General features: G+C 43.7%; 1 pseudogene; it reads right to left on the reverse strand.

The window, feature by feature from the left end:
• Positions 1-3,161: 3,161 nt before the first annotated feature.
• On the reverse strand, positions 3,162-14,795 carry LOC144888470 (SWI/SNF-related matrix-associated actin-dependent regulator of chromatin subfamily A member 5-like; annotated as a pseudogene).
• Positions 14,796-72,089: the final 57,294 nt, after the last annotated feature.

The following is a 72,089-nucleotide window of genomic DNA, read 5'->3' on the forward strand; positions in this document are numbered from 1 at the left end:
ACTAATACAAGTGCAAAAGTGGTTTCCTGCACCAACACAAGTGCGAAAAGTGGTTTTTCGAAAAGTGATTTTTCGAAAAGTGGACGGTTTCGAAAAGTGGACGAAAAGTGGTTTTTCAACACTAACACAAGTGCGAAAAGTGGTTTTTCCACACTAATACAAGTGCAAAAGTGGTTTCCTGCACCAACACAAGTGCGAAAAGTGGTTTTTCAACACTAACACAAGTGCGAAAAGTGGTTTTTCAACACTAACACAAGTGCGAAAAGTGGTTTATCCACATTAATACAAGTGCAAAAGTGGTTTCCTGCACCAACACAAGTGCGAAAAGTGGTTTTTCAACACTAACACAAGTGCGAAAAGTGGTTTTTCAACACTATCATAAGTGCAAAAAGTGTTTTTTCCACACTAATACAAGTGCAAAAGTGGTTTCCTGCACCAACACAAGTGCGAAAAGTGGTTTCCTTCACTAACACATGTGCGAAAAGTGGGTTTTCAACACTATCACAAGTGCAAAAAGTGGTTTTTCCACACTAATACAAGTGCAAAAGTGGTTTCCTGCACCAACACAAGTGCGAAAAGTGGTTTATCAACACTAACACAAGTGCAAAAAGTGTTTTTCAACACTATCAGAAGTGCAAAAAGTGTTTTTTCCACACTAATACAAGTGCAAAAGTGGTTTCCTGCACCAACACAAGTGCGAAAAGTGGTTTTTCAACACTAACACAAGTGCGAAAAGTGGTTTTTCAACACTAACACAAGTGCGAAAAGTGGTTTTTCAACACACACAAGTGCGAAAAGTGGTTTTTCCACAATAATACAAGTGCAAATGTGGTTTCCTGCACCAACACAAGTGCGAAAAGTGGTTTTTCGAAAAGTGATTTTTCGAAAAGTGGACGGTTTCGAAAAGTGGACGAAAAGTGGTTTTTCAACACTAACACAAGTGCGAAAAGTGGTTTTTCCACACTAATACAAGTGCAAAAGTGGTTTCCTGCACCAACACAAGTGCGAAAAGTGGTTTTTCAACACTAACACAAGTGCGAAAAGTGGTTTTTCAACACTTTCACAAGTGCAAAAATTGTTTTTTCCACACTAATACAAGTGCAAAAGTGGTTTCCTGCACTAACACAAGTGTGAAAAGTGGTTTTTGCCACACTAATACAAGTGCAAAAGTGGTTTCCTGCACCAACACAAGTGCGAAAAGTGGTTTTTCAACACTAACACAAGTGCGAAAAGTGGTTTTTCAACACTATCACAAGTGCAAAAAGTGTTTTTTCCACACTAATACAAGTGCAAAAGTGGTTTCCTGCACCAACACAAGTGCGAAAAGTGGTTTTTCAACACTAACACAAGTGCGAAAAGTGGTTTTTCAACACTATCACAAGTGCAAAAAGTGCTTTTCCACACTAATACAAGTGCAAAAGTGGTTTCCTGCACCAACACAAGTGCGAAAAGTGGTTTTTCAACACTAACACAAGTGCGAAAAGTGGTTTTTCAACACTAACACAAGTGTGAAAAGTAGTTTTTCAACACTAACTGCCTGAATGGCTGCCTGAATGGCCGACCAGAAAAAAAATGGCCAGAAAAATTTATCGGCCTCCTTGGCCAGGGCGCGAGGGTCCGTGATGGGTGAGTTAGCCAAAGCTAACCGTACCTGCCCGGGTAGCTGCCGGAGGAACAGCTCGCGGAAGAGGAAATCCGGGCTGTGGTTGCCGAATTGAGCCAGCATGTGGTCCATGCGCTCGGATGAACGGGCCTCACCCAGCTCCGGGAGGTCGAGTAGTTGTCGCGTGCGTTCGGTCTCCGTGAGTCCAAACGCACCGAGGAGTAGGCCTTTGAGCGCGCCATATTTGTCGGTGTTCTGCGGGTTCTGTAGGAAGCTCAGGACCCGGGGCGCGGTGGAGGCATTGAGCGCGGAGAACACATGGTGGTAGCGCATTGTGTCCTCCGTAATGTTCCGCAGGGCGAATTGAGAATCCGCTTGGGCGAACCAGACGGCCGCGTGCGATTCCCAAAAGCCAGGGAGCTTCAAAGCTACAGATGACTCCATCGCCATGTTTATCCAGCCGGGGTCACCAATTGTGGGAGCTATGCTCGCACGATAAAACCGGACAAAATGAACGACGCCAGGAATGAAGTTTCACTGAGCTATTTATTTTCAGCTCACTCGAAAGAACTCAAAAGCACTGAATCAGCCCATCGAATGGGCGGCAATTTATAAGTAAAGCTCAACACACAAAAGCCACGCCTCTCAGGCGGGGCGTGGTATGCAAATAGGTAAGCCAAGTGTTCGCCCAGGAAAAGCAAGTCTGGACAAGCCCGGGCGAGTCCGGACAAGTGACCGCTCGCTGGTTGCGTCATCGGCCGGTGCAAGGTAATTGTGTCATGCTTCCAGTAACCGCGACAGTATAATATTTTTACTTCCTCTGGAAGCCGTTGCTTCTTCGGAAAGGCTATTATAACTATAAGCTATATTTATACACATAACCACTGCAGGAAAAACGCCTTGGGGAAGTGGGACATTATTCGTATTCATATTGTTTTGTAATAACATTAACAATATGTGATTATCATTAATTTTGTTATTAAAAGCGTCTTTGGAAAAACGTCACGATAACTCTTCTTTGGAAATATGCCACGATAAAGCTAATTTAACATTTATATACACCTCAACGTGCAACCCCATTGACAGCAATGGCGGGCAAACTTGCTCGGGGGGCGGGGGGAGAAAACCTCCTTGGGGAGGGGGGGGCAAATGAATGCGCTACAACCTTCATTGTGTAACCCTTCGTCATCCTGACAGGTTTTGTTGAGATTGGATAAGTAACGACAGAATGTATTGGCGACAAAAATTCATCACAGACACAAATGGCGTATTTTAGTATGATTACTTTATCCTCATCAGATTGGGATTTGAGATCAAAAGATGAATATGAGGTAAAAGTACAAAAGGTTCGCTTTTATTTATTGGTACTTCTGTAAATATATATGTTTTACCTTTGTAGAACAATAGCATTTTTTATGTTCTGTACGCCCATTTTGAGTAAGCATGCCGTCATTTTGAGTTCCGCACCCCCATTTTCAATAAGCATACCCCCATTTTGAGTAATCCTTTTCAGTACTACTTGTCATCACCGGGCCCCGTGCGGTTCCGGGCGATGACATCATGCAGTGAGCGCCTGGAGATGGAATAGCAAAGGAGCGGTGTACAACAAGTGAATAAATCAAAACAAAAAGTTTTGCACATTTCCACGCATTCCGAAATCCAGGAAGGCGGGAAACGTACCATTGCAGTGCAGGATTTGAGAAACCAGTCAAACTTGAATTGCGGAGCGTTGCGCACACACTGCAGCAGCTCGTCGTAGACGCTCTCCCGATCGAAACCCATCTTGAGCAGCATGCAGATGAGGAAACAATCCTCTTCTTCAGTGTAGTTCTTCCCCTTGATGGTACCATCGGCAATGTGCAGTTGGTGGAAGGGTGCCTTGTAGCGAGCAATCTGGCGACAGGCCAGAGTTTTGTTCGGATACAACATGCATTTTAAGGCCATTTTCCCTGCTAGAGTGGGGGTTAGCCTTGCAGTCCCCATGACAATCTTCTCCATTTTTCCCTATTTTCTGCATCTCTCCTTGTTAACCCCCATTGCCCGCATTTCTTCTTCCACCATCTTTAGCCAAGTCTTTCTCGATCTTCCCTGTCCTCTACTTCCTTCTACATTAACTTCCATCACTCTTCTCAACCAGTCACTTTCATCCTTCCTCAACACATGACCAAACAATCTCAACCTGTTCCTCTTCACAGCATCAATCACAGGCAATATTCCCATCATCTTTCGCAATTCATCATTTGTCTTCCTCTCTCTCAACGATACTCTGCACATCCATCGAACCATTCGCATTTCCACCCTTTCCAGCCTTCATTGCTGCTCTACGTTCATTACCCATGTCTCGCTCCCATAAATCATAACACTTCTCACACATGCAGCATACACCTTTCCCTTCAGCTTTAGCGACACTCTCCTCCTCATCAGCACGCCACTCAGTTCCCAAAACTTCTGCCATGCACATCTCACTCGAGCAACCGTTGCCGAGTCTGATCCACCTTCTCCATTCAGCATGTCTCCGAGGTAGCAAAATGTTTTCATACCTTCCAGCTTCACGCCGTCTCCAAGATCCAACTCAACATTTCCTCCATCTGCAGCTCCCTCTGTGCACACCTTACATTTGAATGTAGCTGCCACACTGGTAAATGACCCTCTCAGACCACTACATTTTTGATGAACCCACTCAGCGCACATTGTACATTGAATGGAGTTCACTCCGACACCCTTCCTGCACACAGCACACGGCCACTTCCCAGTTCTTTCCACCTCACCACATGCTTTACCACTTGCCATCACCTTCGTCTTTCCGATATTCACCTTCAGACGTTTTGTCTCCATACATTCCTTCCACTTGTTCGTCTTTTCCTTCAGTCCATCCATACTTTCCACAATCAACACCAGATCATCTGCATACAACAACTCCCACGGTAAACCCTCCTTTACGTTCTGAGCCAGCACCTCCATCACAGCTACAAATAGTAGTGGACTTAGTACCGACCCCTGATGCACTCCCACCTTCACCTCAAACTCACCACTGTTCCCGTCCTTCGTCCTTACAGCTGTGCGCGCTCTTTTGTACATTGCCATCACTACTCTGATCAACCATTCCTCCACTCCTAACTTCCTCAATGCCCATGTCAATACTTTGCGTGGAACCCTATCGAATGCTTTCTCCAGATCAACAAACCCAAAAAACAACTTCTTCCTCTTATCCATGTACTTCTCCTGCAACTGCCTCACAATGAAAAGCGCGTCTGTCGTTCCTCTTCCTGGCATTAATCCAAACTGCATTTCGTCGATCTTCACTTTCTTCCTTGTCCTCCTCTCCAACACCCTTTCCAATACCTTCATTCCATGCTCCAATAACTTTATCGTTCGGTACGAGCCACACTCCAGAGGGTCACCTTTCCCCTTGTGTAGAGGGACGAGGGTACTCAGTTCCCAATCCACTGGAATGCGGCCTTCTTTCACCACCAGATTACAGATCTCTGTCATTCTCTTCACACCCCAACTTCCTGCTGCCTTCAACATATCTCCCACAACTCCCGTCGGCCCTCTCGCTTTTCCACTCTTCATTGCTTTTATCGCTTCCTCAACTTCCTTCTCAGTTATCTTCTCTGCCGGTCCAAAAACTGGGTTACTCTCTATGTTGCCATCCCATTCATTCTCTGTATTCAACAGCATTTCCATATATCTTTTCCATCTTCCTTTAATTCCATCTGAACGATTTGTCCCACTTCATCCTTCAAGCAACTCACCCCCATTACATCACACCTCTCTTTCGCTATGTGCTTTGCAATCCTGAATACTGCTTTCTGACCCTCTTCCGAATCCAAGCGTTCTCCGAACATTTTCCTACATGCCTCCTGCGCCTTTGCTACCTCTTTCTTTGCAGCCTTCCTGGCTGCCTTATAACTTTCATGCTCTGCTGTTTCTGCTCCCGTACCCTTCGCCTTCTGCCACTCCTTGAACTTCTTCCTCTTCTCGTCAATCCTCTTTCCAACTTCAACATCCCACAACCATGTTTCCGAGTGCCTCGGTGGGCCTTTTGTCCATCCACATACCTCACCAACGGCTCCCAACAGACTAGCTTTCATTGACATCCAACCACTTTCAAGCTCAACCACATCATCCTCTACCCTACTCAGCATCTCTTTTAATTCCTCCCTTACTGTCACCTCTTTCAACCTCCACACCTTCATTCTCGGTTGGTACTTCACCCGCCGAGCTCTCCTCGCACCTTTCACCCTTATGTCGCAGACAACCAAGTGGTGCTGTGAAACAGCCTCCTCCCCCGGCATCACCTTTGTGTCCCGGAGGTGCCCCCTATCTCGCCTACGCACCATCAGGTAGTTAACGGTTGTCGTCGACCCACCTGACGTGTATGTAACAAGCTTATTATCCTCTTTCTGAAACTGAGTATTACAAATCAACAAATCAGCTCCATCAGCAAACTCCAAAATCCTTTCACCTTCTCCATTTCTCACACCATATCCGTAACGCCCATGAACTCCCTCAAAACCATCCATACTCCTTCCCACATGTCCATTCAGGTCTCCTCCCACCACAACTTCCTCATCTTTCACGTTTTCCATCAGCTTCTCTATTGCACACCAGAACTTGTCCTTCTCTTCATCGCTTCGACCAACCTGTGGAGCATATCCCGAGATGACGTTCACCAAGAGCTTTCCAATCATCATTTTCACCATCATCAACCTATCACTCACTCTAGTCACACTCACCACACTGTCTACAAACTCCTCAGAAAACAGGACACCAACACCATTCACGCCCTCCGGGCACCCTTGCCACACAAACTTGTATTTCTGTCCCTGCCTACCCTTCACCATTCTCACACCACTTCCCTTCCATCTCGTCTCTTGCACACAACATATGTCCATTCTTCTTCTGACCAATACTTCCACCACTTCTCCTGATCTCCCTGTCATTGTCCCTACATTCCATGTCCCAAACCTCAGAAACCGATCTCCACTTCGGGCTGCACCCTGCCCATATGTACTTGTAATTGTCATGGTTCTCTTTTTGAGGCAATGTTTTTATGGCCGGATGCCCTTCCTGACGCCAACCCTCTTAGTCGTCTCTTACGACACGCAGCGATACGGTGTACCTATTCTGACCAGGGTACACACTGGGAAACGTTTAAAACATGGAATTCGGGGGGGGGGGAGGGGCGGCGTCAGCATCACGGCTGCGGTTTCAACATATTCCAACAATATCCAAACAGAACCATGAAAACCATGAAAAACAATCCGGGAAAAGTCTCCAAGTGAGAACGTGGATTTGAGAAAGAAGGGGCAGAGGCGGAAGAAAAACGAGATTCAGGGGGCGGGGCATAAGCCGAGACGAGGAGGAGAGTGAACAAGCACGTGTCCGGGTGGAGAGAAAGAATAAATATAGAATTCTTTGTCTAGGGAGGTCAGGTGAGGGGGAGAAAACAAAATAAAAGAAACAAGCAATACAGCGAAGGAAATAACCCAAACCGACAAAACACCGACGGGGGGAGGGAAGCCCCAACTTAGGGAGGGAAGCCGCGCACGAGGTACTACCCAGAAAACGATTAATTACACACAAGTTTGCACGAACCACAAACCGACAGCAACTAGAAACACACAATAACACGTACACAGCAAAATAACCAGTGGAAATTTGACAAAGACAAGAATGGGAAAACACTCAAACTTCGATGCCGTGGAGAGCTCGAAGCACGCCTCACTCGCCCGAGGAACCGGCAGATGTTCGGATACATCCAATCAAATTGGCATGTGCATAATCAACGACAAACAGAAAACAGAACCATGACAACAAAGTACACAATCAGATTTTAGAATCTCGAAGAGAATGCACCAAGGGAAGAAAGAAAGATTAAAATGAGACGACACAAAACAGGATGTTTTAACCGTGGCAGTTCTTGTTGCGAGCGCCCCACACCTTCGCATCCAACGCTATCTTGATGCCGATGCGACGCTGGATCCGAGCCTCTCCACGCTCAATCTGGGAGATGATCTTCTCGATGTCCTGCAGCTCATTGGAGTGATCCCAGAACACCGCTATGATGAGAAATAAAAGTGAAGTTCCACAGATTAATGAGAGCAGCAATGTGGGTAAATATATTCAATACGGAGGTCAACGTAATGGGATTGTTGTGAAGAGCATTTGACTCGGAGAAAGATAACTGGAACATTTCATCAACTAGGGAGTTCATAGAACACCTTTCGCCATGTCGTCTTGAGAAAGAAGGACATGGGAAAGAGACCGATTTTTACCAAAGGAAAGAAACCGATCACTCCCTGCTGACAACAGACCGAGCTCACTTACATCAGTCTCTATAAATCTTTCAGCACATAATTTTCCATAATATTATGGCTCGTATAGAAAGACATAAAAACCTGAAAACATAACAGCATGGCTTTTTGAAAGCCCACTTTTGTGAGACACATCTTGTGAACACTGTGGAGGAGATGGGGTTTTTTTTGTATTACATAGCCAAGGCTGGTGTTTGAGCTAGTACTAGTATACTGAATAGACCAGGATACAACAGGACAAAAGGAACAGCAGAGAAAGGGGGAAAACACCAACAGCAGAGACAAAGGCCAAGACAGAGGGATAAAGACAAACAAGACAGAGGGAAAAAGACAAACAAGACAGAAGGAAAATTAGGGACAGGAGAGGATGCAAGGGGTGGACAAGGTGGATGCAGAAGGGAACTCTCATGAGGGAAAACTGGAAATTTGGAAGAAGGGGTTGGGTGGGGTGGAAGCTTAACGAGAGTAGTAGAGGTCATGGTTTTGGATTGGGATGATCTGACATGGTGGTGAACAGCTGTCTTGACGACCTGGAGGGAAGAATGAGATTGAAGAGGATATGGAAGTTGGTTGCACAGGTGGGAAATAAAAGAAACAAATGAGTGATGTGAACAGTGATCCTCGATTCAGGCAGTTTCACCAGAAGGGGAAGGTGGTGGACCATATGAACACCTGGGAGGGGTGGGGGGTGGTCGATGAGAAAGGAGGCAGAGGAAGACAGAGACCACCGACCAGTCTGTGATGGCAAAATGATAGGCCCATAAACTCAGCTTCATTGCAGGAGAGTCCAATAATCTTGAAGACCTTGGTTCACTGACGATTGCCTTTTGTACCGATCCATTCATGGGCAGGAATATCAAGTACAGTTGCAGAAATATCCAGACACATTGAGGGATTTGTCCCACAGATGGCAAATGACTTTCCACCTGTCAAAGTGCCACACAATGCATGCAACAAGATGCGGCCAACCTTGGGATTAAACATACTGCATGTTGAGGGTAAACTTTACATCTATTCAGCAGAGCCATTATCTTGGTGTCAACCTGTCAAGCAACATGACAGGTAATCATCATGTGAACCATGTTGTAAATGTTGCAAACAAAATCCTGGGATTCGGAAGGAGAAGCCTACCCAAATGGGAAGCAAACGTTGACATAGCTGCAAACAAGGCATTGGTACATCCCAAACCTGAGCCTACAGATTTGGGATCCTACCTTGAAAATAAACTGGATATATGTGCAGCATGGTTTGTCTCTAATGACTATGCCAGATATTCCAGTATTACGTCAATGTTGAGCTCCTTGAAGTGACCTTCAATGCAACATCGACGACGGCCAAGTAGGCTCATACTGTTCTTCAAGGCAGTACACCATGAAGTTACTATTGATATTCCACCATACGTCAACCAAGCAATCCGCTCCAGGAGGAAACACCAACTGCTTTGTGCCTCTCCAGTGTCGCACTTAAGGCATACCTTAATTGTTACATACCTAATACCACAAGAGACTGGAATAACCTCCCACCAGAAACAAAAACAAAAAAAAACACCTCGCAGCAATTTAAAATACAACTAAATTGATATATGTCGGAAAATTACATGCCCAGACCAGGAATCGAACCTAGGCTCTCGGAAAAACCATACCAGTGCTCTGCCATCTGGGCTATCTGGACGACCCTGACTGAGCATGCAATTTTCCCACACATATGATTTCACTCTTTCCGGAAATGCTTCCGGGGCACTCGCTGCCAACCATATGAGAACCAATGGCCTGAACACGGGGCAGCGAGCACTGAGCGTTCCACATAGTCTGTCAGTCTGTCCGTCCGTCACGCAAAGAACAGTTTTCCGGACTTTTTTTCTAAACTCTTAATGCTAATGATTTCAAACTTGGTACATGGTTTCCTCATGATAAGTTACAGATCAAGTTCGAACTTCACGACATTTAGATCATTTTTGACAAAGTTATGGCACTTTGAACTTTGGTAATTTCCCCAACAGTTTTCCGGACGACAGACTGCCGGTAGGGAACATGTATTTCAGCGCAATACTCAGAATGCTTGTTGTCTGTGTCCTTTATGACGTCTGTAAAAACAGGACATTTCCTGTTTGGAATGATTTTCAATTCTGTTTGACTGCCAGACAGACAAGAGTAAAAAAAAATTCTCACTCCTCTCTTCACATGCGCGATTGGGACGAATTCGGAGCAAAAGAACTGCGAAACCACAGATTAGTTTCCGATTCATGTTCAAAATAAAACATTCAATTGAAATAAGTAGTTCCTCGATCAATAAACTGACGTTTGTGGACAGACAGACGAAGGGGACCAATTACTTAACCTCGCTTTTCGAGTACGCGGGGTAAAAACAAAGACGACGGTCGGGTCGAATGAGAGTAGATCACAGTATAAAAAGAACAAGTTTGCGTCATGCAATGAGACATCCTTACTCGAATACTCGATGACCTCCTCTGGAGCTTTTCCTTCGACCTCCTGTGCGATGTTATCTATGTCGTCCCGGCCCCACTTCTCGTTCGCTTTTATGAACTGATTGAAGTCACGCTTGTTCCAGCTCGTGAAACCCTGTCAAGAAAAGGTGCCGTGTTTATGAAAATTTATTTCATTCCACTCATCATATTGAAAAGGTCAATGGAGCCTTCGCCAATTCCCTTCTGGTTTTGGATAAAGAAATCACACAAATTGACCCCATGCTTCCTCTTTGGTGGAAATCTGCGAAACAACAGGAAAGGATCATGAAAAAGGGAAACCTGCAAGAGGAGTTTCTCCTTTTCCTCCATCTCGTCCTCTGGTAACGGCTCAGCCGATTCGATCTTGCTCTGCTACTCCTTCTGAGCGTACGCCGAGTTTGGCAGATCCGAGTTCTGCAGAAACTTTGCAGGAAATCAAAAAAATAAAGAGAATGAACAAGAGTACTCCTGTAAACTGGTATGCAACAAAGGACACACATTCAACAATGTGAAATTTGGTTTAGTTCATAGATCAAAGGCACAAGGTTCACTTTGTATCCAATGGTCTTTCTGTAGTGGAGGATCTCCTTCTCCAGAATCTCTAACAGCCGAGGGGGGAAGAACTGGAAGTCCTGAATGTTTGGTTGTCTTGGGGGTCGTGGAGCCTGGGAGAACAAGAAACGACCTTAAATCTGTTTCATTAGCATTTAAAGATGTTTACGTTGAGGGAAGTTGTAACCTTTTGCATTCAAATTGTGAATTTGAGGGGTTTTAGGCAGAACCTAAAATTCGGCAAAAACCAATAATCATGCACGATTGATGAAACAAAGCACTAATCATACAACTGCTCCACAAAACATCTGACAAGACGTCATTTCCGCATTTCAAACCTTGGGGGCTTTCGGCTCAGTGACCCGCAGGGCATCTCGGAAGTAGGCATCGACGGCGTAGTTTGCTTTCCTTTCGCGCTTTGGAGGTTCGATCCACTCCGTCATGTTCGTCTACAAATATTTCACATTCAAATCCATCAATAATTCCACAGTTTTGTTTGAAAGTGTTCAGAGGAAAGGTCAGCCTGGCAAGAGGTGACCTCGTGATTATTACAGTCATGGCCAAACATATTGGCACCCATGCACTTTTTTCAAATAACACAATTTTCTCTAAAAATAAATTGAAATTGACAAAAGTATTTGGTCTCCACAATAATTTATTTCACTGTTAATATTACAGAACCTTTGTTTTTGATTCAGAACTTAATATATCCTTTTAAATCAGAAAAGAAAAATAAATGGCATTGACAAAATTATTGACACCCTAGACTTGATATTTCGGAGCACACACAGCCTTTGGACAAAATAACTGCAGTAAAGCGCTTCCTATAGCCATGAATGAGCTTCCAACACCTCTCTATTAGCAGTTTGGCCTACTTTTGTGCAAACTGCTCCAGTTCTCCCAGAATTGAAGGGTGCCTTATCCCAACTGCTGTTTTCAGATCTCCCCACAGGTGTTCAATGGGATTTAGACCTGGACTCATTGCTGGCCACTTCAGAACAGTCCAGCGTTTTGTCTTGAACCATTTCTGGGTGATTTTTTAAGTGTGTTTGGGGTCATTGTCCTGCTGCAAGACCCATGACCTTCGACGGAGACCTAGCTTTCTGACACTGGGTCGAACAATGCGCCGCTCCAAAATGCCATCGTTATCTCCTGATTTCATGATGCCATGCACACATTCAAGGCACCCAGTGCCAGAGGCAGCACAGCAACCCCAAAACATCACTGAACCTCCTCCATGTTTGGCTGCAGGGAAGATGTTCTTTTCTTTGAAGGCTTCAATTTGTTTTCTGTAAACATTGAGATGATGTGCTGCACCAAAAAGCTCTAATTTGGTCTCATCTGTCCACAGGACATTCTCCCAGAAAGATTTTGGCTTGTTCAGGTGTGTTTTGGAAAATTCTAGTCAGGCTTTCTTACGTCTCTCTCAGCAGTGGGGTCGTCCTGGATCTCCTACCATAGAACCCCCTTTCATTGAGTTGGCGACGCATGGTGCGAGTTGAAACTGTTGCACCTTGTGTCTGTAGGTCAGCTTGAATCTGTTTGGCAGTTGATTGAGGTGCTTTCTCCACCATCCGAACAATCCTTCGCTGCAATCTTCGATCAAGTTTTCTCTTGCGGCCACGTCACGTTCAGGGAGGTTGGTTACACTGCCATGGGACTTAAACTTCCTGATAACAATGCATTCGGTGGACACAGGAACATCAAGGTCTCTGGAGATGGAATTGTAGCCTTGAGATTGTCCATGTTTGCATCAATCTTGTGTCTGACCTCCACAGACAATTCTCTGGTTTTCTTTCTTTTCTCCATGCTCATTGCGGTACACACAGCAACACAAAACAGCAGAATGACTCCTTTTCTCCATTCAAACTGGTTGAATGAGTGATTTTTATATTGCAGGCGCCTGCAACTCACCACAGGTGAGTTCAATTCCAAAGTAAAGGAGAATCACCTGCTTGAAATCTAATTATTTCTAACAACTTCTGAAAGGTGCCAATAATATTGTTGCGGTTTTGTGTTTTTATAATAAAGGTTAATTTCCCCTCCTAGTTGGTACACTACAACATGTCGCCTCGTTTAAGCTGTTATTTCTTCGTAACTGTAAAGCGCAGTCCTTTCCTGTGTTAGTTTTGCGTTGAGTAGGATAATGAGAATTATGTCCCCTTACGATGCCTCGATGCTTTTTGTTTTGGCACGAAATGCCACGAGGCAGGCCTGAACAAGTCGACCAAGGCCGAAGGAAGGCGGAGGAGGAGCCAACGGTAAACGCGAGCCGCCAATCAGGGCTCCACGGGAGTGACTTACCACAGCGGCAAAAGGCGTGGTTTGGAACATTCGATTCGGGCCATGGCGGGGCAATATAACCCTGTGCCGAGAGCCCCCACCTCAGTTGGTGAGTCAGCAGATGAGTTGCGCAGCCCATGAGAAGAGTTCTGAATCGGATTTGTGAGAAGACGCACGTGAGATTGCGTTGTGTCGAGTCATATTGGAGGAACTGAATAACTCCGTGTACACGAACTTTGCCCTGCTCCCTGCGCAGTATTAATCGCGCTGTAAAGACGACCCGCGCCGGGCCACAGACGCGCGTATTTCCTTCTGCCTGCCTTTGCCGATATACGCGCCGCGAGGATTTTCTCGCCTGCCTGCTTTCGCCGAGATACGTGCTGTGACCGCCAGAGGGCCACACCGAGCTGTTCCTGGAGCGACCGAAGCAGGCGCGTTCGGCGCGCGAACATCCTTCCTCCATCTCCCTGTGTGTGAAAGTGGGCCCATTGTCTGGGTAATAAGTAAGACTGATTAAGACTGCCCTGTCTCTTCTTCTACCAATCATTGTAAATAGTGTAAATAAACCTGTTATTTCTTCTGATTCGACCGTCTTGTGTTTCCATCATTGGCTTGGCATGGTACGAATTAGATCGCTCTAATCGGGTTCAATAGCAAGGTAACAGCATGGGTCACGTGGTACGCCATACGCTCGGGTGTACTTAATTACGCGTGGTTCGTGCGAGACTCGATCCCCGCTCTCGCTGCGGCGTGGGTACTCAAGGTACGTGCAAAATTGTCCCGAGACCCTTTACCACGTCTGCCCGGAACTGGCGACTCAGTCTCGCGGTTTCGAAGACCCAAGGAAAAAAAGGGGCTTAATCTCCCCCTTTGTAAGGGAGCGGGCTTTGGAAAACCGCAACAATATTATCCGGGCCAGTTTAGGATTTCTGTGTGGAACAAGCGAAGATTTAGTAATTTTATCAGTTTTTTTTTGTTTTTTTCCACTGCAAGCCAAAGAAATACATATACTAGATGACCAAAAGTATGTGGCCACCCGAACAATGGAACATCTCATTCCAAAATCATGGGCATTAATGTGGAGTTGGTCCCCCCCCCCCCACTCCCCTCCTCCCTTTGTTGCAAAAACCGCCTCCACTCTTCTGGGAAGGCTTTCAACTGGATGTTGGAAAATTGCTAAGGGGATTTGCTTCCATTCAGCCACAACAGCATTAGTGAGGTCGGGCGATTAGGCCTGGCTTGCAGTCGGCGTTCCAATTCATCCCAAAGGTGTTTGATGGGGTTGAGTTCAGGGCTCTGTGCAGGTCAGTCAAGGTCTTCAACACCGATCTCGCCAAACCATTTCTGTATGGACCTCGCTTTGTTCATGGGGGTATTGTCATGCTGAAACAGGAAAGGGCCTTCCCCAAACTCTTGCCACAAAGTTGGAAGCACACAATCATCTAGAACGTCATTGTATGCTGAAGCGTTAAGATTTCCCTTCACTGGAACTAAGTGGCCTAGCCCAAAGCATGAAAGAGAGCCCCAAACCATTATTCCTCCCCCACCAAACTTTGCAGTTGGCACTATGCATTCGGGCAGGTAACGTTCTCCTGGCATCCGCCAAACCCAGATTCGTCCTTCGGACTGCCAGATGGTGAAGCGTGATTGATCACTCCAAAGAATGCGTTTCCACTGCTCCAGAATCCAATGGCGGCAAGTTTTACACCACTCCAGTCGACGCTTGGCATTGCGCATGGTGATCGTCGGCTCGTGTGCGGCTGCTCGGCCATGGAAACCCATTTCATGAAGCTCCGGACGAACAGTTGTTGTGCTGACGTTGCTTCCAGAGGCAGTTTGGAACTCGGTAGTGAGTGTTGCAACCGAGGAAAGACGATTTTTATGCGCTTCAGCACTCGGCGGTCCCATTCTGTGAGCTTGTGTGGCCTACCACTTTTCAGCTGAGCTGTTGTTGCTCCTCGACGTTTCCCCTTCTCAATAACCACACTTACAGTTGACAGGGGCAACTCCAGCAGGGCAGAAATATCTTTTAGAGGTATGTGTGCATAATGCTCATTATTTAAAATCGTTGATGTAATCGCAATGCTCATATCTCAATTCACAATGCTCATATCAATTCATAATCACAATGCTCATATCCTTCATATCCTTCATATCCTTCATATCCTCATATCCTCTCCTTGCTTCACCCTATATTAATATTTTCTCTCCACTCTTGTCTTTTACAGAAAGAGATTCAAAATCTGAAGACATCTGCTGTATTTGAATTGTGCTGGGAAGAAGCTGATGGCTTGTGCTGGGAAGAAGCTGAATATATACCTCAAGAAAAATGTTTTAATAATATAAGGATTTTTATGTTTTCACTATTATTTAATTATATTTGTTTTGACTAAAATTATTTAATTCTTAATTACAAAAAGGGAATAAAGGAAAAAAATAAAGGGAAGTGCGCCCCTACCAAAGACCCTCCACCCCCCTCATCCCGCCCCTCCCCTTGTGTGTGTGGTGAAGGTGGGGGTGGGATGAGGGTGTGGAGGGTCAAGGGTGAGGGCACACAGAGGGGTGGGGGATGATGGGTGTGGTCTGTGTGGGTGTGGTCTGTGTGGGCGTGGTCTGTGTGGGTGTGGTCTGTGTGGGCATGGTCTGTGTGGGTGTGGTCTGTGTGGGCGGGGTCTGTGTGGGCGTGGCTTATGATGATTATTTTTTATTACTAGTAATTAAATTAACTAATCTGGGTGGGGTGGATAAAAGTATGAATGGTTGTTGTTTAATGGCTTATCATCTTTGTTTTTTGTAATTCTTGTGAGTAAAATGAACCCAAGATTTCTTCCCCATTCATATCATATAATTTGTAGGTCCAAGGGACTGTATCCATTACATCAACGATTTTAAATAATTCATTAGTCCATTTTTTTGTATAACCTTTCTCAAAATGACTTTTCCATCTGTATATTCTTACAATATCAGCAACTTTGAACTTCGGTTTTCTTAAATTAATCTCCTTTTCATATTCTAATTTTGTAAATGATTCTGACGGTTTTAATTTTGTTGATGAATGAACGGTATTATTGTAATTATCTACAATATCCTGAATTAAATATACCCATTGTTGAGAACCGAGTTGTGTGAATTTTTTATATAATTTCTCTTTCAAAGTGCGATTAAAATGCTCAATAACAACTGCCTTTCCTTCATTAAAGGTGCTGTATTATTTAATACCTTCCCCCTTAAGAAATTTCATAAATATTTTGTTATAGAACTCTGTTCCCTCATCAGTCCATAACTTCTTTGGTTTCCTTTTGCTTTTACTAAATATGCCACTGAAAGCTAACATAAGAGTATCACCCCTTTTGTTTTTCAAAGGATCAACCCAAGCATATCTACTCCTCAAATCAATAACGGTTAAAGCATACCTGTATCCCCTATCATTATTCAATTCAATTAAATCGGCGGACCAGATGTGGTCGGTGTCTTTAGAATAAACCTTCCTTCTTTTAAACTTTGTGATTATAGGTTTGTGTAATTCATTAGCCAAAAGCTCCTCAGTCTTGATGACATCATTAGAGCCTAATAGTTTTTTGAGGGTGAATAACCAAGACCAAGTTTCAATTTGGCACTTATCATTTTTTTCACAATAAACCTATCAACTTTCTCTCTCAACGTAGGATTTCGTATCAAAGACAAATTATACAACATTTCTTTATCTGCTTCATGTTTTTCATCCAATGTAGTGGTATTCCCATAAGCAATATCATGCTTCATACACACTTCATCAACCCTATTTATAGGTTTAGACCAAGGTTTAGGATTGTCAGCCTCATCTAATCTTTTATCCAGGTTTGTTCCAGGACCACAGAAAGAACATCCAGGTAGATGTAGTTCCCCAGGAATTCCAGTTGTTGTAAATTTACTTGCTGACAGAAACTTTTGTGTGTCTCCTCCACTTTTAGGAGAGATTAATTGGCACTTTTTAGAGCCACACACTTGACATATTCCTTTTTGATAAACTCTATTATTTTTAGCTTTAACAGAAGAGATATTTTTAGATTTCGTTTTCTTTTTACATTTGAGACAATAACTCATATTTATTTATGAGAAAAGGTCCGACATAGTGCCAAAACCTTTTTTGGTTTTCAACATATACATTTCAATCTTTATTTTTAAAACATAAAGAATCCTTAGAAATGTCTTCACTCTCTCCTCCATTTATTTATCAATAAAACTTTAACCAAAATCAATAACCCCAACATCATCAACTATATGACCTTTCTCTTCTTCATGTATATCTTCTCCCTGAACTCAACTCAGCAAATTAAAAAACCAATATCTTCATAAGTCATTAATTCTTTATTTTCCTCTTCGGTGCGTTGATTGATTTATTTGCCATAATACCTTCAATCTTTCATTAATCTCAGAAATTTAGCTCTTTCACGAGCCTCGATCTTGTATACAAAAAAAAAAAAAAAAAAAAAAAAAGGTCATATTTTTATATTTTTCCTCCCTCTCTCTTTCCTCCCTTTCCTCCTTCTCCTTTTTCTCTCTTTCCTCCCTCTCCTCTTTCTCCCTTTCCTCCTTCTCCCTTTCCTCCCTCTCCTCCTCTCCTTTTTCTCCCTTTCCTCCTTCTCCTTTTTCTCCCTTTCATCCTTCTCCTTTTTCTCTCTTTCCTACTTCTCCCTTTCCTCCTTCTCCTTTTTCTCTCTTTCCTCCTTCTCTTCTTCAACTGCTTTCTCCTTCTCCTCAACTCCTTCCTCATCCCTTGCTACCCTTGAGTTTGAGCCCCAAAGAATATTATACATTTTCTCATCTGGATTTTGAGATATTCTTGTATCTATAATTATTTTTCTCATAATAGGATACCAATAAGATTTGTTGATGATTTCTAAAAGAGTTTTATATTTCATAACTTTGAGAAGTTCATTTTTATTTAATATTTTAATCAAGTCTCTATTTGTGGGTTTAACAATATCAATATAAGGCCAGTTTTTTATGACAAAATTTCCATGTATATGCTCCAAATCATAAGGTATGTAATACCGAGCACCCTTTTCTTGTAGGTATCCCTGAATACAAAAATTATAATTCTCTTGTAGTCTTCTTCCTGCCATTTATGTATCACAAATATATGTGAGATTAATATTATGACAGGTAATACCACCCCATCTTCCCACTACCAAATGGTTTGTATTCCTCGGCTTTCTATCCTTATCTCATTACATTCCTTCTTTGTCATGCTAACCATCGCTATACTATCATATTTTTTTTTATTCTTAAAATCATGTATTTGTTGTTTACTAATTGTACTTCCACATAACTCTTTATCCTCACCAAGTGGATAATATTCTTCTTTACGAGACTGATTAAAATCATGCAGGTCTTCTAAGTTTATTGAAAAAAACCAATTATACCCGAAATCAGGCATATCATACCCCCATTTATTAATTCGCATATTAACTATGTGTCCTTTATAAAATTCAATTGTAAGCAGATAGTTAAATTGAATGAGGAAAGGTGTATGGTCAGTATAACCAGGTGTTGTGGTTGTAAAGTTTACTTGTTTAACAAAACGTGCTGTTTTCTTTAAAGATATACAGTCACGTGAAAAAGTCAGTACACCCAATGTAAAGTTTTGACTTTTTCAACATATTTCAACATACAGCTATTTGATCTTCATTTCAACAATATTGATAGATAAAGGTGATACAATATAACAAATATCATGAAACATTTACATTTTGTAGTCCATTGTATAATTTAAATAAACATAAATGCAAATTTCGCATGTGGAAAAAGTAAGTCCACCCCTGCATTTATCACTACTTCAAATACCTAAAATTAGAATCAGGTGCACTAGCTCAGGTGCAAATGATTAGAACATTGGAAGAGAGGATCTTGGAGGAACCTGTCTTATTTAAACCTCAGACATTTAATTTGGTTTGCTCTTTGTTGTTGAAGTGTGCGGCGTCACCATGCCTAGATCAAAAGAGCTATCTGAGGCCTTCAGAAAGAAGGTTAAAGATGCCCACGAGTCTGGGAAGGGATTTAAAAAGATCTCCAAACAATTTGAAATCAATCATTCGACTGTCCGGAAGATCATCTACAAGTGGAGAAGATTCCAAACAACTGCCAACTTGTTCAGGCCAGGCCGCCCCAGCAAGTTCAGCCCGAGAGCAGACTGCAAGATGCTGAAATAAGTCTCTAACAACCCCAGAATGTCATCACGGGACCTACAGGTAGCTCTTGCCACTGTTGATGTCAAAGTGCACGAGTCTACCATTAGAAAGAGGCTGCACAAATTTGATCTACATGGGAGGTGTGCCAGGAGGAAACCTTTGCTGTCCAGAAAGAACATTAGGGCAAGACTAAAGTTTGCCAATGAACACCTAGGCAAAGACCAGCACTTCTGGAACAATGTGCTCTGGACAGATGAGTCAAAGGTAGAGCTATTTGGCTACAGTACCAGAAGACATGTTTGGCGAAAACCAAAGACAGCATTTGACCACAAGAACCTGATACCAACTGTAAAGCATGGTGGTGGAAATATTATGTTTTGGGGCAGCTTTGCTGCATCAGGGCCTGGGCAGCTCACCATCATAGAATCCACTATGAATTCTTCATTGTACCAGAGGGTGCTTGAGGATAATGTGAGGCCATCTGTCGGAAAGTTGAAGCTCAACCGAAGGTGGACCTTGCAACATGACAATGACCCTAAACATACCAGTAAAACCACCAAGGAATGGCTGAAAAGAAAGAAATGGAGGGTTCTGGAATGGCGAAGTCAAAGCCCGGATCTAAATCCCATCGAGATGTTGTGGGGATATTTGAAACGAGCTGTGCATGCAAGAAACCCCTCAAACATCACACAGCTGAAATAATTCTGCATGGAGGAGAGGGCAAAAATTTCTCCCAGTCGATGTCAGGGACTGGTAGACTGTTATAAGAAACGCCTACTTGAGGTTGTTTCTGCCAAAGGGTCAACACCCCCTATTAGAGCCAAGGGTGTACTTACTTTTTCCACATGCGAAATTTGCATTTATGTTTATTTAAATTATACAATGGACTACAAAATGTAAATGTTTCATGATATTTGTTATATTATATCACCTTTATCTATCAATATTGTTGAAATGAAGATCAAATAGCTATATGTTGAAATATGTTGAAAAAGTCAAAACTTTACATGGGGTGTACTTACTTTTTCACGTGACTGTATATTGTGATAAATCACTGAATCTAATTGTCATTCACATCTGTAGGGTTTGGATAATTGATTAATTTATAAGTATTTTTCATATTAATATTTTTTGTTATATTATATTTTTGTCGTTCAGCCTGTGCCTTTGTATAATAATTTGATAAATCAATATCCTGAGAGGATTCTCCAAAGATAGAACCATCTTTTCCAACAAAAGTCATTTATATTAGATTAAAAATGACATCATAAAAATGTTCATTATTGTTGAGTTGAAATAATACATATAAACATAATTGAACACAACATTTAGAATTAATTTCTTGAACTTGAAATGTTTGATAAACACCATTCTGTAAGAATTGTATTACTTCAACAGGTGGTGGAATACCATAACTATCAAAATAATATTTATCCTGACTATTATGAATACAAACCCAATGAGAACCATTCTGTGTGTCTAAATTCATAATAATATTCTTTGTATTCTTGGACAACTTTGTTAATTCATCTCTCATACAGATTACCACATTATCAATTTTTAGTTTTTTACAATACTTAGCTAGTTCTATATTTGACATTGTATTCTTTCCAAATTGTTTAAACCATTTATCCATTTATTTATAAGAAAGATACAATCCATTACCCCGTTTAGTTAGTTTAACACCCGCTTGAGCGATAGAGGAAAGCATATCTCCAACTAACAATCTCGCTTTATCAGGTAGGCTTTCAAGCTTTTCAGCAAAATCTACAATTACACCACTTCCACGAATTTGTTTCTCCAACTCCTTGTTATGTCTTTCCAATTCTTTTTGAGCTTTTAGTTGTGCCTTCCTTTCGTTAGCAGTTTTTACCGCTGCTGAAATACCACCAGACAATGCTCCCGTCGCACTTAAACCAGCAAATAAAGGAATTAGAAATGGGAGGAATCCTCCACTCGTTTCCCTTGTTGAATATTTCTTTAACATTGGTTTTGTCATTTTAATTTTAAGTGATCCAACATCATGTAGTGTTTTCACCTGCTCTCTTGTGAGTAAAACATCAATTCTTACTGCTCCTTTTCTTTGAATTGTATTAACATTAATAATACAAGGCTTTTGATTTTGAATACAAGATGTTAATTTATTAAGATTGATTTGATTAACATATACCGGTTCTTTCCTATTCATTTATTTATGAGAAAAAATCTATGTGATATTAATCATAACACCATTATCTGTATTAATCTGTAATTCTGTTTCTTCCAAAAGCAAACAATATGTATTAACCTCTTCCCTCTCCCCTCTTTCAATGTATAGAGAAGTATCCACTCTATTATTGTTGTTTTCATGTTTTGTTATGCATTATGTTTTGCACTCTGTCAAAGCACCTTTGGGCTTCATGAAAAGCGCTATACAAAATAAATGAATTATTATTATTATTATTATTAGACTTTATAGTTTCTTTTTGAGAACTCAGGTCAATTGCGTAGATCGTATAAAGTTTTTGAAACGCAACTATATCCAAAATAGGCTCATTATTACCGTTGCTTTCACACACCTTTTGGTAAGACTTGTAGGCTTCCGCATAATCATTTTTTTCCCAAACAATTTCCAATCTATCTCGCGGATAAAATGTGCCATCAAGAGAAACCCGAAGTTGTTTCACCTTAGCATTACCACACAGCGCATTATTCTTATCAGTACCATCCTCTCCATCTGGTTTTTAAAAAAGGAGCCAGAACGTGGCTTTCTTTGAAGAACACACAAATTCCAAGTGTAGGTAGTGTGTTACAGTTTAATGTGTTGACATCTTCTTTTAAGGTATGATACATTTAGCAGGGTCTTTGAGTTAAGTCTTCTATTCAACATCTCTTCAGTTTTAAGATTAGGAGTATATTCACTGATATACCAACACAAATCATTAATAACAAATTTATTATTGTCGCCAAAAAGCATTTTCAGCCCCAAAAAGCAATCTATTTACATTATCATTCCTTTGTAGTTGAAATCTAATTTTACGCCCATACAAAACTTTGTCATAATCACAAAATCCAAATATACCTTTCAGAGGTACTGCTACGGTAAAACTATTCTCTGTTTTAGTGTCATCATTATACATTGCCTTCCTTTGACTATAACCAGGGTCTGCGTTTGTACCCCTTGACGTATCAGGAATAAAACCTTCAACAGCTCCCTTACCCATTCTATCACTAAACGAATATAGTGTAAATTTCATCATTTCAGATGTAGCAGAGACATAATCAACCGCTTCAACCTCTTGTGTTTCAATATACAGGCAGACACTATCAAACATTTTCCAGAAGAAATCATTTACGAGTGTAGCATTAGTATTATTCGCAGCCTTAGTGAATTTAAATTTACACAGCAAGAAACTATCAGCTAGATTCAAGTAAGTTTGTTGATTATTTATTTCAAAACTTTTTGTTCCGTTTGAATTCCAGTCTGTTCCTGTTATAGCATTTACCTTAAAATAGTCTTCCTTTTTAGTGGAGTTTGAAATGATAATCGTATCATCCAAATCATAGATACTATCAATCGCTTCCATACTTGTATTTATATAGCATTAAAATCGTTGAAACCCTGACCCAAGTATTTTAATGATTTTTTGTCGTTCTTGTGAAGATAGTTGAGTTTTACCTTTTTTAATTTCTTTGATTGATTGTAATTTATGAGACTCCTTTTGAGCATCTTTATACTCTTTATAGCACCCGCAACTGAGCCCACGGCAGAAGCAGTTGAACCAATTAGGTCTTTATGTTTAAGAATGGTTGAACCAATACCCATTAGAGTATCAATTATCCCATCTCCTTTATTTCTAAATTGATGTCCCACACCCCGTTGTCTCTTAGGTTTATAGTATCCTCTACCAAGAAACATACCTTCACCCTTATAGTATGGTGAAAGGAACATCCCATCCCCTGTAATTACTTTATATTTTCCCAACTCGTGTTTTCTCACAATAACCATTATTTATTTATTGAAAAACTTCACGTAGGTGAATTCTGATTTATATAATTTCTTCATTAAAGGAGATCATACGATTATCTTGATCGGTTATCCTAAAATTTACTCTGTGTATGGTTTTTCCTGACACAGGTAAATAGACAAGATTTTTTGGTTCCATATTAAATTTATAACCAATCGGGGTTGAGTATGCGCTGAATGAAAATATTGTATTTGTTCTTATTCCATCGTTATAAGCAGCATCAATCAAATCACAATGAATTAATACTGAATTTATACCGGAGGATATTTGAATGACATTATCACTGTAAAACATCCCGTTAGTTTCAATCCTTTTTGAAGAGAAACCCAATAGCTCTCTAAACGATTTTTCAATCGTGAAATCAACTTTATAATTATTTTTAAGTTTAATAGTTGATTTTGAAGTGTTTTTGAATATCTATTACAATATTTTTTGGTTCATCACCTTGTTCTTTCATAAGGCGAGAGACTTCAGAAGATATTTGAGAAATCTCGTAAGCTCAGCGGTCCGTCGCTGAGTTTTCTGGATGCCCAGTTTTCTCTCAGCGGTCCGTCGTTTGTGATCCAATAACTTTCGTTCTCTGTATTCCCAGGCTTTTCACCCATAGCCTACTTCCTTGTGTAAATCTCAACTCAAAAAAAAAAAAAAAAAAAAAAAAAAAAAAACATTTCCTTCTCTGTTCTCATTCGTTTATTCATTCTTATTCGTTCGTTCGTTCTTCGACCACGTGTTTCTCCCCCATTTCCCCAGATAGTTTTCACTCATTAACCTTCAATGTTTACACTTTCCCCTCAAGTTATGTATTCCGTCATATTTTATAACACCTTTTTCTTCTTCTTCTTTAAAAGGCTGCTTTCGACTTGCTCACCAAATCAATTCATCCCAAAAAAAATATCCATCTCCTATAGTGCCTTTTTTCTACATTCCCTAAACTCTCCTGCACTCCATCCTCCATCCAGCATCCTTAAACGTATTTTTAACTCGAAGGTCACAAGAAACTCATTTTGCAATAAATGTTCGTTTCCCATAAATCGTACACTTTCAAAAATCCAATCTCACCCCTCCCCTCCAAATCTTCCCCATAACCCCTCCCCTCCAAATCTTCCCCATCACCCCTCCCCTCCAAATCTTCCCCATCACCCATCCCTTTCAAATCTCCCCCCTTGCCCCCTCCCTCCTAAACTACCCCCTCACCCCTCCCCGCCAAGACGCCCCCTCGCCCCTCCCCTCCTAGACTCCTGCCTCACCCCTCCCCTCCAAATCTCCCCCATATCCCATCCCTTTCAAATCCCTCCCCTTGTCCCTTCCCTCCCAAACTCCCCCCTCACCCCTCCCCTTCAAATCTCCCCACCCTCATTGCTTCTCAATTTCCCCCCTCTCACTCCCCCTCCTCAAAGCGTCCTCCCCGCTTCTTCCCCCTTCAAACTCTCACCTCCATCTCCCCCAACCTTCTGCCTCGCTCTTCCCCCTCCTCAAATAACACCTCATTGTGGCTCACCCAATCACCATCAAACCTTTTGTCCGCCCCATCCTTCCCTTTCTCCGAGCTATTCTGAAATCTCTGACACACCTTCAACAGCTCTCCCTATCTCTTCCACCTCTTCCACATCTTACCCTACCCCTCCTCCCCCCTGTTCTGTATCTGATGCTCCCCCTTCCTCTTCATTAACGGTATGGACCTCAAACATCCGGGGCCTTCGTTCAAACTTAACTGATCTCTCCATACAGGTTGCTTCTGTCAAACCAGACGTGATCTGCTTAACAGAAACTTTCCTCCTTTATGATGTCTCTGATTCCATAGTATCTCTCCCGGGCTACTCCCTCCTCCGGTATGATAGACCTGAGCCTCGTCCTGGAGGCGGGGTTGCTATCTTTATCAAAAACTCTCTTCCTCACTCGCCCTGCACTGCACTCTCTCCACCTCACCCCCAGGAATACCTCTGGCTACGGCTTCCCCTTCGCTCCCACCTCTTGTTCATATGTGTGTTGTACCGTCCACCAAACAGTGATGACTCCATCTACATCTCGCTGTCTGATGATATGGACCAACTTCTATCTACTCATCCCAACTCTCTCTTCCTCATATGTGGTGATTTCAATTGTCACCATGCCAGTTGGCTGGGTGTGGGTACCTCTCTCACCAGCCATGGCTCTTCAGCAAAGGACTTCTGCGACTCACTGGGACTGACACAATCTGTCAATTTCCCGACCCGGATCTCAGTCAACGGAACGTCTTCTCTTCTGGACTTGGTTATGACTAACTTCCCTGAAAATGTCTGCTGCTCTTCTTCTGCTCCAATCGGATCATCTGATCATGTCCTTGTTAAAGTGGACATCTCTCTGACCATCCTCAGGGAGCCTGCTCAGCGTCGACGAGTCTGGCATTTCACTCAGGCCAACTGGCACGGTCTTCAAGCAGCCATCAATCATCTGGACTGGTCTCCCATCTCTACCACCTCTGACATCAACTCATCCTGGGAATTCTTCCAAAGTAAATTGCTCTCTCTCATGCACAGATTTATCCCATCTCGTCTTCAGTTGTCATACCCTTCCTCCCGTCCATGGTACACGGAATCTTGTGGTGAGGCTGTTGCCCAGAAACAACTTGCCTTCGTCTCCTGGAAAGCAAATCCAACGGAAGGAAATCTCATTTCCTTTCACAAAGCCCGAAACAAGTGTGTGTCCACCCTCAGGAGAGCCAGGAAACAATATCTCTCCGTTCTCAAGACCGAACTCTCTTATCTGTCTCCCTCTTCCAAATCCTGGTGGCGTCTGGTCAAATCCGTTTCTGGTGTTTGTTCCCCCTCCATCCCCTCCCTTACCTCAAACGGCTACACAGCTGACTCCGCACGTGAAAAAGCTGAATGCCTCAACTCTGTGTTTGCCTCTAAATCTTGTGTCCCAAACCCATCCCTCTCTGTACCCACCATACCCAGTCGTACCCTGCTGCTCCTGGACTCCGTGTCCTTTCCTCCTGACAAGGTGGAAAAGTTTTTGTCAACCCTCGACTCTGATTCTGCAACTGGACCCGACGGCATCAGCCCACGGGTCCTAAAATCCTGCTCTGCTGCTCTATCTCACCCTCTCTCTGTTCTCTTCACCCTCTCTTTTGCTCAAGGTCAACTGCCATCTGCTTGGAAATCAGCCAACATCACCGCTTTGCACAAAAAAGGTGCAAAAACAGATCCTAGCAACTACAGACCAATCAGCCTTCTCCCAATTATCAGCAAAGTCATGGAATCCATCATTGCTTCGGATATGAAATCTTTCCTCTTCTCCAATGGCTTGATCTCTGATCATCAATTTGGTTTCAGACCAGGTCACTCTACTCTGGACATGCTGCTTCTGCTGTCTCAACAATGGATGGAGGTCCTCAATGCCAAACAGGAAATTAGAGCTGTCTCCCTCGACATATCACGTGCCTTCGACACGGTCTGGCACCCCGCTCTGCTCACCAAACTCTCCTCCTTTGGTATCCATGGAAATCTCCACGCATGGCTGGCGGACTTCCTCTCTAGTCGTCGTCAACGTGTGGCCCTGAATGGGTTTCTCTCATCTCCTCTTCCTGTTCAGGCTGGAGTTCCCCAAGGCAGTGTTCTGGGCCCCGTGCTTTTTCTGGTCTTCATCAATGATCTCTCTGACTCTCTCGAAAATCCTCTCTATCTCTTTGCTGATGACTCCACTCTCTGCCGCTCCATTCCTCTTCCCTCAGATCGGCAGTCTGCTGCCTCCTCACTCTCTGAAGACTTGGACAAAATCACAGACTGGTCAAACAAGTGGAACATGTCTTTCAATCCTGACAAATCTCACACTCTTACTATGTCTCTCGGAAAAGATCGACTGGACAACCCTCCCATCTACTTTCTCAACAATCCTCTCCAAGAAGTTCTGTCGCTCAAGATTTTGGGTCTCACTATCTGCCATGATCTTTCTTGGGAAAACCACATTTCCAAGCTGGCCTCCAAAGCCAGTCGCCGACTGGGCATCCTCCGTCGTGCGAAGTCCTTCCTCGGCACACCTGAGCTCCTCACCACATACAAGGCTTTCATCCGCAGCTCAATGGAATACTGTTCTCCCCTATGGGCCGGTGCTCCTGCCTCACACCTAGCTCGGCTTCACGCTGTTGAAACCAAAGCTTTCAGAATTATTGGAATCTCCCGCGATGAAGCTATCTCTGAGGGCCTTTCACTCACTCACCGCAGGCAGGTAGGTGGTCTTTCTGTCTTCTACCGACTCCTCTCCGGCCTTGCACCCCCAGCTCTCTCTGTGCTCTGTCCCCCAAATATTCCTACAGGTCGCACAAGATCTGCCAGCAACCCTCTGATGGTTAAACTGCCGAAATCTCGGCTCTCTGCTCACCTTCACTCTTTCATTCCTCTTTTCTCCCGCCTCTGGAACAAACTCCCTCACTCCCTTCAATCCCACTCCTCCCTCCAGGTCTTTAAAACAGCTGTTCACCACCATCTCTTATCTTCCCCCATCCAAAACCTTGATCTTTTCTACCCCCGCTAATTCACCCCAGATCCACCTTGTTTGAAATTCCAACTTCTTTCCTGGAAGTCCTGGCAGTGTCCATATGTTTTATACCTCTCCCACCGCCCCCTTCCCATGCCCCCCCCCCCCCCCCAAAGCCCTCGCCCTCTCTCAGATCTCTCGGTGTCTCCATTTCTCTCGGTCCCTGCTCTCAAATGTTGTGTTTGTGTCCTTCCCCCTCTCTCCCCATCTTGTCTACCGCTCCCGATGTTATATGTTTTATGTGTCGGTTTGTCTTTCTGTGTGATTAATGTTCGCTCTTTCACGAGCCTCGATCTTGTATACAAAAAAAAAAAAAAAAAAAAAAAAAAAAAAAAGCTCCGGGTGAAACGGTTATAGTTTTATATCCACTTCCTGGATTATAACTAAACTTGTTGTTTTTCTCTGTGATATTAAAAAGGGTATTATAAGTTTCCATCGACAATAAAGATGCCTCATATTCTTTTGTGGGGTCAAGTTGTCGTGGGTAAGGGAATGAAGCTGCGTAATCACTCGTTGTGAAATAAAAACTAAGAATTGTGCTTCTCATCTTATTTAATATCTAATAAAATACCTTTGCATTAATATAAAATAAATAACCACCTTTAGAGGCCATTTTTCCCCACAAAGCGGGGGTTGGCCTTTTTCGGGAACCTGGTTGTTGTTGTTTTTCGGTCCCCTTTTTGAAGCAATGTTTTACGGCCAGATGCCCTTCCTGACGCCAACCCTTTTTGCCACCTTTAACGACAAACAGGGATTTACCAGTGAACTGGTACTCAATTTGCCGACCTCAGAAGGATGACAGGCTGAGTCAACCCCCCTGGCGTTAATTCAGCGATCGACTGGGATTACGAACCCAGGATCCTAGGATCTAAGCCGGCACCCTAGCCGCTAGCCCAACACCAGGTTGATTTCACGATTGAAAAATCATTGCATTGACATTTATTAATTATTTTCATATTCACCAACTGATCTAAAATGACAGATGCTTCATTAAAACAATTGTTGTTTCCAGCCTTCTTACTACCTAACAACAATAATAGCCTATTAACTAATTGTGATGGGTCATTTGGAAGAAAGCTCACACCCGAACCAAGCTTACTTAAAGCATCAATAATATGTTTCTCCTTCTCATTCTTCTTACTTTTACCAGCAACAGAAACTCCATAATCAAGTGCGTTTAGCAACTCAATATACTCTCTATCTTCCTCTCTTTCCATATCAAGTGGTTCATCAAAATATTTTGAACCGCTGAATCCGGAGTTTGTTAGAAGAAACATTAATCTTGGAGTTAATTCAACATTTGGATGAGCAGAACTTAAGAACACCAATTTATCATTAAATATCAATACCTTTTCTTTCACAAGATAGAACTGTGCTGGTTCTTCTGTTGGAATGAGACCTGCTCTGGTTTTTGAATCCGCCGAATATTCATTGTTTTGAAGAGCTTCCACAATATAATTAGGGGGTTGATTTACCTCCTCAAGTTTCCTAAATAATCCTTCATCATCATATCCTAATTCTCCAAGTTCTTGCTCTGTCATTTGACTAAAATCTTTGAGCATTTGAAGTTTTTTCGGAGTAAATTCTACCATGGGAACTGTAGGTGAAATCATTTGTTGAGTTTTTTAAAGTGGTTTAAAAATTTTCTCTTGTTTTCTTTCAAACGCTTCTTCGCCCGTCAGTTTCTGTCTCCTTTTTTTTTTAAATGTCTTTCTGTTGCTTTACAACTTTTGAAACCAACTCTTGATGTTCTTTAAACTTTCTTGCTCTTTCTTCGGTATTCATTTTCTGTATTTATTTATTGAAAAATATCATTTCATGAATTGTAAAGGTCAATGGGAAAATTTTCCTTTTCTTCGTCATCATAGTAAATGTGTTGAAATAAATCCTTTTCTTCAAATATTTCATCAAATTCTTTATTGGTATTAATAAGAGTTGTTATTTCTTCTTCACTAATACTTGTATCTCTGCTTTTCATACATTTGCGTTGAGTCTCCTCATCGATATCAAAACCGAATGATAAAATCCTAACTCCATCACCACGCAAATGTTTACTAATTTGTCTCATTCCTTCAGGATTAGTTTCTAAAAGCCCAAGACCATTAGATTTTACTTTATTTAACTCACGCTTACAATGTGAATATTTTGTAGAACCAAGAGAGACCTCCTCAAATATTTGACCTTTGTTCCTCAATCACATATGTTCCTCCATTGAAATGTAGTAATAATCTTTCCCTTCTACTTCTCCTGGTCGCATTGCTCTGGTTGTAGTACCTACAAAACGAATCATAGGGTGTTTTTTCAAAAAACCTTCAATCTTTTCATTTTTACTCTTCAAGAGTTTAGATTTATGAAAGTTCTTTCCTGAAGCAGATTTACCCGCAAGATTAATAATAATAGTTGTCATTTATGTGTGTAAAATATCAGTTAGTATCTCATCTTGTTTCACAACAATATATTTATATTTTCCAATCATGTGTTTCATATAATTTTCAAAATCTTTTTTAGCCGCGTCGCAGACGCTGCTCATAGAGTGCACTCTGCTGTTGTTGTTGTTACCACGTCTTCTTCTTCTTCTTCTTCTTGTTGTTCTTGCAGAGAAGACAAAACCTCAAAGCTCCACCCATTCTGGGAACCATAGCTCCACCCATTCTGGGAGAGCCTTCATATAAACAAATATCCACCATTTTATTAACTCGCATAGCTTTGAGGCCTGTTTTGTAGGCCCGTGGTGTCTTCCTCTCACACAGTTTTCTTTCAAATCAAATTCGATATATCATTTCATTTTTCACAGTCGCCAACATAGTTTTAGACTCGGTTGAAAAAAAACGGGAAGAAAATGCGATGAAAGTTGCCCTTTATAGAACGAAATGAATTCTCAAAGGCCTGTAACTTCAAGTCCATTGACATATTTTTTTTTTAAATCGCGGCATGCTCAGTCATACACCGCCCGAAATAACAGACGGGAAAATGCCGAGATATATATATATTTTGTTTAAATCGTGGCATGCTCAGTCATACACCGCCCGAAATAACAGACGGGAAAATGCCGAGATATATTTAAAATTCGTCCATTAATGACAATCGTCACGATGAAATATTTAATTTATACTTCGTCACAATAATGTGGAGAGAGGAGCATAGCTTCGTTCACGTGTCGCCACATACGGGAAATTGCCGAGATTTTTTTTTTTTTACATCGCGGCATGGTCAGTCATACACCGCCTGAAATAACAGACGGGAAAATGCCGAGATATATTAAAAATTCGTCCATTTGATGACAATCGTCACGGTGAAATATTTAATTTATACGTCGTCACAATAATGTGGAGAGGGGAGCATAGCTTCGTTCACGTGTCGCCACACACGGGAAATTGCCGAGATATTTTTTTTTTTCAATCGCGGCATGGTCAGTCATACACCGCCTGAAATAACAGACGGGAAAATGCCGAGATATATTAAAAATTCGTCCATTTGATGACAATCGTCACGATGAAATATTTAATTTATACGTCGTCACAATAATGTGGAGAGGGGAGCATAGCTTCGTTCACGTGTCGCCACACACGGGAAATTGCCGAGATTTTTTTTTTTTTTAATCGCGGCATGGTAAGTCATACACCGCCTGAAATAACAGACGGGAAAATGCCGAGATATATTAAAAATTCGTCACCACACACGGGAAATTGCCGAGATATATTTTCACTTTGCACAAAAATAACATCAAGTAATCGAATGAATAGGAATGTCCTGTGCTTATAACATCGACGTTATAGGCACAGCTGCATCTAGGCATTGTGTAACATCGACGCGGCTTTTGTTTTAATTAAAACTTTTTGTACTTGTTACTACATAACGTAGAGCAATTATCTCTCCAAAAATTATTTATATCTATTGAATTTAACTTAAATAAAATAAAAGTATTAGCATTGTTTCTTATTGAGCGCCGAGGGAGTCGAAAATATGACTGACTAAGATAAATACAATTACAAGAAGAATGTCTCCCTCTTGTATAGTAGCTATCCATTACTGTTTGGTTTCTCTCATGAACACAATCATCAAAGATAACGAGGTTCTTTTTTGATTTATCTAAATCTTGAGGTGAAGGTATATCATCCGTATTTTCACTGAGAATACAAGTTATGGGTTTTGGTTTCGGTTTTGATTTCTGTGCATCACAAAATAATTGTATTATATCTTCAATATTATCATCATTTAGTTTGTTTTGAAGTTTAAATAAACCGATAATGTCTTCCTTTTTAAGACCCGCATTAAAACCCTGTGAGAGTAGTTGATACTCAGGTTGAAAACTTGACTTCGTAAAAATTATTAAATTAGCATAACCTAAAAAATTAGGACTAAGGAGCATCTTTAAAAGCAAACAGGTTTTTCCACATCTGCTTGAACCAACTATTAGACATCTCAATGAATCTGGAAGATTTTTATGGTTATTAAATTTTATCTTATTTTCCCAAACGGGTAAAAAATCGTTCATTTATATATTTTGAAAAAAGGAGATCTAACTTTTTTGAGCTTTTTTAGAAACTCTATATTTTATCCTGAGTTCAGGTTTAATTTCAAAATAATCCATTATTTTATTTATATAGTATCTTGTATTAACATTTCCATTAAAATTATTTTGAATAATAAATATCATTAAACCCTTATACATTTCCTCAATATAAATACTCTTCCCTTGAAAGAAATGGTGTATTATCATCACAATACTTAACATTCATCTCTCTTATTAATCTTGTAAAGTAATTCATTTTTGGTTCTAATTTAAAAGAGTTATATATGTATATATATATTTTTTATTATCATTAATTATAATTAAATCACAGAAAATACATTGTTTATATGAACCCTCATTATTAAGCCCTATTCTACCACAACGGCAGCAGATTTCTAAATTATCATATGGAGAGTCTGGAAATTCTAAATCTCCTTCAGAATTTATTATATTTAAACAGTAAATATTTACTAAAACTAAACGCACGTTTATTAGTTAATAAATACAATGTTTCAAAGCACAAAATACAAATTTCAATCAATCTCTACTTCGGTGGAAGATATAGAAAAATATGTCAAAGATAAATATGGAAATTTTTGGGTAAAACCAGTTATGGAAAATAACATGAGCCCCTCTATTTCATTTAAAGGAAGAGCTCTAACTATGTCTGGAAAGACATCCATTAAAGTAAATCTAACAAAAGTTTCTCCTCTACTGGCAATTTATTCAAAGCTTGAAAAAGTGATCGATCGCGATACTTTGAAAAATAATGATAAGACCATCAACAATACTCGTGGAGAAATTTGTATTTACTTTAATAATCCAAAGGGTGCAGATGTAAGTAAAATGAATGATGTTAATATTTCTGGTGAAATGTCATTTCGTTCTATAATAGTTAGAGATTATTTAAAGATAACTTTTGATATTAAAAATGTAGAGATTGAATCCGTTAATGAAAGAAAGTATATAGATATGGGAATATTGTGAATGTATATGGGAATATTTTTGGGAATATTTTTCCCAAAGAAAGTATATGGGAATATTTTTCCTGCTAATTAAATGAGTGATAGTTCCTGCTCAGAAGTTTCCTCATATACTGAGAGCCTCTGTGATACAGAGAGCCTCTGCTCCTGTGATACGGAGAGTCTAGGTCCAGTAGATAGTTTTGATTCAGAGTCAATATGATAGTTATGATAGTAGTTTTATTGATGACTCTCAGATGTCTGATTGTGAGATTGATTGTGAATATGACCCTGGTCCTGATATGGATTTGGAGATGTAAAGGAGTTTTAGTTTAAGTAAAGTTATATACAGACTAGGCATTTAATATGGAATATTTTTTTGTGGGGGTGAACTTACTTTTCAAGATGTCTTAGAACCAAAAGTTCATTGGAATTATGTTGAAATTATTCAAGATTTTGTTAATGTGACCTTTAAAAGAAACAAAAACCACATTTGACATTTCGAAACAAATAAATTGATCCTTGAAAGTGATGTAAACTGATATCGAACTCAATTCATGGACAGTACTGTGTTAAACTTCTGTACGTTTTCCAGAAGTATCTCTTTATTTTGCACATTAGCCAAAAAAAATTTATAACAAAAACAAAAGTTAAATTACGACTGGGATTACGGACAGTAAAATTACAGTTCAGTACTTCGTGTAACCCCCACGAGCATTCAGGAGAGCACGTGCACGTTGAGGCATGCTGTTCACGAGATTTGCCAAGGTTTGGACAGGAATCGCTTGCCATGCAGTGACAATAGCCTGCTGCAATTCACGCACAGAGGTCGGCTGCTGGTCCAAGTGGTCGATTTGACGCGTTAATTCTGCCCACAAGTTCTCTATCGGATTCATATCCGGGGACATGGCAGGCCACTCCATATGCTCTACACCACGGTCAACAAGAAAGTGTTGGATCATGCGAGCACGATGAGGCCGTGCATTGTCATCTTGGAAGACAAAGTTTCCTCGAAAGGCTGCACGAGCAAATGGAAGCAATGTTTCTTCCAGAATGGCCCTGTGCTTGAACTGGTTCAGGTTTCCATTCAGAACAACCAGGTCAGTTTTTTCCCCTGCATGAAAAGCAGCCCAAACAGTCACCCCACCACCTCCAGCTTGGACTCTTGGCACTATACAATCTTTGTTGTCGGCTTCATGCACTTGTCTGCACACTCGGACGTGACCATCTTGACGATAGACAAGAAATCTAGACTCGTCACTGAAGATCACGTGATTCCAGTGTCCTGGCTGCCATTGACGGTGCTCTCTGGCCCACTGCAATCGGCGCTGGCGGTGTTGTCTGGTCAGGTGTGGCTTTCTCAGGGGATGACTGGCACGATAGCCTGCTTGAACCAGTCGTTGGTTGACTAGCCTTCTGGATACAGGCACATTTGTCAGTTGCTGCCACTCAGCCCTAAGCCGATTAGCTGACTTGGTACGGCCATTGCGGACTAACCGGTGCAGCTGGCGAACATCCCTCCTTGTGGTTCTGCGGGGACGTCCTGGCCTTGGTATTGGAGTAGGGCCACCCCTCTGAGCATTTCGTTTCAGGATCTTTGACACCTGACCTTGAGTGATGCCATACTGCCGAGCAATAGCACGGTTTCATGCCGTAATTTCGTAAAGCCACCACTCCATGACAAACAGCATTGTCGAGTTGACGGACCATCTCCAGAGGAAGCGGCAATAACTTTTGGAGACGTGCAGCAGTTGTTTTCCACTAATACAGAACGCAACAACCCTTGTATACCCGACTGTGAAGCCAATCATCAAATGCACCTGTCTGTACCTTTTGCCACGCCACCTGTGAGATAATCCTGTTGTTGACTTCTTGCTGCGACAGACAATCAGTGACATGGTTCTTTGAACAAATAAATCACCAACGTGTAAAAGAAACTCACTAGATTGATATACTGAGTTAAGAAAGTAAACCCAAGTCAAGAAAAAAAATATATTCCATATTAAATGCCAAGTCTGTAAATAAAAAACAAGCCAAAAAGGCGTTTTCGTTTAAGTAAAGATATATATATAAAACGAGCCGAAAAAGCTCGAAAAGGTGTTTTAGTTTAAGCACAGTGATATATATAAAACACTCTGTTTTCTTACCCTCTAAATATGGTCTATTGTGATACTTGCGAAAAGGAAGTAAAACATTATAGAAAACACATACTCACAGTTAAACACACTTACAACATTCTAAATCAATTATCACCACTTCCTAAGAACAAAAAACATTGTAGTCTCTGTAATAGAGATATCCTAAAGAAGGGGTTCAAAGCCCATCTTAAAACAAACAAACACTTGTCAAAATTGTTTACTATTAAAAATACTGATGGTGCTTTCAAAAGACATTAAAATAAGTCTTTAACTTAAAACCTCCTGAACCAGAGTCTATAGTTGATGCTGTAGGAAGAGTTAAACCTGCTGTTCAAACGTTGATTGAAAAAACACGAAAATAAATGAAACCACTTAAATTTTATATGGGAGTAAAATTCGAAATGACAAAGGATGAAGGAGTTTAGATACACCATACATGAGAACTGAGCCACACTTTATATCTTCATATCAAGATTTCAAAACATCAGGAGTCTATGATGAACTTATTAAACAAGAGCAAGATGTGGATAATTCAATCGTAGGAAGTGGATTCAATATAGTGTGGCGGACACGAAAGCCCACTGGCGTGGTGACGTCATTCCGCGCACCAAGTGGGCGGTGGTCACGCCCGAGGGGTAGGCGTGGCCTCAGGATATACACCGGGCGCACAGCCCGGGGTGCGCCAGTGCTACAGTGACCTCTTGTCAATAAAGACACTTTTGTTTTAACCGCGTTGTCCGCTTCCTCCTTGGTAGCAAGTAAGCGCGCGTAGCACCGCGCTTCAATAGGAAAAAAAATTTCATAGACATTCATATTCTTAAATCAGATCCTCTAAAAGCTTCTTCTTACATTGATTTACCTAGTGTTATCAAAAATAGAAAAGCAGTTATCAAGATCAAAAATAAAGACAATAAATGTTTTCACTGCTCCATTCTAGCACACTTACATCCTCCACATTTTCATGATGAAAGAGTATCTCATTATAAAAAATAGGAGAATACATTAAATACGAAAGATCTAAAGTTTCCTCTGGCTTTAAATGATATTCCTAAATTTGAAAAGATGAATAATTTATCAGTTAATGTTTATGGTCTAACAGAAACAAACAACATTCAGGTTTTAAAGCTTTCTGACAATTGTAAACAAACTCATATTAATCTTCTATATTTTAATTCAGAGGAAAATTCACATTATACATACATCAAAGATATTGCTAAATTAATAAAACCACAAGTATGTAAAATAACAAATAAAATATATATTTGTTTGCGTTGTCTTAACTTCTTCAATTCACAAGAAAGATTCGATAAACATTCAAATTATTGTGGTGATCATAAATCAACGGCAATCAATATGCCAAAACAAGGCTCAAAGATCACATTCAAAGATGAAAAGAAGACGATCAAACATCCATTTGTAATATATGCTGATTTCGAAAGTATTCTAGAAAAAATAGATAATGCTTCTCCAGATCCAAAATAATCATACACAAATAAATATCAAAAACATACTCCTTGCGGTTTTTGTTATTACTAGGGCATTGCCCGTACTATATCTATATCTAAAATTATATCCCCCCCCCCCCTCTATTTACATGAAATGGTTTGGTCCAAAGCGAACGGCTTCCGGAGTTTGGTAAAGAAATCGCCATCGCGTGCACAAACGCGCAGGAAAGCGAATGAATCGCAAATTCGTTTTTATTAGTTTTAAAACATAGTTTAACGCCAACATAGTTTGCAAACGTGAAATAAATGAATACGCTCTCAAATGTGCCATCCGAGGCAGAGTGTGTCCGCCACGTTCGGCACACGCGATAGTTCGCTGCTCTCTGATTGGTTGAATCGTTTTTTGGACATAGCTCGGTAAGTAATTGTCCGATTAATATGAAACCTTGAAAAGGCACATCCTCGGGTCCCCAGCAATATACCTGGCAAGTTAAAAGTATATCGGACCCGTGGTTGTCGAGAAACAGCAGTCACAGACAAACAAACGTACAAACGTACAAACAAACAGAGATTACTGGAATTATAGATAGATATCAAATCATCCGTTGGTGATGAATATAACAAGGTAGAGGAGTATAGAGGCTCAAATACCCCAGAGGAGTTTGTGAAACGACTAGAAAAAGACTGTGTCCGATTAACCAAGATAATGAGAGAAACCAATAAACCAATGTCCTTGACGAGTGAAGAGAAAAGGGAATTTAGAAAAAACAATGTTTGTCATATTTGTGAGGACAAAATTGGCGAAGGTCTAAAGGTTAGAGATCATTGTCATCTCACTGGTAAATATAGAGGCCCGGCTCATCAAAGTTGTAATATTAATTATAATCTCCCCTCTTTCATTCCTGTCTTTCTTCATAACAACGCTCATTATGATACGCATCTATTTATTAATGAACTTTCAAAGACATCTGGGCACATTTCAGCAATTCCTAACACGGATCAGAAATACATTTCATTCACAAAAACAATTCACACATCTGCTATTACTCATATCAGATTTCTTGATACATTAAATTCATGGCAAGTCCATTGGCTAACTTGGTTCAAAATCTAAAAGAGTTTCCATGTCTTTCAGAGTATTTTTCAGATAAAGATTTATTAACACAAAAGGGAATTTACCCCTATGACTGACTATATGGACTCATTTGAGAGATTCAATGAAACACAACTTCCTTTAAAAGAAAATTTCTATAACAAATTAAACAACAGCCATATATCTGATAAAGATTATGTACACGCACAAAATGTTTGGGAAAAATATAACATCAAGAATCTTGGCGAGTATCACGATTTGTATCTCAAAACTGATGTGCTTTTATTGGCCGATGTATTTGAAGCCTTTAGATCTGTTTGTCGCACTGGATATGGATTGGATCCTGCTCACTACTACACAGCACCTGGATTGGCTTGGAGCGCGATGTTGAAAATGACAAAACAAGTTTTGGATTTGATAACCGATGTTGATATGCTTTTGATGATTGAAAAGGCAAAAAGAGGTGGAATTTCACAAGTCTGCTCGAGTAGATACGCAAAAGCAAATAACAAATATCTTCCAAATTATGATTCAACGAAAAAGAGTTCTTACTTGATGTAGTATGACGCAAACAACTTGTATGGCTGGGCAATGTCTCAAGCTCTTCCTCATGGTAAACTAGGATGGGTAAAGGAAAAAGACTACAAAAAGGTTTTACAAGATGTATGTATCTCTACACAAAAAGAATTGGATGATTCAAAGGTTGGTTATTATTTTGAGGTCGATTTAAAATATCCTGAAGAACTTCATATCAAACATAAAGATCTTCCATTTGCTTGTGAGAAAGAAAGTCCAAAGAAAGAATGGTTGAGTGATTATCAACGATCGTTTGATATAGGTGAATCCACAGAAAAATTACTTACTGCATTATATAACAAGAAAAATTATGTTCTACACCAAAGAAATTTGCGACAATATTTATCAAAAGGTCTAAGAGTAGACAAGATCCATAGGGTTCTAAAGTTCAATCAAAGTCGTTGGCTAAAGGAGTACATTGATTTTGATACACAAAGAAGAACAGAGTCAAAAACAGATTTTGAGAAAGACTTTTATAAATTGATGAATAATGCGGTCTTTGGTAATACCATGGAGAACGTGAGGAAAAGACAAAATATCAGACTAGCAACATCTTGGGAACAAGCATCAAAATTAATTAATAGACCGAGTTTTACTGGAGCTGAGGTCTTTACTGAGAACTTTTGTGTGATCCATTTGATTAAAGAGAGTATTGAAATGGACAAACCTATTTATATTGGAACATCAATTCTTGATTTATCAAAGTCATTAATGTATGATTACTTTTATAATAACTTGAGGAAGAAATATCAAAATGATGTTAATCTACTTTATATGGATACAGATAGTTTTATTTTGAAAATTAATACTGATGATGTTTATTCAGACATGAAGGAGGACATCAATATCTATGACACTAGTAATTATAGTCCAGAGAGTGGATTGTTCTCTTCTAAAAATAAAAAGGTGATTGGAAAGTTCAAGGATGAATTGGGAGGAAGTGTTATGACTGAATTTGTGGGATTGAGGTCAAAGGCATATGCTTATAAATACATTGTGAATGACGTTGAAAAGACTGATAAGAAGTTAAAGGGTGTAAAGAAAAATGTTATTAAAGAAACAATAAACTTTGAAAATTATTATAATTGTTTAACAACAAAGAAAGAAGAGTTTAGAAAGATTAATGGAATAAGAAGTTATAAACATCAATTTTATTCAGAAGAGGTGAATAAGAAAGCATTGAAGGCTTTTGATGATAAGAGGTTTATTTTAGAAAATGGAATTGATAGTCTCCCTTATGGTTATAAGTGTTAAAATATATAGCAGTGATAAGATATAAAAGTGATAAGATATATATAAGTGATAAGATATATAAGTGATAAGATATAGGTGATAAGATATATATAAATTATGTCACCCACAGGGTGAACCGTATCTTGCCAAAATGTGAAAATTCCGTTTTTTCGTCATGACGTCACCAAATGACGTCATAGCGTCAAACTGTTTACAGATCTGGGAAGCACTCATCAAGGGCATTCATATGAGGTATTACTCGATATGGTACCTACGATTTCAAAATTTGACCTTGGGGTCAATAATTTTCGACCTCCAGCGCTAACCATGAAGGTCAAGGCCGATCGCCACCAAAAACTAATCAGCTGAGCGCCGGACCATATACTAGATTCCCATGAAGTTTGGAGACGATCCGATCAAAGTTACTCAAAAAATTAGTGTTTCGTCGACCTCCATGATTGACCACAAAGTGACCTTGACCTTTGACCTTGACCTTCAAAATTTTGTGTGCTGAAGGGTATCTCTATAGGACTCTGATATGCGAAGTTACAGGAGTTTCCAATAATAACTGTGGTCTACAGAGTGATCTAAACGTGAAAAAAAATGATTAACCACAAACAAAAAAACAAATGAACATATGTCACCCACAGGGTGAACCGTATCTTGCCAAAATGTGAAAATTCCGTTTTTTCGTCATGACGTCATCAAATGACGTCATAGCGTCAAACTGTTTACAGATCTGGGAAGCACTCATCAAGGGCATTCATATGAGGTATTACTCGATATGGTACCTACGATTTCAAAATTTGACCTTGGGGTCAATAATTTTCGACCTCCAGCGCTAACCATGAAGGTCAAGGCCGATCGCCACCAAAAACTAATCAGCTGAGCGCCGGACCATATACTAGATTCCCATGAAGTTTGGAGACGATCCGATCAAAGTTACTCAAAAAATAAGGGTTTCGTTGACCTCCATGATTGACCGCAAAGTGACCTTGACCTTTGACCTTGACCTTCAAAATTTTGTGTGCTGAAGGGTATCTCTATAGGACTCTGATATGCGAAGTTACAGGAGTTTCCAATAATAACTGTGGTCTACAGAGTGATCTAAACGTGAAAAAAAAATGATTAACCACAAACAAAAAAACAAACATACAAGCTGACTAATACATCTTGCAAAAACTTCGTTTTGGCAAGATAACAAACAAACATACAAGCTGACTAATACATCTTGCAAAAACTTCGTTTTGGCAAGATAATAAGTGATAAGATATATATAAGTGATAAGATATATCAGTGATAAGATATATAAGTGATAAGATATATAAGTGATAAGATAATAGGGTTGGGAATAGGGAATCCCTGGTGTTGGGCTAGCGGCTAGGGTGCCGGCTTAGGATCCCAGGATCCTGGGTTCGAATCCCGGTCGATCGCTGAATTAACGCCAGGGGGGTTGACTCAGCCTGTCATCCTTCCGAGGTCAGCTAATTGAGTACCAGTTCACTAGTAATTCCCTGTTTGTCGCTAAAGGTGGCAAAAAGGGTTGGCGTCAGGAAGGGCATCCGGCCGTAAAACATTGCTTCAAAAAGGGGACCAAAAAACAACAACAACCACGGTTCCCGAAAAAGGCCAACCCCCGCTTGCGGGGGAAAATGGCCTCTAAAGGTGGTTATAATAGGGTTGGGGATTTTAAGGGGCTACGCCGCCTTTTTTATGAATATATAAATGATAGAACCAAGTATCAACCAAACCAAAGAGTGGAGGTGTAATCAACCTTGGTATATAAATGGTAAACATAACAAATGTGAAAAAATATCAAAGAAAACTTATTGTAAAGGCAACTGGTAAAAAAGTTCACAAAACAAATAAGAGACTTAATTTAAATACCGGTGAATTGGGTAAAAAAGATGGAAATATTTTTGAGTGGACGGAAAACTTTGATGGTTGTCAGGAAAATATATACTTTAATTTTAAAATGGTGTGTGGCACTGGAGGCGCTCAAACAAGAACGTTGAGGGAGGTGTATCATTTTATCTTAGCTCAGTTAAAATATCTTGATAAAGAAGCAAACTCAAACATCTTTTTTGTTAATATTGTTACGGACCCGGGGGACGGCAGCGTTAGCAAGGGGGGTTTAATCCCCTTGTCTTGTTAAGCTGGCCGTCCGAACGGTCCTGGTACTTGTAACGCTCTTTTGCGGGGTGGGATTGATCAGGGTTATTGGTCCAGGTATTAGCCCGAATACCTTTATCAATCCCTCCGCAAAACAGGGAGACAAGTACCACTCGAATCCCGGACAAGTTGGAGTTTGCCGAGCGGTTTAGCAATCCGGAATCCGAGCCGTTAGCAATTGGGAATCGTTAGAGGTTCGGGAATCGCGGCACGCCGTCGGTGCCCTGCGTGAGCGTCCACGCTCTGGTGCAGTGGCGAAAACCCTGTCGTCAGTGCTGGTTGGTATCGCGTCTCTCTCCGGTGCTCCTTTCTCATGCGTCCTTGCTCATCTGCCTCTCACCGTGGCTCTTCAATCTCCTCCCGCGTCTCTCTGGTGGGGACCTCACGCCAAGGGTTTTATAACCACGCCCGTGGAACTTTCTTGAACCCTCTAGATGTTTCTTGCCACGCCCTATCAAGCCATGCCCACCGATTCCTGGTTGGACGTTAGGGGCTCTCTGGCTCCACCTTTCATGACGAGGTGGGGCCACGCCCTTCTTCTCCGATCCTGGCCTCGTGGGCAATGGAGTTTTGGCGCGAAGAAAACAGCCCAACTGTTACCGGCAGCGAACGCTGCCTTACCGCTACTGCACTTGAAGAGCGGGAGACGATTGGGGAAAATTGAAAGGGGAACTATCTTATTTGATTGATGCAACGTAGAGTCGACTATTGGAAACACAGCCTTACCTGAAACACATACTAATGACATAACGATTGAGAGGTCCTATGGTTCGCTACGTGTTGTACATGGACTAACTAAGGTGCAATCTTTAATTAACAGCCAATTAAGGGGAAATGTACACAGGGGTTATTTATAAGGGAATTTACTACTAAATTTACATGTGAAGGTTCTAAAAACCGTAACAATATATTAGATGGTGATGGAAGTGGTAAGAGAATTAAATTATTTCCTACGCATAAACAAATATTTGTAGGATCGATGTTTGAGTGGTCGACTAGACAATCTGCCAGTGTATAATGACCTGTGCTCAGTGTCAATAGTAGAAGAAGGATCATAGGTTCATAAGGCTAGAAGGATCATAGGGGTAAATGTTAGGAGGTTCATAAGGGGGTAGCAGTAATGGGGGTGAGAGGTAGCAAATATTCGTAGGATCATGGTTTGAGTGGTCTAATGAACAACATTGAGGATAAGAGTAGGTTATCTTTTGCTATAGCTAGTATGTCAAAAGGCCAAAAGGTTCGTAAAGATCAGGGTGGCAGAAATAGAGGTGTTAAGGGGAGATGAGGGAAAGTGAGGGTGAGAGGAAAATTTACATGTAAGTGAATGGAGATTTGGGGGTGTCCCAGGAACAACATTTATCATCTACTATCATCTGTTTGGGAGTGCTCCAATTTAGGAATTTATTGTTATTTGACCTTGTTTTATTTTGTTACCGGCGTTTCTTGATAAAGCCGGCATTTTCTTGTACATTTTAAACTCGTCTCTGTTTGAGTTGATTTAATGCAGGATTTAGGACTACCGCTGGAACCGTGAAGGTAAGCGCTCCTGTTTCTCCCCCTCCCTCTTGTTTCCCCACGCGTATTCTCCGCCATTTGAACTGAACGCCTCGGAGTAACAGCTTGTTTGGTCATCCGTGCTACCCTTAGGTGTTTATCAAGGGTAGTCACGTGACAATATTAAAGGACGTAATCATTATTTTGAAAATGATATTACTAACAAAAAACCGAGGCTAATTCCTTTCTTACGCGTTATTAATATTAGTGCCGAACAACTCTTATATCATTGATTCATGAACCATACACCACTTCAATCCATTAACTTCACATTCACGACACTGGGATTAAAGTATTATGGTTATATTTACTATATTATTATTATTATTCTTACGAAAACGATACTACTGAAACGATAACACTACTGTATTAAGAAACCTGGGTTTAATTTGTCCGAAGCAGGCCGAAGATGAGGCATAACGCCTAATGCCTATACATACCGTACGGTATTGTTGGAAGACCGATGCTTTCGATATTTCATGGTCATTTTAACAATCGGTTTGTTTGTGTTTCACATTGAATGAAAAACGTGAAGGTAGAGCATGGCGATTGTGATATATGACAGGTTCGACGATATGTTCGGGTGAACGGCATACAAATAAAAATGGCGGTTTGTGGAGAGTCAGCCGTCGTGCTGCCGTAATGACATCAGACATAATCACATCACCCTGTCATGTGACCAGATCCTGAGCTCTAATTGGTATATGTTTGAGGGGACATACATAAACACATACATACAGATAAACACTGTTCTGGACTGCTTTGCCTTATGGGCCACGCCGTAAAAACAAAGGTTCTGTAATATTAACAGTGAAATAAAAAATTGTGGAGACCAAATACTTTTGTCAATTTCAATTTTTAGACAAAATTGTGAGTTATTTTTTAAAAGTGCAAGGGTGCCAATATTTTTGGCCAATATACTGTAGTTTGCTGGAAAATGCCGCGAATGTCGAAATCACGATTGTGGGGCATTGTTGCAATGGGAAAAGGGGGATAGGTTCTCAGCAGATCCTGATTCGCGGTAAATCCCATGAATGTCGACACCGCGAATGTCGGGGCATTGTTTTAATGGGGGAAACAAAAGATAGGTTCCCTGCAGTTCTTGATTCAAAATGGAAAATCTCACAAATGTGAAACTGCAAATGTCAGGGCATTGTTTCAATGGGGAAAAGAGGGATAAGTTCCGATAGGCCGGATCCTGATTCATAGGAGAAATTTTTTTAAGTTAAAAATGTTTTAGACCATGAATGCACAGGATTAGTTTCATAAAATATGCTTGAATAATAAAAAAAAAACACGACACCAAGTACCGTTTCCGATGTTTATTGAAGGAATGCGATTACAGTTTATTGAAAGTGTTCAACCATACGGTGCGAAAAAAAACATCATGCACCGTTTCAAATTTTCATTTTACAAACACACACAACTTTTCAGATAATGGTGATGATGGTGAAGAATTCAAATCCAGCAAACTCCTCGACTGATGAGTCGAGGCTCTGAAGCCAACCGAGGTGTGGATGCCAATGAGTCGTGCACCAAAAATAATGTCGTAAGCCATGGGCTACTATAGCTGCCCAACTCAGCCCTTCAAAGAACATGGCTCTGGAAACAATATCACCATGTAGTAGAGGTTTAGAGCAGCACTCAAGGTGGGTGAACTATCAGATTGAAATCTGGAAGAGGGCCCATATCGCGAAATACGATATTCCAGATGCAACCGTTGTCCATGGATGGGAGTTGAGGGATGGCAAGCTGGAGCCACTATGGAAATGTAGGAATGTACACAGGAAATGATCTGACACAACAGCTCATCGATATCATCGACAAACTACCAGATTCTGAGGATGTGGACTCAGATGAGTCGGATGCAGAACTGCCAGATATCCTATATCAGTTTGGTGGAGACAGCACTCACAGTGATCAGGATTGACAATGTTCATCAGTGAATGAACTCTGTGCCCGTTTGTTATATTGTTATGGATATGAGAATTGTGTTTAATTGTTGCAAAATATCACCCTCCTTCCTCCATTTGTTGTGTATAAAGGTCAAAGGTCGTTCCCGTAGTTATTCCATATACAATCACGCAGCAAATAATAGATTTCCTTTGTTCAGTAGTTATCTCCTTATTATGTGTATTAGGTTAAGGTTCTGTCTTCCCACTAGTTAACACTGCATTGCACCAAATGAAATAAGGTAGAATCCCCTTTCAATTGCCACCAAAACGAAATTGCCGGCAGCGTTCGCTGCCCTTTGGCTGGGGCTCGCTCAAATCGCCCCAAAACCTCCTTTACGCACATGGTTAAGCTGGAGAAGAAGGAGGAGGAGCCGTCGGATCATGGGCGTGGCACCACCTCGTCATCAAAGGTGGAGCCAGCGAGCCCCGACCAGCCAACCAGGGCGGATGAAATACCATCATGGGCATGGCGCACATTGATCTTGATGGGCGTTATATAAGCGCCCGCGCAAGCCTTTTCGTGGCAGATGCGTGACCCAGCTGAGTTCTGCACAAGCGATTTTTCTGCAGAGAGCCGCTTCAACCAGCCCCGTTTCAACCTACCGCACAGAGCCCTGACGAGCTGCTGTGAACCAACCTGCCGGTGCGCGGTGTACAGCCAAATACTTGGAGCTGCCGGCTCATCGCTTCCTGCCCGGAGTGGACCTGCTCGCTGTGCCCTGTGATTCCACCTGCTCATCCCTCCAAACCATTCCTGCCGTTCCATCCTCTTGTGTACGTGAGTTTGTTTTGTTTGTTCTGTCCTGGGGTTGTAAGTAAGACTGCCATAGGTAAGCTCGCGTTGCACTGTGTCCTTCTGGTCCGTCCCTCTTTCTGAAATTATTTTCTTATTCTTCCTTCTCCCTTGGTTTCTTTGAATTGTAAATAGTAGTAATAAATTATATTCGTATTTCCTACTTCTGTCTTCCTCTTCTTCACATCCGTCGTCTTTGTGATTTCCCAATTGAAAACCTGTGGCGCGATTTTGGCCAACGTTTCAGAATCGGGTCTAGTCCTTGGTAATAGTTCGTGCCGCGGTTGCTAAAACCGCTCGGCAATTAACATCTGTCCGCGGTACGAACGGGGCTGCGCACCTACCTTTCCGGAGGTAGCTGTGTAGCGTCAGGAGCGGAGACGGCCAGTGAAAATAGAAGGGGGAATTAACCCCCCCCCCCCCCTTAAGGGGAGTGCCATACTCCGGTTCCGTAACATATGGTGTCGGGAGCGAGAATCGGACCTGAAGCGCTTCGTGCGCTCAAATTACGAGTGGCCCAAAATTGTTTTATAACATCCTAAATTTAGAAATCGTGCCATGGATGGTCAAGGCGACGGGATGCCGGTGGGGGAATTAGAAGAGGGGTTAGGGGTAACCCAGGACCACAGGGAAGTGTATATGGGGGCGAGAGAAGAGGAGAGCAATGAAGATGTGGTTGCGGGGTATCAGGTGCGCAAGATGGCGCCCTCGCGCACGTGGTTGTAGAAACGCAAAATGGCACCTCGCACCTGGCTACGGCGGCCGCACCCGCTGCACAAATGGGAGGGATTGACATGCAGGCCCTCATTGCGCAGCTGCAGGCCGCTGTGCAAATGGGAATAGAACAATTGGTACGAATGGAAAACAGTATGGGGGCAATGAGGAACGAAGCACGGGGTACCAGTGAGCAATTGGGAGCAATGAGGGACGAAGCGCGGGGTACCAGCGCCCAAATTGGGAAGTTGGACAAAAAATTTGAGGGTTTAGACAATAAATTTGAGGGGTTAGACAACGGGATAAAAGGGGTGAAGAATGGGTTAACAGGGCTAGAAGACAAGATGGAAGACAAATTGCGGGAAACAGGGGAGCAATCCGCCCGGGAAATCAAACAGATGGGGAACCAGATAGAGGAGGTGAAAATCGGGTTGGAAGGTAAAATGGATGCTCAGAGGAATTAATTGGAACAGATGAGGGCGGCATCTACTAAAGAAATGGAGGAGATGGGGGAGGAGATAAGACGAGGTGTGGGCGAGGAGGTCTCGGGGGTACGCGAGGAGGTAAAGCGAGGTGAGAAGCGTATGGAGAAAGAGGTGAGAAGTAGTACGGATAGGTTACAGGAGGGCATAGAAGATCTGACGAGGGGAGTGGAGCAGCTGACGGTGGGACAAAAGGAATTAGTGGATCAGGTGGAAAAGAACACTGCGGTACTAGGAGGGTTGAAAGCGACACAAAAAGAAATCAAAAATGAATTAATAGCGACGAAGGGGGAATGTAGGATGGTACATGAGGGGTTGACAAAGAGGTTGGACGAGGTGACAGAGGCAATGGAGACGCAGGACCGGGAGGTGAGGACGCACATATAAACTGTCAAGGTGGCTTTAGAGGACGAAATTGAGGAGACGCACCGGGAAATAAGAGGTGAAGCAAAAGTTAGAGGAAGTGGAAGAGGGGGTGAGTGAAATTAAGAAGAGACAGAGGGAAACTAAGAAAGAGATAAAGGAGGAAGTGATGGAATATGTACAAGGTCGGTGCTCAAATCGTGATGGTGTGCTTGCTAACCAAATAAAGAGTTTGCAGGTGGCGGAGGAGGTGCGGAGACGAGGTGCCAAGGTGAGTGGCGATATACTCGGAAATGTATATGGTGTGAGGGGAGATTCAGTCGGCTTGGGGGTTGGTTTGGACCCGGGTGTTCGTGAGAGGCCGCTGGCAAAGTGTACGACAGGTACAGAGTGTGAAGGAGGAGGTGTGCGAGGATGTCCGGCGATGGGGTGTGTGAGGAAAAAGGGCGCGCCGAGGAGTGAGTGTGCTGTTGAGAGTGAGTTGGTCGTAGCGCGTGTGCGGGGGGGGGCACATGGAAGCGCGGGATGGGGAGTGTTACAGGGGATGTAACAAAAGAGTGCACACCTGTGGTGAGTGTTACGGAGGGTGTGACAGGAGAGTGTGCGCAGGAGGATGCACGAAAAAGGTGTGTAACGGAGGGGTGCATGATAAAAGAGTGTGCGGTCGAGAGTAAGGGTGAATGCGCGACCGAGTGTGGTGGTAAGAGCGACGAGAGTGACACGGAGTACGAGTTGGTTGTAGCAGGTGAGAGAGGATGCACACCTGGAATGGAAGGATGCACACCTGGAATGGTAGAGCGCGTATGGGAATGCACACTGGAGTTAGTAGTGAAGCACGTAATTGGGTGTGCGGAGGAGAGCACACCCGTGGTGGTCACAGAGGATGTGACCGAGGAGGGGGCGCGAAGAGGTGTGTTGGTAAGGTGTGCGAATGACGAGTGTGTGCTAAAGTGTGCCGTGGTCAGGTGTGTGACGAAGTCTGTGAGCGGAACAAGTGCAATAACGAAGTACGCAGGGTGTATGGGCGGCGTTGGAGCACCGGGCTCAGTGAGGATGAAAGGGGTCACGTATGCGTGTGAGCCTGCAGGTGAAGCATCGACGGTAACCGGGTTAGGGTGCCTTCACATACACGGATTATTCTTACGAGTCCTTACGGATCGCCAACTCGTAGTCAATCACAAGCATCCGTAAATAACGGAAGATGATTTTTGACATGTCAAAAGTTGTTGCGAGTTGTGACGAGTTATCTACAGATACCAGCGAGTTATTTACGGATGCTTGTGATTGACTACGAGTTGGCGATCCGTAAGGACTCGTAAGAATAATCCGTGTATGTGAAGGTTGCATTAGCGGTTAGATCGACTTGTAGCCGAAGCGAGCCCTCAGTTCGTGCCGGGCGTTGTGCGCCGCGGGAACCAGAGGGGATCGTAACCGCGGTGGTTTCAAAGGAACCGCCGTGCGGGAGCCACGGCGGGCCTCGCTCCGAACGGTCGCATCCGTGCTCCACTAGGCGGAGCGGGCGGCCCGGTCGGAAGGGTCACCACGGCAACCCCTGGTGGTTGAGACGTCCCGGCAGGGCGAGATGGGGCCATCGGACGGCTCGGTGCCGAGATGGTGCGTGGAATCTCGGCCCGAGAAAACCTTCCCTGAACCAAGTGCCGGACGGATCCAACCGCCGGCAACAAACCACCCGCATTCCTTGCTCGGTTTTGCGAAGCCGAGCTTTGGAGATGAATTGGCGCACCGAGAGGCTCAAGTGAGTAGACGTGTGAGGATGATAGCAGTAGTGAATTTGAACAGCAAAATTTGTGATTGGCAAAAATTTGATGATTGGCAGATGATTGGCAAATTTTTGATTGGCTGAAATTGGATGGGCCAAATTGGTAGTGGGACGTGCCCGATGTGGGGGGATGGCAACTCTGCCATCCCACACAGCGGGGGCAAAGGAGCAATAGCCATGGGGTTTGGCAGTGAAAACTAGCCCGGGAGGGTTAGGATAATGATAGGGATCTAGAGATTGACCATAGGTAACGGTAAGGTTAAGTAGCGACTTTGGACAGGTAGTTGGGGACATAGAGAGGGTAGTTGGATGATAATGATGAGGGAGCGCAATAATGTAAGGGGCGACGGGGAAGCGCGAGTTTTAGCGGGGCACCAGGTAGGTCAGATGATGCCGTGTGTTTGAGGATCGGAAGTGTATTGAGCAGTATATGAGTGAATAATTGTGATTGTGAGCATGGAAGTGTATGGAGCAGTGAGTGAGGAACAATTGTGATTGCACAGGTGTGCAACTGAACAGGTGTATGGAGCAGTGTATGACTGAGTAGTGGTGATTGTGTATTGTGTTGACCAAATGGTCCAGGGAAGAGGAGGGTGCAGGAAGCACCAGTAGGAGTGATTGCACAGGTGTGCAACTACAGGTGCATGGAGAATGGTTGTGTGGAATACATGGAGTATGGAATATATGGAGTATGGAATGGATGGTCGTGGAGTGAGTATGGTGGAAACTGGAGTGTAGTGGATGGTGCGAAGGTGTGGATGGGGGAAAGGAGGATGGACCCCATCACGAATACCCGGGGAGGGTAGTTTAAGCGTTAGGTAGAGGGTACAGGTAAATTGTGGTTGGATATTGGCATCTGTGGTGCGTGTGGAAGAATGGAGTTTGGATGGGTGCATTAGTGACGTGGAAATGGCTGGGCGTGTGGCCTGTTAGTATGTGTAGTTGAATGGGCACTCCACCACTGTGAGGATGTCGGCCAGGTGAGGCCGCAGGTGGGCTCTGGGAGCCGGTAGAGTTGTGGATGGGGCCCGAGGATCCGGAGGACGGACCCGGGTAGCCCAGTGCCAGAGGGCACCGAGTGGGGAGAGCGCCAGAGGGGCTTCCCCAGGTAGATAGGTTAGGATAAGGAGCAGGTAAGCTCGGAGGCAACTGCAGTGGTGGAGGTGTGCAGGTGGGTAGACCTGCTGGGGGAGCCACATGACTCAGTCCTGAAATTGTGCAAGGGCACAGGGAGTTGAATCAGGGGAGTGAGACCCCAAATTGATGAAGCACCACAGTTTGGTCAATGGGAATTTGGTTCTTAAAACCGCATAGAGTAAGTTGGCCAATGGATTGGCAGGGAAAGACCCCGGGTAGTGTAAAGTGTGTTAATGTCATTTATAAGATAGTTAGGATTGAAATCTCCTCGCACCATCCGCATCCACTCACCTGAGATGACGTGACTCCACACCATGCCAGGTTTGATTATTTTTTTGGTGCAAATGTTTGAAATGTGAGACGCATCATGACATGGGTGTGACATTGTTTGTTGTTCCATCTCTCCCTCCTTATGAGGATTGATGATGAATTGGGTGATGGCAAATTTGGTTAGAGGGATTTTGGGGACGAATTTGGTATAGAAGAGATAAGGGGAAGACGTGACAGTAGTGACGAATTTGTAAATGTGTAGATTTTTGTAAATATGGGGTAAGGGCAAGGGTAGAGTAGGTAACAGGGGGGGGTGACGTACGGTAGGGACGAGCTTTCTCACTTCGCTCTCCGTACGCACCTCGTCTTGCATTGCCTTGTTTGATGTGTACCCTTGTGACCTTACCCCTCGCTCACCTATCTTCTCCCCCCCCCCCTTGTCTCCCACCCGAGGACTGTGCGCCACTGGGCGCCGAGGGGAGCGTGCGTGAGTCCGCCATTGTGTGCCCGAAACTCCCGCAACCAGCTGTCTGCATCGATGCACCACTTATGGACCACATGTCTGTGGCTGAGCACCACTTATGGACCCCACGGGTGGGGGCATGGCCCCTCTGCTGGAACCGGCCATGATGGCCCGAAATCTTGCTGGCGGACCTTGGTCACAGGGCACCTATGCCACACAGGTGAACCACACATAGTCGGCCCTGTGGGCCATAAATAAAAAATGGACACGATTGTGCACTTTTATATCCAAATAGGCCACCAGTAAGAAGAACAAGTTGACAACATCTGGAAGAACGACAATGGCCAGCAGAGGGAGCCGAAGAGGAAGACCGGCACCAGGGGTTTGTTGTGTTTTTTTTATTGAACTGTGGTGACTGTGCACCGAATGGTGCGTGATGGTGCTTTATGGTGCGGTTTTGGTGCTTTCTGGTGCGTCGATGCAGCACAGGCTGTCTCCCCCCCCCCCCCCCCCAAATAACAATCGCAGGTCCTGGGTTGTGTTTTGTAAATACAAGTAGCGTAACTGTAAATAATGCTCCCACATCGTTCATGTTGTAGTTTGAAGACAATTCCGCAATTCAGTTAGCTGTGGGCATAAGTCTGTTAGGCAGGGTGCAATGCAGCAGCGGGACATATTTATTTGTGTTTTAAAACTGTCACACTCAGGGTCAGGTTAAATGTAGAGGGAACTACACCTACGTGCCACACTAAAGGTAAAAGTAATAGGCGCGGGACGTGCCTAAGAGGAGGAGGGTGCAGTGTTATGGATATAAGAATTGTGTTTAATTGTTGCAAAATATCACCCTCCTTCCTCCATTTGTTGTGTATAAAGGTCAAAGGTCGTTCCCGTAGTTATTCCATATACAATCATGTAGCAAATAATAGATTTCCTTTGTTCAGTAGTTATCTCCTTATTATGTGTATTAGGTTAAGGTTCTGTCTTCCCACTAGTTAACACTGCATTGCACCAAATGAAATAAGGTAGAATCCCCTTTCAATTGCCACCAAAACGAAATTGCCGGCAGCGTTCGCTGCCCTTTGGCTGGGGCTCGCTCAAATCGCCCCAAAACCTCCATTACGCACACGGTTAAGCTTGAGAAGGAGGAGGAGCCGTCGGATCATGGGCATGTCACCACCTCGTCATCAAAGCTGGAGCCAGAGATCCCCAACCAGCCAACCAGGGCGGCTGAAATACCATCACGGGCATGGCGCGCATTGATCTTGAAGCGCGTTATATAAGCGCCCGCGCAAGCCTTTTCGCGGCAGATGCGTGACCCAGCTGAGTTCTGCACAAGCGATTTTTCTGCAGAGAGCCGCTTCAACCAGCCCCGTTTCAACCTACCGCACGGAGCCCTGGCGCGCTGCTGTGAACCAACCTGCCGGTGCGCGGTGTACAGCCAAATACTTGGAGCTGCCGGCTCCTCGCTTCCCGCCCGGAGTGGACCTGCTCGCTGTGCCCTGTCATTCCACCTGCTCATCCCTCCAAACCATTCCTGCCATTCCATCCTCTTGTGTACGTGAGTTTGTTTTGTTTGTTCTGTCCTGGGGTTGTAAGTAAGACTGCCATAGGTAAGCTAGCGTTGCACTGTGTCCTCCTGGTCCGTCCCTCTTTCTGTAATTATTTTCTTATTCTTCCTTCTCCCTTGGTTTCTTTGAATTGTAAATAGTAGTAATAAATTATATTCGTATTTCCTACTTCTGTCTTCCTCTTCTTCACATCCGTCGTCTTTGCGATTTCCCAATTGAAAACCTGTGGCGCGATTTTGGCCAACGTTTCAGACTCGGGTCTAGTCCTTGGTAATAGTTCGTGCCGCGGTTGCTAAAACCACTCGGCAATTAACATCTGTCCGCGGTACGAACGGGGCTGCGCACCTACCTTTCCGGAGGTAGCTGTGTAGCGTCAGGAGCGGAGACGGCCAGTGAAAATAGAAGGGGGAATTAACCCCCCCCCCCCCCCCTTAAGGGGAGTGCCGTACTCCGGTTCCGTAACAATATTGAATACATTACCCAGTATACGTTGCTTGCTGGTAGCTTGTTCATTTGTTAATGTGTATACATTATGTCAGGCTAGTTTCACTCTTCATGATATTCGTAATCTTTATAACTATATGTTACATTAAAGAAACATAAAATATATAACTGGTACATGAGTTGTTGACATATTGAATCGCATGAATGTATGCTCGCTGCTTTGCTTTCATTTATTAACGAGCGCCATATTTGAACTTGCCATAACTGTGTCAGTTTATGTCAGAAAATCATCGTTGTAACATCAAATGTTAGGTACGTGGACACAGTTTAATTTTATATATGAAGGACCACATATGCACTTCAAACAAAAGTAAATGTAGAAACTGAAGGAACTGCGCTCCAACGCGAGTCGAAAGAATTGACGCGACCAAAGACGGAATTCGTCCGAGTTGCTTTATTGAAACAAAACAGCTCAGGTATTCTGACAAGCTCGTTTTTCGGGCAACAATATATATACACATTTATGTCGGGAAGTTTGCCCGGCAAAAGCTATACCAGGCATGCCCGGGTATCAAGGGCGAGCCTTGGAAAGGCGAGTCTGGACCTGCCCGGGCGTGTTTGGCTGCGGCCTGGCAAGTCGAGGCTGGGCGTGCCCGGGCGCTCTGGGCGAGCACTGGAAAGGCGATAGCGGGCATGCCCGGACGCTCTGGGCGAGCCCTGGAAAGGCGATAGCGGGCATGCCCGGACGCTCTGGGCGTGCCCTGGAAAGGCGATAGCGGGCATGCCCGGACGCTCTGGGCGAGCCCTGGAAAGGCGATAGCGGGCATGCCCGGACGCTCTGGGCGAGCCCTGGAAAGGCGAGAGCGGGCATGCCCGGGAAAGACGAGACCGGGCGTGCCCGGGAGGTTCGGGCGTGCCCGGGAACAGTGAGTCCGGGCATGCCCGGGAGAGGCGCGTCTGGCCGTGTTCTGGCCGGTGCAAGGCGATTATGTACATCCAGCGGTAACCGCTACAAAACCATCATTTTTGTGATGCGCTACATCTGTACATGGGGTGCGGCCATGTGTAGGCCAATAACTCGGACGAAATATTTCTGAAACGTGATAATATTGATTTCAGAAGAACCAGCAGAAGCTAAGCTTTCATGTGGTACCTCACTTGTATGTATTACTGCTATTTGACCGCACAAATTACTGATATACTATTACTGCTAAACGGACCATTTTGAGCGTATCTCGAAATATTGAGCCAAAACAACAAGTTCATCCCAACTTATGCAACGTTAACATTCGATTTAATGTTCAGAATACTCTATGGTCTGGGGCATCAGAAATAAATCGTGTCAGAAAACAGAGGCAGGACAGGGTGATGATGTGGTTGAGCTGGAGGGACCAGGGTGGAAGAAATACGTGATGGAGAGCTTCCTGGCACATTACTCCAAGTGTATGTGCAGCTCCTTGTATGGGGGATTCACGTCATCCAACTCCTCTTAAACTTGAGGTAGTGCTTCATGACTGGGTCGATTTTCTTGCATATTGTCAGCATTTGCCCGCATGTCCTGCAGCACTTCAACCAGGAACTTGACCGTGAGATGGGACATTGGCTTGCAAGCCAGCTTTTTGTGGTGCACCTCCTATTCCTCTTTTTGTGGTGCACTTTCTTGGTGAAAATCTTTTTCAAGCGCTTCGTCCACTTTTTCAAACAGAAAACAGTCCAGCGGACAGCCAAAGTAACGAATAGAGCACGAAGGATGCTTTCGTAGGTAACTTCCATGATCTCTTCTTCTTTATCATTTTCCATTGAAATGTCGTCCAGCCATTCTGAAGGATTTGGGTTTGCAATGAGGAAAACATAGGTCAAAGGAAAGAGAAATTTTTACTTGGACGACTTTGAAATTAAACTAAGCAAATCAAACCCAGATCAGTCGTTCATCTCACCAAATTCCTCTGAGGTTTAACATGGCAAAGGTTGGTGCCACTTGTGAGAGTGGAAAATAATTACGACTCCAACATTTCAGTGCGAAACTAAAACGAGGACGAATATCATTTAAAATAACAAAAATCATCGTTATACAAGTAGTTCTTCTCAACCTGTTGTTACCTCTGCCACCAAAGGTGGATGGAGGTTATGTTTTCACCCCTGTCTGTTTGTCTGTCCGTTTGTCTGTGAACAAATTATCTCAAAAAGTTGTGGACGGATTCGGACCAAATTTGGCAGAGATGTAGCGTATGTGACAAGGACGAAATGATTAGATTTTGGTGAAGATCCGGATTCGGATCCGGCTCCCATAAAAGTTTTTGAGGTGATTCTTCACCATTGGGAGACAGGGCCAAAAAGGATACATAGCAGGATATCTCAAAAAGTTGTGGACGGATTTGGACCAAACTTGGTGTACCGGTTGGGTGTCTGACAAGGACAATTCGATTCAATTTTGGCGAAGATCTGAATATGGATTCGGATATGAGAATTTTTAAAATTTTCAAGTGATCCTTCACCATTGGGAGATAGGGCCAAAACGATACATAGCAGGATATCTCAAAAACTTATGGGTGGATTTGGACGAAACTTGTTGGACAGGTTGTATGTGTGACAAGTAAGAATCGATTCTATCTACCCATCCCAACTCTCTCTTCCTCATATGTGGTGATTTCAATTGTCACCATGCCAGTTGGCTGGGTGTGGGTACCTATCTCACCAGCCATGGCTCTTCAGCAAAGGACTTCTGCGACTCACTGGGACTGACATAATCTGTCAATTTCCCGACCCGGATCTCAGTCAACGGAGCATCTTCTCTTCTGGACTTGGTTATGACTAACTTCCCTGAAAATGTCTGCTGCTCTTCTTCTGCTCCAATCGGCTCATCTGATCATGTGCTTGTTAAAGTGGACATCTCTCTGACCATTCTCAGAGAGCCTCCTCAGCGTCGACGAGTCTGGCATTTCACTCAGGCCAACTGGCACGGTCTTCAAGCAGCCATCAATCATCTGGACTGGTCTCCCATCTCTACCGCCTCTGACATCAACTCATCCTGGGAAGTCTTCCAAAGAAAATTGCTCTCTCTCATGCACAGATTTATCCCATCTCGTCTTCAGTTGTCATACCCTTCCTCCCGTCCATGGTACATGGAATCTTGTGGTGAGGCTGTTGCCCAGAAACAACTTGCTTTCGTCTCCTGGAAAGCAAATCCAACGGAAGGAAATCTCATTTCCTTTCACAAAGCCCGAAACAAGTGTGTGTCCACCCTCAGGAGAGCCAGGAACCAATATCTCTCCGTTCTCAAGACCGAACTCTCTTATCTGTCTCCCTCTTCCAAATCCTGGTGGCGTCTGGTCAAATCTGTTTCTGGTGTTTGTTCCCCCTCCATCCCCTCCCTCACCTCAAATGGCTACACGGCTGACTCCGCACGTGAAAAGGCTAAATGCCTCAACTCTGTGTTTGCCTCTAAATCTTGTGTCCCAAACCCATCCCTCTCTGTACCCACCGTACCCAGTCGTACCCAGCTGCTCCTGGACTCTGTGACCTTTCCTCCTGACAAGGTGGAAAAGTTTCTGTCAACTCTCGACTCTGATTCTGCAACTGATTCTGGACCTGATGGCATCAGCCCACGGGTCCTAAAATCCTGTTCTTCCGCTCTTTCACTCCCTCTCTCTGTTCCCTTCACCCTCTCTTTTGCTCAAGGTCATCTGCCATCTGCTTGGAAATCAGCCAACATCACCGCTTTGCACAAAAAAGGTGCAAAAACAGATCCTAGCAACTACAGACCAATCAGCCTTCTCCCAATTTATCAGCAAAGTCATGGAATCCATCATTGCTTCAGATATGAAATCTTTCCTCTTCTCCAATGGCTTGATCTCTGATCATCAATTTGGTTTCAGACCTGATCACTCTACTCTGGACATGCTGCTTCTGCTTTCTCAACAATGGATGGAGGTCCTCAATGCCAAACAGGAAATTAGAGCTGTCTCCCTTGACATATCACGTGCCTTCGATACGGTCTGGCACCCTGCTCTGCTCACCAAACTCTCCTCCTTTGGTATCCATGGAAATCTCCACGCATGGCTGGCGGACTTCCTCTCTAGTCGTAGTCAACGAGTGGCCCTGAATGGGTTTCTCTCATCTCCTCTTCCTGTTCAGGCTGGAGTTCCACAAGGCAGTGTTCTGGGCCCTGTGCTTTTTCTGGTCTTCATCAATGATCTCTCTGACTCTCTTGAAAATCCTCTATATCTCTTTGCTGATGACTCTACTCTCTGTCGCTCCATTCCTCATCCCTCAGATCGGCAGTCTGCAGCCTCCTCACTCTCTGCAGACCTGGACAACAACACAGACTGGGCAAACAAGTGGAACATGTCTTTCAATCCTGACAAATCTCACACTCTTACGATGTCTCTCCGAAAAGACCGACTGGACAACCCTCCCATCCACTTTCTGAATAATCCTCTCCAAGAAGTTCTGTCACTCAAGCTTTTGGGTCTCACTATCTGCAATGATCTTTCCTGGGAAAACCACATTTCAAATCGGGCCTCCAAAGCCAGTCGCCGACTGGGCATCCTCCGTCGTGCGAAGTCCTTCCTTGGCACACCTGAGCTCCTCACCACATACAAGGCTTTCATCCGCAGCTCAATGGAATACTGCTCTCCCCTCTGGGCTGGTGCTCCTGCCTCACACCTAGCTCGTCTTCACGCTGTTGAAACCAAAGCGTTCAGAATCATTGGAATCTCCCGCGATGAAGCTAACTCAAAGGGCCTTTCACTCACTCACCGCAGGCAGGTTGGTGGTCTTTCCGTCTTCTACCGACTCCTCTCTGGCCTTGCCTCCCCAGCTCTCTCTGGGATCTGTCCCCAAAATATTCCTACAGGTCGCACAAGATCTGCCTGCAACTCTTATGGTTAAACTGCCAAAATCAAGACTCTCTGCTCACCTTCACTCCTTCATTCCTCTTTTCTCCCGCCTCTGGAACAAACTCCCTCACTCTCTTCAATCCCACTCCTCCCTCCAGGTCTTTAAAACGGCTGTTCACCACCATCTCTTATCTTCCCCCATCCAAAACCTTGATCTTTTCTACCCCCGCTAATTTCACCCCAAATCCACTTTTTTGAAATACCAACTTCTGTCCTGGAAGTCCTTGGTGTCCTTGTGTTTTATACTTCTCCCACCCCCACCCCCTTTCCCACGCCTCCTCCCCCCAATCCCTCTCCCTCCCACACATCTCCCTGCTCTCAAATGTTGTGTTTGTGAGCTTCCCCTTCTCTCCCCATCTTGTCTTCCGCTCCCTCTTTTTATATATTTTGTTTGTCTGGTTGATTTGTTTGTGAAATAAATGTTAGCTCTTTCATGAGCCTCAATTCAGTATACAAAAAAAAAAAAAAAAAAAAAAATTTACCTTTAATTTCTGGCAGATCAGTTCGCTAAATTTAACCTTTAGTGGACTATTTTATTGTCAATTTACTTCATAAATGAACAACTCATCCTCAGAAATATATAAAACTGTTCTTCGCCTAATAACGTCCTCACAACACCCAAACGCGGGATGTCAGACCGTGAACTGCGCGAAGGTTCTATGGCAGCAGACGAACCATCAACGGTGGTCGTTTCACGTTCAACCACCTTCAGATATGGTGCCAAGTGTGAGTGTCTTACATCATGGTTCGTCTCCTGCCGTCACTTTTAGAAAACTTCCACACATTGAAAAGTGACGCTGTCACTTCCACACATTGAAAATTTCTAGGAAGCGTGCAACGACCACCGCACTGGACACATGTGGCTGCTCGTGGTGCAGTCAGGGAAGTAACGGATCAAACGGACCCTCCGGTTCCTTTACATTGTAGAGCCTGGAATTGCCTATCTGAGATGAGGTTGTTGGAGAAAAGGAAATATTTCACATCAACTGAGACGCTGGATTCCATAACCTTGCTGATGCTTGAAAGTAAGCCGATATGTCTGAAGTTAAGGGGATCCATTTTTGCACCTTTTATCTGTAGTCCTGTGATGTTGGTGAATTTACAATTTACGAGTCCAGGAGCAGTTGGGTATGGCAGGAAAGATAGCTACCGAGAGTGAGAGGTTGGGAACACACGATTTGTATGTAAGCAAACACTTACTTTTTTCAGTTTTCTAATGTCACTGAGGGGAATTATTTGTATCTAACAAATATGAATGTATCACGAATCAGAAACAAAGTAAATGATAACCACATGACAAACAAGCAGCAAGGCAATGATGAATGAAGAAGCTCATAAATAGATGTATTCTCGATGAGAGAAGATGCTCGAGTCCATGATCAAAACATTTGTGAGATGTTAAACGAAGAAAGCATACCTTGTCATGTGTAATAATGGCTCTTGCTGGTTTCATCTCCATGCACAGGGCACTCAATGATGCCGAGGTGCTGAAGGGGGCCCCCAAGGCTGCTGAGATGCCGAACGGGACCCCCAAGGCTGCTGAAGTGCTGCATGGGGCACCAAATTATGGTGAGGTTCAGCACGGGGACCCCAAGGCTGCCGAGGTGACGCAGGAGGAACCCAAGGCTGCCGAGGTGCCGCAGGAGGAACCCAAGGCTGCCGAGGTGCCGCAGGAGGAACCCAAGGCTGCCGAGGTGTCGCAGGAGGCACCCAAGGCTGCCGAGGTGTCGCAGGAGGCACCCAAGGCTGCCGAGGTGCCGCAGGAGGAACCCAAGGCTGCCGAGGTGCCACAGGAGGAACCCAAGGCTGCCGAGGTGCCGCAGGAGGAACCCAAGGCTGCCGAGGTGCCGCAGGAGGAACCCCAGGCTGCCGAGGTGCCGCAGGAGGAACCCAAGGCTGCCGAGGTGCCGCAGGAGGAACCCAAGGCTGCCGAGGTGCCGCAGGAGGAACCCAAGGCTGCCGAGGTGCCGCAGGAGGAACCCAAGGCTGCCAAGGTGCCGCAGGAGGAACCCAAGGCTGCCGAGGTGCCGCAGGAGGAACCCAAGGCGGCCGAGGTGCCGCAAGGAGCCCCCGAGGCTGCTGAGGTGTAGCAAGGAGCCCCCGAGGCTGCTTTGGTGCAGCAAGGAGCCCCCGAGGCTGCTGAGGTGCAGCAAGGAGCCCCTGAGGCTCATGGGGTGCAGCAAGGAGCCCCCGAGGCTGATGAGGTGCAGCAAGGAGCCCCCGAGACTGCTGAGGTGAATGAAGGAGCCCACGAGGCTGCTGAGGTGAATCAAGGAGCCCCCGAGGCTGCTGAGGTACAGCAAGGAGCCCCCGAGGCTGCTGAGGTGCAGCAAGGAGCCCCCGAGGCTGCTGAGGTCCAGCAAGGAGCCCCCGAGGCTGCTGAGGTGCAGCAAGGAGCCCCCGAGGCTGCTGAAATGCCGCGTTGGGCATCCATTGATGACGAGATGCCGCACGGGCCTCCCGACGCTGCTGAGGTTCTTCACGGGCCTCCCGAGGCTGCTGAGGTTCCTCAAGTGCCTCCCGGCGATGCGGAGGTTCCTCACGGGCCTCCCGAGGCTGCTGAGGTTCCTCACGGGCCTCCCGAGGCTGCTGAGGTTCCTCACGGGCCTCCCGAGGCTGCTGAGGTTCCTCACGGGCCCCCCGAGGCTGCTGAAATGCCGCGTTGGGCATCCATTGATGACAAGATGCCGCACGGGCCTCCCGACGCTGCTGAGGTTCTTCACGGGCCTCCCGAGGCTGCTGAGGTTCCTCAAGTGCCTCCCGGCGCTGCGGAGGTTCCTCACGGGCCTCCCGAGGCTGCTGAGGTTCCTCACGGGCCTCCCGAGGCTGCTGAGGTTCCTCACGGGCCCCCCGAGGCTGCTGAAATGCCGCGTTGGGCATCCATTGATGACGAGATGCCGCACGGGCCTCCCGACGCTGCTGAGGTTCTTCACGGGCCTCCCGAGGCTGCTGAGGTTCCTCAAGTGCCTCCCAGTGCTGCGGAGGTTCCTCACGGGCCTCCCGAGGCTGCTGAGGTTCCTCACGGGCCTCCCGAGGCTGCTGAGGTTCCTCACGGGCCTCCCGAGGCTGCTGAGGTTCCTCACGGGCCTCCCGAGGATGCTGAGGTTCCTCATGGGCCTCCCGAGGATGCTGAGGTTCCTCACGGGCCTCCCGTGGCTGCTGAGGTCCCTCACGGGCCTCCCGACGCTGCTGAGGTCCCTCACGGGCCTCCCGAGGCTGCTGAGGTCCCTCACGGGCCTCCCGAGGCTGCTGAGGTCCCTCACGGGCCTCCCGAGGCTGCTGAGGTCCCTCATGGGCCTCCCGAGACTGCTGAGGTCCCTCACGGGCCTCCCGAGGCTGCTGAGGTCCCTCACGGGCCTCCCGAGGCTGCTGAGGTCCCTCACGGGCCTCCCGAGGCTGCTGAGGTCCCTCACGGGCCTCCCGAGGCTGCTGAGGTCCCTCACGGGCCTCCCGAGGCTGCTGAGGTCCCTCACGGGCCTCCCGAGGCTGCTGAAGTCCCTCACGGGCCTCCCCAGGCTGCTGAGGTTCCTCACGGGCCTCCCGAGGCTGCTGATGTTCCTCACGGGCCTCCCGAGGCTGCTGAGGTTCCTCACGGGCCTCCCGAGGCTGCTGAGGTTCCTCACGGGCCTCCCGAGGCTGCTGAGGTTCCTCACGGGCCTCCCGAGGCTGCTGAGGTTCCTCACGGCCCTCCCGAGGCTGCTGAGGTTCCTCACGGGCCTCCCGAGGCTGCTGAGGTTCCTCACGGGCCTCCCGAGGCTGCTGAGGTTCCTCACGGGCCTCCCGAGGCTCCTCACGGGCCTCCCGAAGCTGCTGAGGTTCCTCACGGGACTCCCGAGGCTGCTGAGGTTCCTCACAGGCCTCCCGAGGCTGCTGAGGTTCCTCACGGGCCTCCCAGGGCTGCTGAGGTTCCTCATGGGCCTCCCGAGGCTGCTGAAGGTCCTCGCGGCCCTCTCGAGGCTGCTGAGGTTCCTCGCGGTCCTCCCGAGGCTGATGAGGTTCCTCGCAGGCCTCCTGAGGCTGATGAGCTTCCTCATAGGGCCCCTGAGGCTGATGAGCTTCCTCACAGGGCCCCTGAGGATGGTGAGGTGCCAAGTCGGACAGCAATGGCAATCGCTCCTGCCAAATGGGTGCTGGACAGATGATAGAAATACAGTATATAACAAACACAAATTATGTTTTTTTTAGCACAATTCTTAATGGAAAAAGTATGAACATGTTCGATGATGTGCACTGAGGAAAGTATGTCATTGTTTTTTTAAGTCACAAATAAGGTGTTAATTAAATTCATAATTTTAGCCAAAGTTTGCATACTCGTATCTTTGAATCATGTTGATATGAAGTAAAAGAATAATTAGCTGATGGTGAAGAGCGAAGTTAATGACGGCAGGACCATTGAGACTTTACCCCTAAACCAATGAAAAGTATGAATGTTATGTGAACAAGTCAATATTAAAACGAGCCCTGCTTGACTGTCAAAGTTTTTTTTTTCGAGGTGAATGTTCTGACCCTCGGTTCCTGTCCTCGTAGATCGAATATTGCCAGGTAAAAATGCACTTCACAGCAACATAGCCGGAGTGGGTCGAAGAGGAATCTGCAGGCTAGCCTGAAAGTCACTTTACCCCTCGGCAGCAAAGCATCCGTTCTTTCAAAGGAGGAAAGAAATGCTAACAATATGTCTGATTGGACTTCGTGATGAATTACAATGACTTCTTAATTATTGCAAGTGCTGCACAATATAAACTGCATATGAAAAGTTTCAGACGGAATGCTTTACTGGGGAATGGAAAAGTGACTTTCAGGCCACCCTGGACCTTGAAATTGATGACGTCACGGATGAACACTAACAACTTATTGTGGCAGTACCAACACACCAAAGTAATGCGATTAGGTGAATGAACAAAACCACAAATACTTGAGGTTGTCTGGAGGTGACATCGTGGAGGACCAGGTGCAGGGTAATAAAGTTATGAATTTAAATGATGATGCTATTAAATTAACATCAATGGAATGTTTTAAAGTATCAAAGTCTCATACAAGAGGTTTGATTCCAATATTTGCTTTGGACAATCTGTAATGGAAGGTTTCAGTTTATATGTGAGGTGTAAAAAAGTACAATAAATGAGATACTCAAAATAGTCCAATAAAAAAGCAACATTTATATATTTTTCAGTTAACAAGGATACATAATTGTGAAGAAAAGAAAACATTGTCTTTCAGATTTCATATCCTTATTTATGGAAAATGATGTTGACTTTTATTGGACCATTGTGAGTCCCTCATTTGTGGAATCGTATGAATGTCCTTCCTATAAAACTTGTGAAAATTGCAATCTACGTGAAATGGAAAACAATTATTTACAAGATAGATCCAAGGGAACAAATCATGATGTCTGCATGCTGACAAAATGTAAACCAGTGCGACCTGCCGCATGGTCAGGTTGTCAGCGACAAAACCGACACCCTCACTGACTTTGCTAGTGAGGAGGGTGACTGCGACACCTGCCAGGACCAAAAACAACACCTGGCAAAAGGCAGATGAGCACCCGTAGGGAGCCAACGGCGATCCAGCAAGTAGATGGTGTCTCCTAAAAAACACCCATCCGGTTTGGACAGGTTCAAGTCATACCAAAGACTTTAAAAATGGTACGTGCTGTTTCCTTGCCTGAAAAGGATGGAGCACGGACATTCCCCATTGGTTGGCATACTGGGGAGGAAGAAATTGCTCTTGAGGAATTTGCCCCGTTGAGTTCGGTGAGAAATGCGGTGCCATTGTTGTGATGTCGCTGGGACCCAGAGTATCCCTGGAAGTGGCGGAACTTCCCCCAAGCTCATTGGCTGTTTTGTTTGTCTCGTCAATATGTCCTTGTGTGTGTGTGTGTGTGTGTGTGTGTGTGTGTGTGTGTGTGTGTGTGTGTGTGTGTGTGTGTGTGTGTGTGTGCGCGTGTGTGTGTGTGCGTGTGTGTCTATTTATAAGCCTCAGCCCAAGCATTTATAAAATAATAATAATAATGGTAGTTGCAAAAGAGGGCTGTAGTACCTTTCAAAAGTGGAATTTTCGAAGGATTACATGCCAACGGTTTCACCCAAGTGTGTCTCATTATCTTCTGTAAAACATAATAACTTACATGTGAGATAGAAATATGAACACCACAGGAAATACCCTTGTGCTGGACAGCAGATGATCAGCAGCCACAGTGCAGTGAAATATGCTCAAAGAAGAAAATCAAAGAGCTGGAATCAGTTTGGACCTCCGACCTTGATGGTGAGTCTGCTTGCATGCTGGACGCAAATGATTCTATTTGAAAGAGATCTGCAGGTAACACTGCAGCCGATCTTGTTTCCTGGTATTTTCTGCAGGGAAAACACCCAAACGTACTCAACCCCTCACACGGCAAACTCAAACCTTCACCCACACCCCACACACTCTAACGTATCCCCACACGCCTCACCATGCCCCCGTGAAGCCCTCCCCCATCCCATCCTGCACTCCTCCTCCCAATGCCTCATCCTTTCCCCTCCCCCTCCCCCATCACTAACTATGTGGATTTCAAACATCCAAGGTCTCCGCTCAAACCTGGCAAATTCCTCAATGCAGGCCTCTGGCAATAAACCAGACATCTGTATCCTTCCTCCCACAGCATGACCCCGACTCATTGGTGTCTCTCCCTGGGTACCGTCTCCTCCGATTCGATAGGCCTGATGCACGCCCAAAAGGGTGGAGTTGTCCTTCACATCAAGATACCAAAACCAAACAGACAGGGGTGAAAACATAACCTCCATGCACCTTTGGTGATGGAGGTAAAAAGGTGCCAAATTGAATCTCCTCAACTAACCACAGACCGATCAGCTTACTTCCAATCATCAGCAATGTCATGGAATTCCATCATTGCAGTTGATATGAAATCCATCCTTTTCTCCAACAACCTCTTCTCAGATCATCAATTTAGTTTCAGACCAAATCACTCCACCTGAGATGTGCTGCTTCTATTCACCCAACAATGGATGGAGGCCTGCAATGTTAGACATGAGATCAGAGCCGTCTCCCTGGACATATCCGGTGCTTTTGATACATTATGGCTTCCTGCCCTGCTCTCCAAACTTTCTGCTTATGGCGTCCGAGGCCACACATGGCTCACTGACTTCTTCTACTCTCGTAGCCAACGTGTGGCACTCAACTGAATCCGTTCATCTCCTCTCCCTATCAAGGCTGGAGTGCTCCAAGGCAGTGTTCTGGGTCCAGTCCTATTCCAGATCTTCATCAATGATATCTCTGACTCTGGAAAATCCCCTTCATCTTATTGCTGAGGACTCCATCCTCATCCATCACACAGACAGGCTGCAGCCTCTTTCCTCTCGACAGACGTGAAAATCATCACAAGCTATTCAAACACTTGGAATGTCTTTCAATTCTGACCCTGAGAGGCAATAAAAGGATCACATTTGTTTGAGTGTGTAAACACTGTCTCAGTGCTATCTTTATGTTCTGCATTTGCCAAACCAGCAACATCTGCCTTCGTGTCTAACCTATTGTTACAGATTCGTCACTTCCGTTGTTGTGGTTCTCATCCACTGTAAACATTTTTGGTTCCATGTACTATTATTGTTATCGTTTAAGTGAAATAGAGATTACTGTTTTCAAAAGGTAAAAAAAGTTAGTGTTTTAAAAGATACCGGAAACGGGATCGGGAACTGGACGAAGAGAGAGAAGAAGAGGGAGAAGGAGAGGAGAAAGAGGCGGAGCGAGTGAGGTCGGACAAGGACCCGAGCTGTTTGGAGGTCTGGAGCAAACGCTGGCGAACCGAGGTCACCAGCGAACTTTGGGGTTTCCTGGGAAAGGGATTCCTGCACCAGAGTTGTTATCGCTGTGACAGATAAACCTGCGTGACAGGTTTTGCGGTTGATTCCGAAGAGAATCATGAGAGTGCCGTTACGTCTCAAGAATGGACTGTTGGCCATTTTACCTCGTGCCTGATTTCGCATCGTTCCAGGTTTTTCCCCTTGCTTCAACCATTTCAACACATCCACCCCTTAACCTGGTGTGTGTGTGTAACATGGATTTTGAGTGGGAAATTGCGGTTCGCCGATTGGGAGCCGTTGAACGTCTATACCCAAAGGTGCGATTTCCCAGCCGCCTCTTGAGGACACTTTTGCCTATCTTTGGCAGTGTGACTGTCAACCGAGTGGGATTCTGGTCTCGATACAACATCGTTCTGGCAATCAGTGCAGCGTGGATCGACTTTGGTTTGAAGCTGGGACAGAGACATTGGGAATGTTATTTTCGCTCACTTGGAGCACAGTGAGTTATATTGTACGAAACTGATGGTACCATCATAGGAATGATATATTGGTTGTACAATTGATTACTATTGTTATTGTACTGTTATTCTTGTGTGACCTTAATACAATACTTGTTTGTTGGTAACAATTGGTGTGGTTTCACCATTGATCTTTGACACACAGAATAACACATCTTTCTGCCGTGACTCCTCTCGAGGCTCGGAGGTACACCGTGACCGGAGTTTGGGGAGGAGCACCTAACAGAAATTGGGGGCCAGTCCGGGATAGAATTCCTTAACATTCCCAAAATTCCCAAATTTGGAATTTTCTAACATTCCCAAATTTTTCAAAAAATTTGAAAATTTTTGTGTGAAGGTTAACAGGTGCTAACTGATAGTCACCATGGTGTTTGACGCAGAAACGTTTGCGGCGTCCCCTAATGAGGCACTGTTCCAGGCGTTAAAAAGATCGGAACTCATGATATTGGCCAAATATTTTAACTTGGAGGTCCGAGTTAGTATGAAGAAAGCAGAGATTCAGACATTGGTGGTGGAGTCTCCAGTGGGACAAGGAATATGGGAAGACGCAGCCTTGGATTGGTTACCAGAGGACAAAGGAAATGTGGAGCTCCGGAAAATGGAGATCAGCAACTGCAGAGCCAGGAAAGGTTAAAAGAGTTGGAATGGAAAGCCGAGGAAAGAAGAGCAAAGGAAAGAGCAGAACAGGAACAAGAACTCGAGGAAAGAGGAGCAGAGGAAAGAGCAGAGGAAAGGAGAGGTGAAAAGAAACTCGAGGAGAGAAGAGCATAGGAAAGGAGAGCTGAAGAAGAAAGAAGAGCAGAGGAAAGAGCAGAGGAAAGGAGAGCCGAAAGGGAGTTAAAGGAACGGGACATGGAGTATCAGAAGGAATTTAAACTCAAGGAGCTGGAATTACTGGGAGAACGGAGAGAGGTAGTGTAGTGAAATCGTATCCGTACTGAACCCGGGTGGGGATGCTCGCTGCTCGCTGTCATTGTTGTCACCGCTAGGGGCGTGACTATAAGACCCGTTGCTGTGTCAGTGCTCCGAGACTTCTCCCTTGTGACATGTTACATCGGTAGCCTCGATTATGGTACGCCTTTATAGAATAACTAGCTTGCTTGCATTGACTGATATGAATGGCTTTATGAGATGTCGCATCGTATGCTTATTGTGTATTTCTACTTACAGGAATGATGTGATGATCTAAATGCAATTAAACCAAACCGTTGGACTAAAGTTGTGTGGACCTGAATGGTTTTCCACAACACTTAATTGCATTTAAGATCTGCTGACATGGCTGGCAACAAGACGTTGACGGTGTCCATTTTCAGCGCCGACCCACAAGCCACGGACGGAGGCTTGCAACTCAAGCACTGGCTCCGACAACTGGAGCATCTCTTTGACGAGCCTGAGACCGCTCCGACGCCTGCCGCGAAGCTGGCGATATTACACTAAAAAATCGACTACCGGGTCTACCACGCGGTCGCTCAATGCACGACGTATGATCTTACCATCGCGGAGCTCAAGCGGCTTTACATAAAAGAAAAAAGCCCTGTGTATGCGCGTTATTTGCTGCAGACGCGACGGCAGCAGCCCAACGAGCCTATGGATCATTACGCCCAGGAGCTCCGGCAGCTCATGCTGGACAGCGTCAAGGAGCTGTCGCGGAAGTGGAGGGTGAGACTCAAGACGCCAATGGTCGGAAACAGGTTTTACAAAAGGTCACAACTTTATTAACTGGTTATTCACTTGATTCCATTTACCAAATAATACCGCATTATTCAATGGCTGAGATTAACTCTTTTCCATGGTCCTTTTCGTTCGGCTGATGTTCCTCCGCCATGGTCCCGTTCGTCAGAGCTCCTCGCAGCAAGTCCTCCCGACTCCAGCCGCAGCTCTCGCTTATATGGACCAACTCGACTTAATCCTCTGTCCGCTGAACTCGTAATCTCCTCTCCGCCGACGTCACCGGTCGCCTTCCTGGCGCCAGCTAGCCCCCCCCTGCTGTGAGTTCCATTTATCAAACAATAGGGGGGTGCTCCAGCCTGGGGCTGTGACCAGGTGTATCAAGAGACCATCATGTTCGTGCACATTCCTAACTCATTTACAAACCCGTCCCCCACAGAGTTTGCATGTAAAATGCATCTGCTTTGTTACTAGGTCAACCAATAAGTTACCAGTGCCAATTAATAAGTTACACTGAATTACACTTCCACAATTCCCTCATCTTTTTGTTTTTGTTTATATTAACCATTAATCTAAACATCAATATAAGTAAACAATCAATCACTACAAGTAAACATCATTACAAGTATAAGTAAATAATCATAACTTTGGTAATCAAATTCCCTTAGGCATACACCGTCATCCTGCAAGAATCACAAAACATTTCGTTGGTCATTGACTCCTTCCATATTGTTCAATCTATTGCATTTGCATCACAAATATATTTTCAAAACAACACTTCACCATCACCAAGATACAACAATTTCACTTCATTTTCAAGTTTTGTAAAGCATCTGCACCATCTGGCAAAAACGTTTGCCTCCACACAAATGTTGACTTTGTTTGAAAGGAAGGGCTGATCACTTGTGTTTGAATCCAGGTATGAAACATTTTCTCCTAATGTCTTCATAGCTCCTGCACTACTTCGTGTAGGATTTCGCTGTTGTGGTAACATTGCGGAGTCATAGACTGACCCTGCTCTCCTTGTAGCATTCTTGCCACTTTTTGCTGTAAACCATAGTAATTCCTGAACAAGGCCTTCACCCAGTTGTAGTCGACTTGCCTCCTCCCTTATTGTGAGTGGGCAGCAAGTATTGGTGTGACATTGATTGGCCAGCAAGATGTGGAACAGGGATGCCGGATGCATCCACAATGATGTTGGGACCATGGTGTTCAGGTCATTCATGGTCCTTACCAGGAGCAATCCAGCAGAATCGTGCACAGCTGTTGTGACAAGGGCACAGCCGTTTTTTTGCAGCTCCATGCTGGTTCCCCGGACGTTGGTGAAGTAATAACATATGTCCCCGCATTTCACAGAGGTTGCAGGTAAAATGTCGTTGTCCTGCAACTTCTGATGTGGTGAATGTTCGAAGTCTTCGAACAAGAGTAAGTGATCGCCTTTCTTTCATATGTTGCAGTGTGATCCAGGCAAATGGTCACATAAATTTCCTTGGTGAAGGTAAGCATTCATCTCCAAGTTACACGGGAGAATGTCTTCATCATTCTTTGAGAAAGAGGGTGTATGCCACGATTAACTTCATTTTTTAGCCACAAATTTTCTTTCTTTCTTCTTCCCAATTCCGTTAGCAATCCCTCCAAAATGTGATCTCGTCTTATCCTTATGCTCAGTCATATCTGAATCTGCTTTCCGCACACACTGAATCAGATAGGGTACATCTTACCATGAAATCAGCATAATCATGTATATCTTCCGACAGTTTCACATTCAACAATTTGTTGTTTTTCCTTAACACAAAAAGTTATATTCATTTATATGCGTCACACAAATAATATTCAATCAGGTATGTATTTTATTACTAAACTAAGAATAGCATTGTATATGATTACAATCACACACGGGAATACCTAATTCCCAACAACAATTTTCCCAAACCAACAAATTAAGCATAATGTATTATTACCATAATTCCTCTCCACTTTTTCTTTTCCCTCTTTTTTTTTTTTTTTTCTCCTAACAGTGTGTCACTCGTGGTGATATGAGTTCATTGATATTGTAATTGACACAACTCATAACATTGTCGTTATGCCATTATCTTAATTCTACTGTATTCATTTGCAACATCACTTGATTTAGTCTTTTAATCTCAGTATTTATGTCGCCATAAAAGTCTTCCTTTTCTGGTTCCACATTTCTTTCCTCATTTGTCACTTCATGCGTTATCATCGTGTTGTTGGTTACCTTATTCAAACACACCGTCACTAAGGCTTTCAAGCAAGCCACCACTAAAACAATTGCCAATATAACTACTAAACCAACAAACAAGTCTGCTACTCCTTGTATATATTCATATCTATGACATAGTTATATGTCGATGACATTTAACATTATATACCAAACTAACAAGCTTCCTAAAAGGTAAATAAAGAAAATCCCTTAATATGTAACATAATCAGATTATTTGTCTTACCCTGATCCCCCTATCTCCCGGGGTTGAACTCAATCCCCTGATCATGAGTGTAGTTGTGATACATTTTTTCACTCATGCTGTATTAATATCAGCAGGTAATTGTATGTCATGTAGGCAAATAAATGTCACTATTCCAAGTAGGAATATCACATGTTGAAAATGTAATGTTTATCAATGCAAGGGGTGTTAAAATGTAATTCAAATGACTGTAAATCATGACTATCATTTTTCTACCACTGAATGTTCTGCTGGGCTGCTAGGTGCAGCCTCATTTTCTGTGGGATCGTCCACCTTAGCCCCATGTGCTTGCTTGCAATGAGAGGCATGAATCCAACTTTCTATTTTGGGTCCATATTTGTTTCTATTCTTATCAATCTCCTATGGTTTATCAATTCGTTCCAAGATACCGCAACCAAAGGTTTTAACCAAAGCTCTACCAAACTATTTCCAATTTGAACAAAAAATGCCAGTGAAACAATGATTCGAAGGATTAACTTCAAGGGGTCAATAAATTTATTCTATAGCCAGATCTAATTTTCCCATCCAATAGTTTGCCTTGCCACATGTCATATTATAACACCTTAATAAACCTTCGAAAAAATGTTTCCCATCTCAACAAATTTCCTTTTTTACAAATAGCCATGTGTAACTTACGTATTTAACTACAATTTCCTCTCAATTTGTTTGGCCTAACTGGCCGTAAAAGTGGCTGCCAGCATGCAGTACCGTTTTTATCTACCAAGGAAGTGTTCCACACAAGACCTCTACCAAAATGTTATTTGTTTTTACAAACCTGGGATTTCTGATTACATGGATGCACACTCTCAGGACATTTTCAGGCTGCTGTTAACAATCCACTACGATGACTTAATTCCTTTACCCACAATCAAATAATTAGTACAAATTGAGGATATTATCCCTATCACATTCTTTTATAGATTCATTATGTTGGATCTAATTTTTTCCAATAATTTTCCACTGCTGTAAGGCGGAACAATAGCTCTCATAAGTCTTAGTAATATCGTACTTAATTTGCCCAGCAGAGAATAATTTATTTACTATCCTTTCTCATCTGTTAACCAGTGACTTTGTTTAAACTCCAGAACTGAAAAACCCACAATAGTTCAAACCAGCAAAATTTTCTTTACTCTTTTCCCATATCATCTATGCCT

Source organism: Myxine glutinosa, chromosome 12 (assembly GCF_964187855.1).
Source record: "Myxine glutinosa chromosome 12, kmMyxGlut1.1, whole genome shotgun sequence".
Lineage (NCBI taxonomy): Eukaryota > Metazoa > Chordata > Myxini > Myxiniformes > Myxinidae > Myxine > Myxine glutinosa.